We start from the raw sequence: 72,089 nt of genomic DNA on the forward strand, positions 1-72,089 counted from the left end.
TTCGTTTAATTACTCAAATTATCTGAGACAATAAATAGAATAAATTACTCATTAATCTGATTTTCCTTAATTTGATCAACTAAGTAGATAATTATTCAAAATTGTTTTTGCTTTTGATTAATTCCAATAGAATATTCCCTAAATGTCGTAAAACCTCAATTAATTTTCACAAAATTCATAATATCCTGAAAATCTCTTCATCAATTTAAAGGGGGTGGAATATTGTCTTGAATAATTTTTTTATAAAAAATTATTTAGACACTTTAGGGTGCATAACTTATTTTATTTATTGTCCAAAGACTATGAGTACTTCAAATAAATTACGAAAGGGCAAACATTGGGTGTCAACAACTGCCCTTCGATGTTCGGGGATAGCGGGACCATCTCTGAGCAGTGAAATTTGACTAACCCTAATTTTTTACGGACCCGACTCATCTGACCCTTCAATTTCAAGAAATTCACATATGTGGCCGAACCCTGGCTTCTGGGTTTCCTACGTATCTTGGGCTATATGAGAATTTAGGCCACCTGTTGTTCAAATTGATTGAAGACTTTTAAGTGATTTAGCTGGAATGTCCTGAGATTCCCGGTGTTATGAACAGGGTTTCCCTGGACGGTAGTTAGAGTGTGGCCGACTCTATGGTTGTGAACCCGCCTACATATCCCTTGTCTCTGGGAATCAGGCCATATGTAGTTCGACTCGCTGGAGAAGAGTATGCCCGTTTTGCGATAGACCTTCCGATTTCCCCGATGTGTATTCGATCAGTCGTGGTTTTTTGTCAAATAGATAGATTTTGGTTAAGTCCAAGATTGGATAGCTTCCGAGTCCTAGGCGGAGAGCTTGACTCTCATGGGCACCCTATCTTGACCGGTTGAAGTTCCACGTTTGTTCCGCAATTCATCTGGATCTGGTTCAGCAAGCTTGCTCCTTTTTGGAAGCTATGCACCTGCTTCCGAAATTTGACAATATTGCAGATATTTTCATGATATTTGTATGAATGGCCCTCTCGGCAGTTTGCATGAATATCTCTCTCGGCAGCATGAAAATAAACGTGTAATGGCCCTCTTGGCAGTTTGTACGAATGGCCCTCTTGGCAGTTTATATGAATTGACCGTCTTGGCAGTTTGTATGAATGGCCCTCTCGGCCGCAGAAAATAAATGTGCAATGGCCCTCTTGGAAATTTGTATGAATGGCCCTTTCGGCAGTTTGTATGAATGACCCTCTTAGCAGTTTGTATGAATGGCCTTCTCGACAGTAGGAACATAAACGTGCAATGGCCCTTTTGGCAACAGGAAAGTAAAAATATGGGGGGGGGGGGGGTGACAGATATGGCCCTTTTGGCTAGATAATCTTTCTTTCGTCCGCAGCGTGGGCTGTGACCCTCGTGGTTGAATATGCCCTTTTGTCCTTGTCATGATCCCTTTTAGGCGTGCATCTCTTTATGGTCATTCATTGCGACCCTTTTGGTCTGATATATTCTCGTTATTCACTCTTTACATGACATATTTGGTCGGATTTTGTTTTTATGCTCATTTGCTACGCGACCCTTGCGGCCAGATGTGTCTTTATTACCCATTTTTGCTGTCACCTTTTTGGTCCTTCTTTGCTGGGCTGAGTTTTGCCTTTCGACTTTTCTGTGAGTAAACCGGTTGGTGGCGCGCCTGCTATCCTGTTACAAACCTGCATCCACAGAAAAATTATGAGTTTCCTAAAAGGTCAATTAGTGTCGTTGTCCTCCCATCTGGCAGCTCCTCTTGATGCTCTTTCGAAACATCTTGGGCTCGGTATTTTGAAAGAAGGTTGCGTACTCATACTAATGGGTATATTTTGAAAATCTAAAGTAAATTTCATAAAGTGCGTGTCATTTTATTAAAAAAAAAATCTTCTGTCATCACATGTGTCTTCGAACGAGGTCTTCTGACTCTCCTGGGAGGTATCATTGCTGATTCTCTGAACATAGCCTGATTTTTGAGATCTTTTCGAAAATTCAACCCCAATGAGCAACCCTTGCATTGTCTTGTTATGCAGGAATTTTTGAGGTTCCCTAAAAAAATTCTACCCCAGTGTATGGCCTGGTTTTGCCATTTTTCTTTGTTGATTGTTTCTGGTAGGAATTTTTTAGACTCTCTCAAAAATTCTGCCCAGTGTAGGGTTGACGCTGGCTGACTCTGGCACCGATCCTTGTAGCTTGACCCCGTCGATTCCTCTTACTTTATTGTCTCTGAGGCTTTCCTAACGGCTTCTTGGGTTTTTTTCTTATGACGACCGAGCTTGAAAGCGCCTACGTATCCTGTCACAGCAGGAATTCAGGTCGAACGTTGTTTGAAAACAAAGTAACTGAGTTTTGGTTTTTACTAATAAAGTGAATGGGTCCGATATGGTCTGCCTAAGTATCCCATTGTAGGGAAGTCAGGTCATTGTGTAGTTCATTACATTGCTGATTTGTTTTTCCTATTCTATTACAAAATACGATTACAAGCAAAAGATATGATTACATGGACATAATGTTGTGATTACAAGCAAATGGAATCCTAAACGTAATATCTCTTGAGCACGTCCGCGTTGATGGCTTTGGGCCATTCTTGTTCGTCCATTTTGGCTAGGACTACGGCTCCTCCTAATAGAACCTTTCTAACCATGTATGGTCCTTACCAGTTTGGTGAAAATTTCCCTTTGTATTCTTCTTGGTGAGGGAATACTCGCTTAAGTGCGAGTTGTCCAATTTGAAAGGGTCAGGCTCTGACCCACTTATTGAAGGCTCGAGACATTCTTTGTCTGTACAGTTTTCCATGGCATACCGCCACCAATATCTTTTCATATATCGTGGCCAACTGCTCGCAACGGTTTCTGACCCATTCCGGATTATTTAACTCCGCCTCTTGGATGATTCTGAGCGCAGGGATCTCTACCTCTGCGGGTATGACTGCCTCTGTACCATAGACAAGGAGGTATGGGGTTTCCCCGGTGGAAGTTTTGGTTGTTGATTTGTACCCCAACAAAGCATAAGGCAGCTGCTCGTGCCAATTCATTTAGTCGTCGATCATTTTTCTCAAGATCCTCTTGATGTTTTTGTTGGCAGCCTCTACGGCTCCATTCATCTACGACCAGTAGGCGATAGAGTTCCTATAGGTTTCCTTGAATTGTTCAGAGATGTCCTTCATCAAATGGTCGTTTAGATTGGCACCGTTATCTGTGATGATGGACTCTGGTACACCAAAGCGACGTATCATAATTTTTTTTATAAAGTCAGCCATGACTTTCTTGGTCACTGATTTGTGCGAAGTTGCTTCTACCTATTTGGTAAAATAATCAATGGAAATTAAGATGAAACGATGTCAATTGGAGGTCGGAGGCTCGATGGGTCCTATGACATCCATTCCCCACGCCACGAACGGCTATAGCGAGCTCATCGCATGTAATTTTGTGGGAGGGACCTTGAGAAAATCTCCGTGTATCTGGCATTGATGACACTTCTGCACGAATTTGCACGAATCATGCTCCATGGTCATCCAATAATATCCTGTTCCTTAGGATTTTCTTTGCGAGGACAAACCCATTCATGTGGGGACCGCATGTCCCTGCGCGCATCTCTTTCAGCAATTGCATAGCCTCTTCAGCGTCTACGCACCTGGCTCAGCCTCGACGTTGGCACAGTAAGCCCATTCTTCTCTTAATGTAATCTCCAGAGGGTCAATGTGGGCACTCTCGAGGTGCTGGATCATGGAGGCTATCGTAGCCAACGCATCTGTGAACTCAGTTTGGGCTCTCAGGGTATGCCTGAAATCACTATTTTTGAATCTCGCGTACAGTCATTGCACTAGATTTACATATGGGAGTATTTTATCGTTTTTGGTCGTCTAATTCCCTTTCACTTGATTTATGAGTAAATCGGAGTCCCCGATTACCAACAACTTATGTATGTTCATGTCCAATGCCATCCTGAGGCCGAGGACACATACTTCATACTCCGCCATGTTGTTGGTACACTTCAAGTTGAGCTTGGCGGCCATTGGATAGTGTTGTCTAGTTTCTGATATTAACACCGCCCCGATGCCTGACCCTTTGTAATTGACTGCTCCATCAAAGAACAGTCTCCAACCTGAGTATGGTTCTGCTACCTTTTCTTCCATAGCCATTACTTCCTCATCTAGAAAGAAAGTTTGCAAAGGTTCAAGCTCATCATCGACAGGGCTTTCTGCCAGCAAGTCAGCCAGGGCTTGTCCTTTGATTGCCTTTTGCGCTAAGTATATGATGTTGAATTCACTTAGTAGCATCCGCCATTTAGCCAATTTTCCCATGGGCATTGGTTGCCTAAAAATATATCTCAATGGATCCATTCGGGATATGAGGTGGGTGGTGAACACTGATAGGTAGTCCCATAGCTTTTGAGTGATCTAAGTCAGAGCACAACAGGCCTTCTCTACGAGCGTATACCGCGCCTCGTAGGATGTGAACTTCTTGCTCAAATAGTAAATAACATGTTCCATTTTGCCTTCTTCATTATGCTGTGCGAGCATACACCCGAAATCATTTTCTGATACTGACAGGTACAGTAAGAAAGGACTCTCTTGCCTGGGCGGCACCAAAACGGGAGGATTGGAAAGATATCTTTTGTTTTTTTCAAATGCCTCATGGCATTCCTCCGTCTAATTTGTGGGAGCGTCTTTCTTGAGAAATTTCAGGATTGGCTCCATGATCACAGTTGACTGGGCTATGAACCGCCCAATGTAATTCAACTTTCCTAAGAAACTCATGACTTTTTTGTTGGCATTGGGCGGCGGCAATTCCTGAATTGCTTTGATTTTGGTAGGATCCAGTTCAATGCTCCTGCGGCAGACTATGAATCCTAAAAACTTTCTGGCAAGCACTCCAAATGCGGACTTAGCAGGGTTCAGCCTCAGATTGAACTTGCGAAGCCTGTCAAAGAACTTGCGCAAGTGCGCGGTATGTTCTGAGATTTCCTTTGATTTTATGATGACATCGTCCACATAGACTTCAATCTCTCGATGCATCATATCATGGAACAGGTTAGTCATAGCTCTTATGTATATAGCGCCGGCGTTTTTGAGGCCGAACGACATTACCCTGTAATGGTAGACTCCCCAAGGGGTGATAAAGGCTGTCTTCTCAGTGTCTTCTTCACTCATGAGTATTTGATAGTACCCGGTGAAACAATCCACAAATGATTGCAGCTCGTGCTTGGCGCAATTATCTATTAGGATGTGGATATTTGGGAGAGGGAAGTTATCCTTCAGACTGGCCCGGTTAAGATCTCGGTAGTCCATACAGATTCGGATCTTTCCATCCATTTTTGCTACTGGTACTATGTTGGCTACCCAAGTGGGGTAGGATGTTACTTCCACTATTCTAGACTTGATCTGCTTCTCTACCTCATCTTTTCTCTTGATAGTCATGTCTGGTTTAAATGTTCGCGTTTTTTGTTTTATCGAGACAAAACCCTCCTTGATGGGCAATATGTGGGATTCTTTTTCAATGCTCAACCCTGGCATGTCTGCGTACGATCAGGGGAAAACATCCATATATTCCTTCAATAGAGCTATGAGCTCTTCCCTTTGTGGAGCTCCCAATTGAGCACTGATCCGTGTTTCTTTGACATCCTCTTCGCTGCCAAGGTTGATCACCTCGGTTTCGTCCATATTTGACTTTTTCTTCTCTTCTAATTCTTCTAATTCCTCTACTAACCCTTCTGGCATCATTGTCGCTTCGTCGTACTCCTCGTACTCCTTCTGCCTATTTTCCTCATTCGTTTCACGACACATCAAGACATTTTTGGTTGTTTTATTATGATTACTACTGAAAAGGTGAGGCGAAGTAAAATTATGCTTATTTGTCGGTCATTATTACGTGATTAGTAAAAAAATATTTGTTTTGTTTTCCAATATGAATAGCAGTTTTGCCTAGACCGGGGCCTTTTATTAATTCCAAAAGTAAATGAGGTACAAACTCTGGTTGTGGCTCAGAATAAGGCTGAACCATTTCCATTTTTAAACATTACAAGATAATTTCAGAAAAGGCAGTCACTTGGGTCTCAGCCGAAGCCGCCACTTTTTAGCTAAAGATTCTTTCATTTTTTCAAGGAAAATCTATCGCTCTACCGAGAAGCCAAGAGGGGAGTAGATGCCCAATTGTTCATGCTCTCTCCTAGTCTCAGACTGTATACGGTGGGTGCCTCCTATCAGTGATCGTGTAGCACCCCTCTTCTTGAAACAACAACTCGAGACCCCTATCAACTTCTTCTCCATTCGTCATTGGCGTGTTGTTGGGAAATGACTGGTACAACCTCGAAATTAGCTGTGGTAGACTCCTCATCCTGAATTCTCTCTTGATAGCCTTTGCGAGCTCACCCTCGCTAGGAGCATATACTAGACTGAAGCGGTAATTTTCTTTGGGGATTTATACAAGCTCAGTTATCCTTTTAAGGTCCCTTCCTAGGCCCTTTCCCATTTCAAAACCGTTTCTCAGCATTGTGGAGGCGATTATTCTGTAGACTGCCGGCATTGGTCTGTCAACCTCCCCTTCTAAATGGTTGGCCCTGACGTATTCCACCATGTGGAAGTTTGATCCGTTAGGACTCCCTTCGATTGCTGATATAATGTTATGAGGATGCTTATGGGCATCCTTCTCAGCTTCAACCACGATTTCCTGGCCTTGCCATTCGAATTTTATGGCTTGGTACAGACTTGATGGCACCGCTCTGGTGTCACACCCCGACATTTTGAGGGTGTGATGGGCACCCGACCCTTACTTAGGGCCGAGCGAACCCTCGGACTCCTGCTATACAGAAAATCACATCGAACTTTCTAAATCGGATAGGGTAACATGTATAGTAAATTTGTTTTTTCAGAAATATTTTTTTAAATCAAACAAATACATATAATCATACAGAATCCATTACGTAACTCAGACCTACATATTGGCTGATGGAGCCGCTTACATACGCACAACCAATACTCACGACACTGTCTGCAAAGTCTCTAACATAATCCAGAACCATAACATACGGACTCTGACTCGGCAACACTCCAGAAGCAAATGGAGTTTGCTGACCCCACTGGATCATCTTCTGTAATAACTTTAGCTCATCTGGGAGTACCTGCGCGGCATGAAACGCAGCCCCCGAAGAACAGGGGGTCAGTACGAAAATGTACCGAGTATGTAAAGCAAAAATATCACAAGTACAATCATAGCCCAGACCAGAAGCACAGAAATATATACAGGCATAATCGAATCCAAATCCAAGACAAACATACCGAGTTTAGCTGACAGAATCATCGCACAGAGCTGGGGCACAGATGTAACTGATACCATCATAATCAGAGACAGAGGTACAGAATGGAACAGACTGAGTCGTGGTCCGGATCAGATTACCAGAAGTACAACATACGGAAACGTAATTTAGCCGGACAGACAGAATGGTAGCGGACAGAACCATAATCCTATCAGATAGACCGAAGTGTACGAATAGAATCATAATCGTATCGGACAGACCGAGGCGTAACGGACAGCATCAAAATCCAGACGGACAGACAAAATCATACTCCAGACGGGCAGATAGAATCATATTTCAGACGAACAGGCAGAATCAGATTCCCGACGGATAGACAGTATCACATTTCAGATGGACAGACAGAATCAGATTCCAGGCGGATAGACAGAATCATAATCCAGAGTTATATAGAGTCATATGCCATATCAAAACGCCGTAGCGTATCGGATCAGATGTTGCCACCTGTGAATCATATGATGTTTACAAAGAGTGTGCCACCTCGAGCTCAGCCCAGTACAGTGGTCACACCATACACAAACATATCGTATCAAATCATATCATGTCATATCAGAATACGCGTCTACAAGGGGTATGCCACCTCGAGCTCGGCCCAGTACAGTGGTCATCCCATGCAGAAACTGCCCGTTTTTCCCGCTCGAGCTCTGCCCAGTACACGGGTCACGGACCAGTCTCGGGAGCTCGAGCTCCGCCCAGTACACTCCCAACGCGTCTGCCTGGTATCAAATCACACAGCGCAGATACTATCCGCTTTGGGGATCGAGCTCAGCCCAGACCACCCCTCACGGTTTTATTTCAGAACTCCATAGGCAACATAGGGAAATAGCGCACGACAGCATAGCTTGGTCCGGCTCAGTGAATAGACATGGTAGGTCTTGCACGAACGGAGTAGTGAGAGACCAGATACACATATTTTCAGACTCGATAGATACAAACACTTATTGACATTGGAGGATTATAGACGTAATTTGGAACGATCACAATTGATACGTGATATTCACGGATACGTTTACCACAAAATCGTTACGAACGTTTCAAAACAGATTTCGATTGACGGATCGGTCCAAGGATTCCACCAGGTCTTACCAAAGAAGCCATTGGCGCGTGTCTTGTATGGCGAACCATTCGGCTGCCTCGCCGGTCAGGGTACGACTGAATAGTCGCATGATTAAGGGTTCATTTTTCTTTACCCTGATCAATTGGTCACAATATGACTGGAGGTGTGCTTTAAGGCTCCCTGTCCCATTGAACATCTCAAATTTTGGGATTTAAAACCCTTCTGGCAGGTCCAAACCTGGGTACATGCACAGATCGTCGTACCTAAGGCCTGTGGCCTTTCTTGCGGGCATGTTGGATTTTTCCAGTAATTCCTCCATCTTCCTCTCCATGTCCTTCTCATGTCTGTCTTGTTCAATTCTCTAGGTCCTTTCCATTTTCTCGTAATGATCCAACTCCTTGTGTCCTGGGAAGGATTCATTTGGGATGTTGAGAGTAAAGAAAGACACTTGGTGGGTGGGATGGTTAAATGGGATAGTGGCGGTTTTCCCAGCCGGTGGGGCCGGTGCGTGTGCTTGGCTTGCTGGATTGAAGAATACCGATTGATGGATTTGGTACGAGGGGACTGAGTGGGTAGTTCCTGGAATTTGGGTGCTCTTAACTGGTGGTGGGGTACAGTAAGAGGGGCCAGCATGGTTTGGATTAGCGGTGTTTAGTGGAGGGGGTATGGTTCCTGGCCGGTAAGTAGGAAAGTGATCGAGCACTGAAGAGCTCAACGAGGGGAAGAGAGAAGGGGGCCTCCTTCCTTCGGTGGAGGCATTCTTTTTCGCGTTGGCTGCCTCCCTTCTGGCTACCTTTTCCTGGAGAGTGGCGATGGTAGTTAATAATGTTGTAATCACATCCTCTTGGGACGCTTCTTATTGTGAGTCCTAGGTGTCTCCGTTGCGGAGGACGAGCTCATTTCTTGCTTCTTCGAGGGTACCAGTCATCTTATCTTTTCCTTTAGTGGAGATGGATACTAACGCGGCATTGGATCTCGTGAAGTTTGCCAGCTTTCGACATTACACTAATTGGCCTCTTTCTATAAGATAAGAATAACTCATCGGTGAAGAAAGTTAGTTTCTGGACATCAATCATAAAGACAAAATATCACATGTGGGTATTTAAAGCGCAAGTACCACACAAAGTCATATATTTAATCTTGAGTGCTTTTGACCCGATATTCTAAGGGTTTGGACATTACGGGCCTTTTGTGTTTGGGTGGATCTTGGTATAGCGGTCTTGCGGTTGACTTACTATGGCGAACCTTTTGACATGTCATAAAAATTTAAGGAAACGGGCAAGGGGAATTATAATTTAAACCATGAAGGGACCGAGACTTACATAGACATCCTACGTATCCCGTCGGAGAAATCAAGCCCTAAGGATATACATTTCTTCCTAAATATCCTGTGGCTAATCCTAACTACAGACATCCCCAGACCAGGCCTAATTAGGGCTTCCCGCGTATCCCTCCATCGGGACATCAGGTCGGTGAGGTTCCCTTATATATTTATGAGGGTGGGGGTAACATTTGTGCAAAAGAGGGGACACACAATAGCTACCCAAAAGTATAGCTCTGCAAGTCGTTGTCCTTACGAACTTGCTTTCTATACCGAATCTTTCTTTTCCTCAAAACCACGGTGGGAGTAGGACTTAGATCTATCCGGTCCTAATCATATTTTCGAGCTCAAGTTTGAAGGCATGGCATCCTTCAATATCATATCCTCTGGCTCCAGTGTGGTATAAGCAAAACTTGTTTCTGTTGGGCCCTAATGGTACGGGCTCATAAACAGGTTCCACGGGTCTGATCTTGTTCAATGAAGCCAAAGTCGAGAAGAGGCGAGCGTATGATTCCTCAAAAATCGTGAAATCATACCGCCAAATTTGGGTCTCAAGGGTAACTCCCTCTCCTGGGGTAATGGGGTCTTGAACCAATAAGGTATGTTGTCCCCATAAAGTCTCGATGATCTTGTCGTCAATTAAGCTAACAATCCTTCTTCTCAACACCAAACACTCGTTCAAGGTGTGACCCGCCTGATTGAGGTGAAACGGGTACCTTTTGTAAGCGTACACCAAGTCAGGGACCGGTAGCCTAGCCCTAGTGGTGCAATCCAGCCCATTAGCTATCATCTTCCCGAACACTTCCTTGCAAGTGACGAGCAATGGAGCTACTTTGAATGGGTAAGATCGAGCTCTGAAAGCTATGTTCCACGGAGCTGGTGTAGGAAGGTTTGCCCTTCTAAAGTTTTCTAATACCATAGTAGAGGAAGTGGGCATCAACATGGGAGAAGGTGCATAGAAATTCGTCCCCTCATCAATGGGGGCATAATAACCGGATTCATCATCTACATCGTTCCCTTGAAATTTGGGAAATATCTCAAATGGTTTCTCCCCTCCTTCGGCCCTTATGTTGACAGGCTTTGTTTCCTCCATGTCCTGAGGCTTTTCCTCCTCCTCCTCCTCCTCCTCTGGCTTTTCTTCTTCCTCTTCTGGCTCTTCTTATTCAATGGGCTCGGGATCCTTCTCTTGGGTCTCTGTTTCCTCTTGTGGGTTCGATGCGACCACCCATGGATCCGACCTGGTTCCTTGATCCCCATTTGTCCCTTCCGGGGTTCCTTCTCTGGGTGTTACGGGCCTTCTCCCTAGCGGCATGTAGTTTAGCACCATTTCCCTCACCTCCTCAGGGACATTTCCATAGAGTTGCTCTTAGGGTATGCCTTCCGACGGGTTCCCAACCATGCCCAATAATCCATCTACCTCCTTTGCTTTCCTAATTCCTGGAGGTGCCTTTCCATCTGCAATACCTTGTCCCGCAGCATCTTGATTGTCTCCCCCAAAGTCTGCGCTTCCTGCCCCTCTTGATTCGCCATCGTAAGTCAACCTTTTGTGGAGATAAATTCGGGTAAGTTTTAAGCCTCGGGTTTTTCTTTCTGGTACGTAGTTTAGGTCATCGGACGAATCGTACTCAAGCTTGCATATATGATTATACACATAGCAAGTAAGCATGTGAAGCAGGTAGCAAATAAGCATGTAATATACAGGTATTTATACTACTCGTGTCCCTAAGGCCTTTTGAATCAAAGCTTTCTTAGTCGTTCAAAACATATAAGTGCCATTTGTGAAGGTGAACCATTGCCTCGAAAAAGTCATCATAATTTAATAAATAATAGTAATATCTTCCCTGAAGGGATTACAAAAGTGATGATAAAGCCGGCATGGGGCTTATAATAACAAAAGCAGTAATCAGGGAAGTCCTCCGGTGGCTGATGTCAAGGTTTGGATCGTCCTGGCCTTCTTGACCCTTCGAAGTGTGGTCTGGATACGAAGGCGTGCCTAATATAGCTCCATCCTGATAATCATTAGGTCCATTTCTTCCAAGATTTTGGCCAAATGCTCGTCTGTACCTTTCATGCATTCTTTTATACGCTCCTCTCCTTGGGCCTCCTGGGAGGTACGAGCCCTGGTGTAAGTGCCAAATGTCCCTCCAGCCATGCGTGATACCTTGGGTCACACACTGCTTCGAGCCTGTCTAGGGATAAAATATTTGGGCCCTAGCTTACACGGGCATTCCATTCCCTGAGGATTACCCCCGCATGCTGTGTTCTCAATGACGAACTGCTCAGAGTTTCCCACCTGAGGTATCACTTTCCTCCTACCGAACTGTCTTAATACCTGGGATGGATAATAAGGTCGAATTCATCGAAACCTAGCTAGCAGCACGAAGGGGAAATTCTTGCCTCGGACCACCACAATTTCGGTTATAAAGTCAGGAAACATCCAATAGATCCGATCTTCAGTCAAGTCGGTGAAGAAATCAACCTAGCATTTTTATACATAAACTCGAGAGTTGGACAGTAATTCACAAGGCGGTCTATCCGATTTTGTCGACTCCAACCCTGAACCTCTTTGGCCATGTTAAGGTGTTTGATAATCCACCATTGTAGCAACATATTTCATCCCTGAAAGTGTTGGAAATAATTTCAACACTTATCTAGAGCTCAGAAGATGTAGGCCAATATAATGGGTCCCAGGTCAAAATACCTTGTTTCTTGATCTTTGGTTATGCCGTGGAAGATTGCATGGGCCAGGTAGATCACTTGGGTGTCTATGGCCAATAACTCATCCTATGGAAACACCATAGTGCCTAACAAGGCTATGACAAAGGCTAAAGGCCTGGTGGCCTCCCATTCCTCTCGACTCTTGAATTCCCTTCGATATATAGTGTACCCGGTGACATCCCCGAATCTCCAGTATAGATCCCTGAATGCTACGGTGGGCCTTTATGCCCAGGATGCCTCAGTCAAAGCAAGAAACCTCATGATTTGGCTGACGGTGGGCCTCTGTCGAAATAACAGATTGTGATCCGGCTTGTGTCGCCTCCTTAGCCAGGTTCCATTGTTGTTTATGGCATCCCTAATCTCTTATAGGGTAGGAGTCATCTCAATATCACTGAAATGGAACAACATTTCTTTGTCATCCCAATACTCCGCCAATAACTCTATCAGCTCCGGGCGACCTTACATTGTCATGATAGAGGGTAAGTGTCCTAAAGTATAATTGATCGTTCTCTGGTGAGTATCACCCAGCCATTCATACCAAACCCTCAACAACTTTGGAGCCTCAGTGACGATGTCAAAACGGATTCTTCGTTTGATCTACAAAACAGAACACGGTTAAGATTCCCCCATCCCCGTAGGATCAATGGTTCACCATATAGGCACAAACATGTTTCCACCTATCACATAAATGAGATGCGGTGTTTTTCGGGTCATAGACCGTCCAAACACAAGGTAGTCTCTCTTAATGAGCCATAGGTATGTTTAAGATACCCAAGGCTCGTCTATGCATAAATGCTCTAGTTCAGTGGGGATTTGGCTGAGCTCTATCCTAGTTTTCACTAGAGTGGTTTTTCACGAAAGACCGCAAAACCCGAGCGGACAACTGGGGCTGAACCATTAGGGATATTGGACGACCGCGTACCAACCCGGCCTCATAACAGTTCCAAAAGAATTTTTTGTTTTATTGTGAAGGAACGACCGCATGCTCGGCGAAGTCGCCTTTGGAACAAAGTGTAAAATAAATGCCAGGAGTGGCGGAGTTATGATATGCATGCAATGACAGTTAATAATTGTGAGAAAGTAAACACATAGACAATTAAGGCAAATATATTCATATTATATTGGAATCCTTATGGTTAGAACCTTTAAGTCCCCAGCGGAGTCGCCATCTATAACGGTTCGCTTTTTACACGGGTTAAGGCATAAAAGCTACTACGAACTCGTTGGTGCTCTTTCGGACTTTGTTGTTAAAAGAGTCGCCACTTTATTTTTAAGAAATTAGGAAAATCGGAGGTGAAGGGTTTATTCAAATGCCGTGAAAAATCTTTCGTAATCCAGAGTTCTAGGTAAGGGTTCTGATGATCTCCTGGGGAAGGTGTTAGACACCTCAGTATTAAGAATTCGTACTATATGGTTGACCTTCGAATTCCAATGTATAAGTATTTGCATGAACTGTTTATTTAGTGTTTATTCTCGCAAAAATCTTGTCATTTGCATATCATTTTGATAAAAGAATTTGAATACGTTCCCTTTATATATAGGGTACATAGATTCGAATTTATAATATCCGGATAAAGTAATTTCCCCTTTTTGTATATAGGGATGATGTATTTCGTTTGGAAAATGAGTATAAAGTTGTCATCTTTATACATGTTATTTGAGAATATATGGTTATTTATGTTTTGAATATCTAATTTTATCCATGCTTAACTCATACTTTATTTGGTTCAATCTGTATAGTACGTTTGCAACGCTTTATCCGAGAACTCATGCATACAAATATTTTTAGGAAATAGGTCATTTCATGACAAGTTATGAAATTTGTCCCGTATTTGGGTTTTGTAGCCAATACTATAATTCTCTCATTTTTGCAAAGAGATCTGTCCATTTTTGGCCCAAATGAGCTTTGGGTTTTAAAGATTTTGAGATGTCCATATCATCTCCTTTTATTCGTGAATGGGCTTTGACCCGAAAAATGCTTTTTTTTGCTTTGTGATAAATTTGTCCAGTTCTTGTTAATTATTTTTTGCTGAAATCAGTGGAGTTTTTGGCCCATTATATATATATAATACCAGATTTTGTCATTTAATCTGATCCAAAAACACATATTTTTTTGCCTTAGTTTGAAAATAAAACTTGGTTTGGTTTTTTTACTAAAAATATGCTTCAGCTTTGAAAAACAGTTCGTTTTTCTTTAACAATATTGCAACATTTGTGGTTTTGAAATATTCTTTTTTGTTCTTGTTTTAAAATTTAAACCGCGTCAAATAGTTTAACTAATCCTCTATTTAAGTTGTCAAAATCGTTACGCTAAATCTGGGTTTTGAAAAATGATTTTGGGGACTTAGAGTCAATCTAAACGGCATAAGTACTGTTATCCTAAGACTACTAGCTCACACGTAAGTATTCCACTATGACATGAGTTTTTACAAGTTTGCAAATACATAAAAGCAAAAAATGAAAGAAAAACAAGAAGCAAATAAAGGAAATGGAAAGACTAGGGGCGTACCAAGCCCCTAGCCAACCATTTTCACCCTTGGCTGAGCCTTCTGCGCGCCAAGCTATTTAATTCATCTTCGCGAACTCAATATCTTCAGAGAAAGAATTTTCCTTATTAGGCCTGAGGCCCAATAGGCAGGCTGACCCAACCCAAGTGGTCATGTGGTGAAGGAAAAAAGAAAAAAGGGGAACCGGTTAGTTCTTAATTTTCTGAAATTATCACGATTATACTTTAAAAAAAAAAACAGAAGACAATATATATAAAATATGGACAAATGTACCAAACAGATTCTACAAGTCAATGAAGTAAGGCAGCTATGCCAAATGCTTATATATGTATACCACAAGGCCTATTGGCAGGTCCTTGGTAACAAAGAGGAAGGGAGAGTCGTCGCCCCCGTATTCTCAATGCCACACAAGTTCCAAGGGGCTTCATGAACCCCAGGCATGGCTGGTCACCGAGGAAGGCTAAGACTAGACCCTACCACAAATTACCTTGTCCCACACCAATTTGGCCACGAAAACATAGGCTGATTCTAGGATAAAACACCACATAACTGTCCAGGTTCACAACACAATGCAAGCCAACAACCAGAGGCAGTAAGATTTATAGACTTGAAGTAGCAAGAAGTATGGCTAAACACACACTCATGAAAGAGGCCTAAAGGAGTCTGAAAGGAACAAAAGAGGCAAAGAACAAGACACACAATCATGGGGATCACACAACTGCAGCCTACCAATGCAAAATAAATGGGACAAGGACAAAGCAACATGGATCATGGAAAAACAACATTAGCTGCTATATCAGATATGATATGGCCAAGGATAGGAAGTCACAACTCATAGCCATGATAAAGCACACCCAAACTACGACACACAGAGGAGACAAGCCAACATTAAAAATGCACCACCATGGAATGAACATAAAGCAGTTGACATCTTCTCAATGAAAATGCATATAGAGCCAATCAAGAGAGGTGGGCATGACAGGACAAAGGCAAGACTAAGGCCCTTCTATGTCTGAGTTTTTTAGGTACCAAACTTAGTGTCAACTAGAGGCAGCTAATGCACTCTTAGGAACAAGTAAACAAGACCAGGTCAGGGAAAATTGGCAACCTAGTTTTACACTTCTACCAATCCTTCCCTTTTGTTTCCAACATAAACACATATGCACAATTATTCTTCATTTGGTCAAAGTCACAATCAATCTTGCGAGGACACCTAACTATAACCTGGGGGTCTCACTAAGCCTAGGAACAGAATCCACGTGGTTCCAAGGTTCTTGGAAATGAACACCCAACCCCACAGGCCATAGAAGTGCCATGGGGCCTCTTATCTGAAGGAAAAAATGTCAGCCTGGCTTTCTTTTTCTCCTTTCCCCAAGGCCCCTTTAAAAGGTTCTTCTTAGGTGATGTGGTCTTGGTTCACTTCCAGCCCCCTTTGTGATCACATGGAGGTTTATATCTTTAAGGTTACCTACAACCTATAATTCAATCTAAAAGGGTTCTAAGTACACATGCTCAACTAAGCAGACCTGTCCATTTGTACTAAGATCAGGACCATTTCCTAAGATCCTCAAGGATAACTAAACTAATTTCAAGTCATAGCAGGGATCAGGTTCAACCACTACAAGATATTCATGTGCCCTTGACTTCCCAGCCTTAACTCAGGTGGGTCTATACCCCTCACAGATCAAGCCATGACACAAGCCTCATTCAAACTAACCCCCAAGGATACATACAACAAAATTAGGAAAAAAATGATAGTTCAGCAAGCAGATAGAGCCTTGATTACCTAATGCCTAAGATAATCAAGGAATGACACTAACTATGTAAGAAAGTCACTAAAAACCCAGATCAGAGTCACAAAAAGGGCCTAGGGAAGACACAACAGGCAATTGAGACCTTAGATAGTATATTTACTTATTTCAGATAAAGAAAAACCTTGATAAGTCCTGTGACATAGAGCACACATTTAAACTTGGTAGTTTTAAAACTTACCTCCCCTTTTACAAGCCCAAGCACATAGCAAACATGTTAGCTAATTAGGATTGTTAATTCACATATAGATGGCCTCTTAAGAACTTTAATAAAAGAAAATGGATTTCAATAGGCATATTATGCGAGACAATTTTGGCCCTTAATAATGGCCCTTCAAATACTTAGTCTAATCAAAATCTTTTCACAAGGAACAAGAAGAAAGAAAAGGAGATAGATTTATGGCATGATCAAGTTCTGGTAAGCAAAAGGATTCAATCATCACAAAGGAGACAGGGTATAACAGCAAACAACAAACAAAGGGGGACAGATTCCCAGGTGCAACTCATGGATGAACAAACTAAAAAGAAGGAACGTAGAAAAAATGACACATGATCACAAATAGAAGCAAATGACAAGCAACAAGGTTGGTATTCAGTTTCCTGTGGTACGGGCTCAAACCACTACCAATACACTTAGCAGTCCCACTTTCTTACAAACAACTAGTTCAAACAATAAAACTCTGATAGACAAATTCCTCAAATAAAAAAAAAAACTTTTAGGAGACATGGTGAAAAAACAAACAAGACTTAGACTTTACAAATACTGACAGCAGTTCTTTTAAATCTAGGTGTACCCCCATTTCCCCCCTTTTAGATATAGTTAAGCTCTTCTAACCCACTTGAGACCCTTGTGTGTCCCAGTACCATAAGGAGAAAGTCAAAAGGATGAAGAAACAGTCTCAGGGTCCTGAAAGGGAAACAGTCTCAGGGTCCTGAAAGGGAAACAGGACAGGGTGGGGTCATCACCTCCCCATCTCCTTTTCTTGAGTCTCCTTCCAGTAAAACAGGATCTTGGGTTCCACTGGTCACTACCTCCAGTTCATGCCCAGGCTCACCTTCTACTCTTCCAAAACCTTTCCCCCATCCCGTGGCCTCATCTTCATAACCAATGACAACACTAAGGACCCTAGGAAGGTTTAGAATAACTTAACCCTATCACAAAACTTCCACAGTTGACTCTTGGAACTTCTGTCCAACCTTTAAAGATTTTTGTGGCCAAGTTTCAAGTATGAGCACTTAGACAGACCCAACATGAGCATTTAAAGCAATAACATCAGATTAAGGTTCAAAGGCAACTTCAAACCAAGGTTCTAATTATGAAATGATTTTCTTTACTCTTTAATACCACACTATATCTCAAAAGCATACATGTTCTTCATTCAGGACCAATTCACACATAAAGAAGCAAAATAGACTCAAATCCCACTTACTCTAGACTTACCCAGTCTTGAAACATTATCCTTAACCCTTTTCTTAGCTTTAGTTACTTATTCCTTTAAAGAAACTCAATCCATAACATCAAGAAAAAATAGTATCCAAAACAGCTTCACAAAGACAAATTAGACAGATTCGCGTCAAGGTTTCCTATTGCCCTTTCCCATCATTATAATTATTAGAGGTTATGTGATCAGTCTTAAAAGAAAAGACTTTTCTACACATAGCACATACATAGACATTTCCACACATGGTGAAACAGTAACAGACTTAAACACACCTGCTAATCTTTACAGCTCTCTTTAATGCCATTTTTTTGGGATTTGGGCTTCTCATTACTAAGTTAAGACAACAATCATCACCACTTAACAAACTTATTTTTACTAATTGGTTGACCATTTTTGGGCCAGATAAGGACCATCTCACGGCTGCCTTGAGTTCAATTTATTTTAACAGTGTCAAAGACCCTTCAAACCATCCCAAGCACATTTCTATTCTACAAATTCCACTCAACGGCTAATTCCAACAGGTTCCAATGACTGCTACAATCAAGAGCAATCAGATAAGTGCAGGATTAATGAACATCTTGATCAAGTTCAGGCCCCTTCCCCCCAGAACCATTGTTTAAAGCATCCAACTCAGCACATTACCAGTGTGGAACAAAATACCAAGTTGTAACCCTTCAAACCAACCTTTCAACCAAGTATACTACTAAATGGAATAAACAGAATTGGACCAAACATCTTACTTCACAAATCTGTAACCTTTAAACATCTTTTAAATCAAGCATCTTACCAAGTAGAAAAAATAGAATCAGACAAAGCAAAACACCTAACAAACCTTCAAACTTTAAACCAGGCATGCTACTAAATAGAACAATTAGCAATTGAACTACACATATTACCAGATAGACTCTTAATCCTGACCTTAGCCTTTAAACCAAACATACTATTAAATAGAACAAATAAGAATTAAGCCAAACACCCTTCATAATAAACCTGTAACCTTTAGACCATCTTCTCAAACAAGTACTATTAAATGAAACAAACAGAATTAAACCAAGCATAATGCATAATAGACCTTTAATCATAATTTAGGCACAAAAATCATTGTTCACACATCAAATAAGCCTACCGGCACATATCTACACTCTAAACCACACATAGGATACTTAATCACATCAAATTATTACTAATATGGACATGAATTTAAATGAAAGCAATAAACTAATAAGTGATTACCTATTTCAAGTGCAACCGGGGGAAAGAAATGGACTTGGATGCCTTCTTGCTTCCAACACCAAACTCAACCACCAAAATACCAAGCGACAAATAAGAACAGAAATTTTTAGAACTAAGGAAACTTAAACCTTTCAGTCAAAGCTTAATAACAACTGAAGGAACATAAATCTTGAACAAAAATCAAAGTTCAAGCTTTTAAAAGTGTTCCAACCTCCCCCTTCTCAGTGAAGATGGAGTTCTATTTATAGATACCCCGAACTTATCTCAAATATAAGAATAACGACGTGGGACTTGTGGATTTCCACAAGTCTTCACTTGAAGCCATCAGTACATGGCCCAGATTAAAATAAAAAACAAAATCAATGGTTCATTTCACTCTTATACCACTGTAATCAACGAAAATCATAAAAAAATACAAGTTTGTACCTTAAGAGGTTGTTTGGCCAGATTTTATGGAGAAAAGGACGAAGCCTTTAATGCTTCACCCTCTCCTCTGATTATCCCATGTTACACGCTTCAAATAGTGATGGGACACGATGAGAACAGGTGAGGGTGGGGTGTAGTGGTGGAGGCGGCGCTAAGGTTTTGCCCCTCGCCGCCTCCCCTTTCCCCTCTTTACATACGAGATCACTTAGGGTCTGAAAATAAAATGGGGGGAGGGGATATACGTACCCCACCCCACCCCCCCCCCCCCCCCACCCCCCTTTAAAACAATTAATGGACTGGGTCTGGTCCATTATGGACTGGACCTGATCCTCTTTTTTCTTTAAAACATGATGGGCCTTTGACATATATGCATACATATATGCACAATGTATATTTGTATATATATATATATATATATATATGGAGGGTCGAGGATAAATGCCCTACGCAAAAGCCAATTATTAGCCAATCAGGACTAAGTTAATTTAAAACACGACTTGTTCAAAATCATTTTGCAGATATGGCCCCAATAATCTACCAAATTAATTATCAAGATAATTTATTAATTAAACAACTATGCAAACATACAGAGTTAGAGTTTGAGGGGTAAAATGGTCAATTCATTTAATTACTCAAATTACCTCGGACCATAAATAGAATAAATTACTCATTAATCTGATTTTCCTTAATTTAATCAACTAAGCAGATAATTATTCCAAATTGTTTTTTCTTTTGATTAATTCCAATAGAATATTCCCTAAATGTCATAAAACCTCAATTAATTTTTGTACAATTCATAATATCCTAAAAATCTCTTCATCAATTTAAAGGGGTGGAGTATTGTCTTGAATAACTTTTTATAAAAAAATATTTAGATCCTTTAGGGTGCAAAGCTTATTTTATTTATTGTCCAAGGACTCTGAGTACTTAAAATAAATTACGGGAGATCAAAAATTAGTTGTCAACAACGATTATAAGCAAAGGAATAACTATTACAAGCAAATACATAACTATTACATTTGAAAAGGCGTGTCTTCATGCGTAGTACCGCTTGATTGTGTCTGAGTTGATCTGCTTGGGCCACCCTTGGCCGTCTATTTCTGCTAACACCATCGCTCCTCCAGAGAGTACCTTGCAGACCACATAGGGGCCTTGCCAATTAGGAGCAAACTTCTCTTTATACTCGTCTTGGTGCGGGAATATTCTCTTGAGCACCATTTGTCCTATTTGAAAAAGTCGAGCTCTGACTCGTTTGTTGAAGGCGCGTGCCATCCTTTGTCGGTATAGTTGACTGTGACATACGGTAACCATCCTCTTCTTATCAATTAAAGTCAATTGCTCGTACCGAGCTCAGACCCATTCTGCATTATCCAATTCAGCTTCTTGAATGATTCTTAATGACGGTATCTCAACCTCAGCAGGTATGACTGCTTCGGTACTACAAACAGGTACGGAGTTGCCCCTGTTGATGTTCAGGTTGTTGTACAGTATCCCAATAAGGTGTATGGCAGTTGGTCATGCCACCCCTTGTAATTTTCTATCATCTTTCTCAATATCCTTTTGATGTTCTTGTTGGCTGCTTTTATGGCTCCATTTATTTGTAGACGGTAGGCCGTTGAGATTCGATGAGTGATCTTAAACTGCTCATAGGTATCCTTCATCAAGTGACTATTCATATTTGCCCCGTTGTCCATTTTGATGGACTCGGGTATGCAGAAGCGGCATATGATGTTGTTTCGCACGAAATCAGTTACTACTTTCTTCGTCATTGATTTGTGTGATGTTGCTTCTACCCATTTGGTGAAGTAGTCAATGGCAACCAGAATGAATAGATTCCCATTTGAAGCAATAGGCTAGACGGGCCCAATGACGGCTATACCCCAAGCGATGAATGGCCAGGGTAAGCTCATGGATTTAAGTTCGCTTGGAGGGACTTCGATTAGATCTCCGTGGATCTGACACTGATGGCATTTTTGTACAAAATTGCAGTAATCACTTTCCATTATCATCTAGTAATACCCCACTCTGAGGAATTTCTTGGCTAGCACGAAACCATTCATATGGGGCCCACAGGTCCCAGTATGTACTTCTTCCAGGTGTTTCGTGGCATCACTAGCGTCCACACATCGAGCAAACCCAGGTCTGGCTTCCGTTTGTACAGTATTTCTTTGTTCAGAAAGAAACGGTTGGCCATTCTTCGGATGATTTTCTTTTGGCTACTTGTGATACCTTCAAGATACTCCCGCTTCTCCAAATATATCTTGATGTCGTTGTACCATGATTTGTCGTCTGGCTTTGCTTCCATGTGGGAACATTAGGCATGCTCTTCTTTCAGACTTATTTCTGGCGGGTCAATGTGACTACTTTCGGGATGCTGAATAATCGATGCTATGGTGGCCAAAGCATTGGAAAAATCATTCTAAGCTCTTGGCGTATGCCTGAATTCTATATTCTTGAACTTTTTGCACAATCTTTGTGCTAGGTTTACGTATGGAAAGATGTTATCATTCTTGGTGGAACTCGCCTTGTACTTGGTGGATTAGGAGATTGGAGTCTTCTGTGACCAGTAGTTTGTTGACATCCATGTCCAATGCCATCCTGAGGCCTAGGATGCAAGCTTCATATCCTGCCATGTTGTTGGTACAGCGAAATTTGAGCTTTGCGGCCATTGGGTAATGTTGCCCGATTTTCGATATCAAAATCGCTCCGATTCCAGAGCCTTTGAATTTAACGGCCCCATCGAAGAATAATCTCCATCCCGTGTAGGGCTCCACCGTTTCTTCTTCTATGGTCAATACTCCTTTATCTGGGAAATGAGTTCGACGGGGTTCGAGATCCCCATCCACGGGACTTTCAGCTAGTAGGTCAGCCAAGGCTTGTCCTTTGACGGCTTTTTGCGCTATGCATACAATGTCGAATTCACTTAACAACATTTGTCACTTGGCCAACTTCCCGATGGGCATGGGCTGGTAGAAGATATACCTCAGTAGGTCCATCTTGGATATGAGGTGGGTGGTATATGACGATAAGTAATGCCTCAACTTCTGGGCCACCCCTATTAAGGCGTAGCAAGTCTTTTCCACCAGTGTATATCTCACCTCATAGGCAGTGAATTTCTTACTCAGGTAATAGATGGCACGTTCTTTTTTTCCTGTTTCGTTGTGTTGTCCTAACACACACCCAAAACCATTTTACGAAACTGTCAAGTATAGCAAAAGTGGGCTCCCTGGCCTGAGAGGTACCAAAACTGGTGGATTGGACAGATACTTCCTGATGGTGTCGAAAGTTTCTTGACACTCTTTTGTCCATTTTTTGGGCACGTCTTTCTTTAGGAGCTTAAGTATGGGCTCTACAATAAAGGTGGACTGGGCTATGAATCGTCCAATGTAATTCATCCTTCCCAAGAAGCTCATGACCTCTTTCTTGGTCTTAGGAAAAGGTAACTCTTAGATTGCCTTGAAATTGGCCGGATCTAGTTCTATGCATTTTCGGCTAACTATTAACCAAAGTAATTTTTCAGCGAGCACTTCGAATGCGTACTTAGCAGGGTTCAGTTTCAGATTCAACTTTCGGAGTTTTTCAAAATATTTCCTCAAATGTGTGGTATGCTCCGAGCTATCTCTTGAGTTAATGATGACATCGTCCATGTATACTTCTATTCCCTGTGGATCATGTCATGAATCTTGTGTAAGTAGAACCGGCATTCTTGAGGCCAAACGGCATTACCCTATTGTGGTACAACCTCCCCCCCCCCCCAATGGAGTGATGGAAGCTTTCTTTTCCGCAACCTCTTTATCCATTAAAATTTGGTGGTATACAACGAAACAATCCACAAACGACTTTAGTTCATGCTTGACACAATCGTCCATGAGTATGTGGATGTTTGGGAGTGGAAAGTTATCTTTTAGACTGGCTTAGTTGAGGTCCCCTTAATCCACACATATTCGTATCTTTCCATCCTTTTTGGGTACTGGCACTAAGTTGGCCAATCATGTAGGGTACAAGGTCACTTCTACTACCCTGAACTTGATTTGTTTTTCTACCTCATCCTTAAGTAGATGCTAAGATCCGGCTTGAACTGCCTGATTTTCTATTTCACGGGTGTAAAACTCGCATTGATGGGCAACCTGTGGAACACTACACTAGTTCTCAATCCCAACATGTCAGCGCATGACCATGCAAAGATGTTCACATATTCTTTCAGTAGACTTATCATTTCTTCCTTTTGGGGTGCCTCTAAATACGCACTTATACTAGTTTCTTTGATGTTCTCTTCATCACCTTGGTTGATAGCCTCAGTTTCATCCACATTCCGTTTTTGTTCATTTTCCAATTGTTTTACCTCTTCTACTAGACCCTCAGGTACCATTATTTCCTCGTCATATTCTTCCTATTGCTCCTCCTCTATACCGTTGGACTCATTCGTTTTTCAACATGTCATGATATTTAGGGTTGCTTTATTATTTCTATTACTGAAACATCAAGGCAAAGTGAGGTTAGTATAAAACGCATACATGAAATTTAGAAAATTAAAAGCAAATGCAAATTGATTTTCCCATAATTCGAGGCTACATTAATTTGATTATAATGAAAATACAAAATGTGGTCTTTGATTGGACCAACATCGAGCCATTTCCATTTTTGAAAACATTACGAGGTAAATAAAGTGAAAAGGGCGAGTAATCGGGCCTCGGCTGATTCTCGTTGTTTCAAAATAAATTCATCATTTCTCTACCGAAGATCCAAAAGTGGGGTAGAGGTCCAGTTGGACAGCTGCTTGCTCGGATCAGCATCTCGGATAGTGGGTGCTTCTGTGCATTCTTCCAATATTACTAAGCAATCTTCTTCTCGAAATAGCATCCCTATCCCTTCTTCTATGTCTGAATCATTCGGCATAGGCATTTTATTTGGGAATGACTGGTACGAATTCGGAATAGGGTTGCAGAGCTTCGCAACGCCTTTCGTCTTCTTAGTGGTCATTGAGACCTTATCATCAGTTGGACCATACCCCAGCCCGAAGCAGAAATTATCTTGGGGAATGGGAATTAGCTTTGTGAAACCATGTAAGTTCCTTCCCAAACCTTTCCTCAGTTTGACCCTATTTTGTAGCATAGTTGATGCAATCATTTTATAGACTACCAGTATAAGTGCCTCTGTGGAGTCTATCTTTTGGGCAACCCCCACCAGTTCCATCAGGTGGAAGTCTGTTCCTTTCGGCACTGTTTCCACAACAGGTACTGAATTGTCTGGGTATTGTGAATGCTGCCTTCTCTGTGGATTACAACATCATGGTCATGCCACACAAATTTCAAAACTGATGGAGTCAAGATGGAACGGCTCCTGCCATGTGGATCCATGTCCTTCTCTGTAACAAGTTATAATTTGCGGGTATTTTCATGACTTGGAATTCTGTGACGAATTCGGTCGGCCCTATTTGAATGTTGAGGTCAACTTCTCCAATGGCATCATAGCGACCTCCGTCAAATACGCAGATGTTTGTATGGCTCTGACGAGCCTTCCCAAGGTCACCCAGCTGAACCGGAGTGGATTCGGGGCAAATGTTGAGCCCAACCCCATTGTCGACTAGAACCCGAGTGACAACTTTATTGTGGCACATAATTGTAATATGCAGTGCCTTGTTGTGATTCGTGCCTTCCTTGGGCCACTCTTTCTCAATGAAAGCAATTTGATATTTCTCCATGACATTGGCGACCATTTCTGCCAAGCTCTCGCTACTTGTCCAGGTAGGGACGTGGGCTTCTTCCAACACTTTCATTAGAGCTAAGCGGTGCTGGGGTGAACTTAACAAAAGTGCTAGTACAGATATCTGGGCCTGGGTCTTCTTCAAATGCACCAGAATAAAGTATTCTTTCGGCTGCATTCGGTGCCAGAAATCTTCCGCTTCACCCTCAGTAATAGTCCTTTTTTTATTCCCTTTTTTTTAGGTGCCCCTTGGGCTAAATCTTCGGGGGTATAACATCTTCCTGACCTTGTCATTTTGTGAGCCACAACTACTTGTACCATAAATTCTTTACTGGGTGGCGCTGCCATTACTTGAGATACGTGCGCAACGACTGGCGTGAGAATCTGTACTTTGAACTATAGGCATTCCTGTATGGAGAGCGATGCCACCATTCTCTCTAGTGCTTGCATGAAATCCTAGATGACGGGCCTACCTGTGACCCAATCCTCTTCCTCTTCGATCATGTAGATTATGTTGTTGCCGTGGTTAGCCAAAGGATTGGTGTTCACATTTGGCTCAACCATGTAAAGGACAATCTCATTTCTGTCAATCATGTCTTGTATCTTCTACTTTAGATTGATGCAATCCTCAGTACTGTGCCCTACTTCGTTGGAATGGTAAGCGCATGTTTGGTCCGCCCGATAAAATTGATTGTTGGGATCAATGACATTTGGGGAAGTGTTTGGATCATCTCGGCGGTGCTCAAGCTTTTGAAGAGCTCAGGTCGGGTCTCCATTAATGGGGTAAATATGCGGGTAGGATTTTTTTTTAAGTTCTAACGTGGCGCATTGTAGGCATTTGGTGGTGGTTGGTTTTGGTAATTTGTGGGTGGGTTGTTTTGTGGAGGTCTGTAAACAGGTGTGGGAGTTTAGTAATTTGGCTGTGGAGCTTCGTAATTTGGGGTGGTGTTTTGAAAGTATTTTGTGGAGCTTGGTAGTTAGGTGGTGGTGTTTGGAAAGTAGGTTTCCCATAGTAGACGGGTATCGGGTTGTATGGAGCGGGTATATAGATATTTTAGGGTGGTGAAGAGTATATTTCCACCGGAGGTTGGAATTCCTCCTTTCTTTTGGGTCTGGGGCTGGGAGTATGGAAATTTTTTGCAACGTCCTCTTTATTTCTGATGAACCCTGTTGAGCTTGATCCTGCAGCCTTGCCCATCCTGTTAAACATTTCGAACTGTGGCACTTTAAAGCCTTCGGGTAAGTCCAAACCCGGATGCATGCACAGATCATCATAGCTTAAACCTGTAGCTTTTCGAGCAGCTCTTGTGGATTTCTCTAACATTTAATTCATTTTTCGCTCTAATACCTTATCGCGCCTGTCTTGCTCGGCTCTCCACGCCTTTTCTATCTCTTTATAATGGTTAATCTCTTGATGATCTGGTAAGAAACAGGGTGATAGGTCTGTGGAAAGAAACTGTTGGGTATGCGGGGTGGCTTTTGGGCATGCGGGTGGCTTTTACGGTTGGTAGGGGAAGGGTGCCTGGGCGTATAGTGGAGCTAGGGTAGGTATCTTTTGGTGTTGGGTAGGAGGGAACTAAATGAGTAGTTCCGGGAATTCGAACAACATTGGGAAGTAGGGGGGTTTGGTATGAGTTACCAATGTGTCCAACAGCAATTAAGTTTCGGGTGAACGACATTGTGGTCCAGTGAGGTAGGTGAGGAAGTGATCGGGTAGCGATGAGCTTAAAGATGGCAAAGGTGGCGGAGGCCCTTCTTAGTGGGCGCCTCTTTGGCAACATTGGTCGTTTTCGCTCTCATGATTGGAGATCAATAACTTTCTCAAATAGTATCTTAATAACGTCCTTAGAAGGCGAGGATTCTTGAAATTCCGATGTGGGTGACTCCCTAATGGCGAGTTCAGTCTGGTTTTGTTCATCTTCAGAAGTACCAGTCATTTTTTCTTTGCGTCGGTCTTGTTGGGACAGAGATGCTATTAAAGCTTTCGATCTAGTGAAGTATGCCAGTGTAAACATAGATCAACTTTCTCTTTCTATAAGAAAAGAACAACTCAAAGGCAAATGATATTAGTTTGTTAGGCAATGATAAATAAGGGAAGATATCACATAGAGTTGGCATGTAAAGCACATAACACATAAATAATCATATGTTTGATTAAAATGCTCGATTGATCTCTTGTACCGGGGTTTCGGGTATTTTTGGTTCTTTTGAATTAACTGGGGGGAATATATATTTATAATATAGGGACCGAGTCTTACGTAGACTGCCTACGTATCCCTCCACGGGAAATTAGGCCCTTTCGTAGTTTAGTTTACATAAAATAAAGACTCTCCTACTTTAAAACTACCAACCTTCCCAGACTAGGCCCGATAAAGGCTTCCTATGTATCCTTCCTTGGGACGTCAGTCGGACGTAGTTTCTTTTACATATAAATAGGGGTGGGGGTGGGGGGGGGGGGGGAACAAATCTGTTCAAAAATACAGAAAGGGACCCCCTAAATATCTACCCAAAAAGTGACCTCTCTTTGAGATCGGAACGGGTTGTTTGTCCTTTCAACCCCTTTTTTAGCCAAAGGCCCTACTTCCTAATACTGAGGCGAGAGCACTACCAAAATGCTGCCAGTGTGAACCAAATGCTCTGGCTCAAACTTGAAAGCCTCACACTCTTCAAGGTCGTGCCCTGAGGATCCAGAGTTAAAAAGACAAATCCTTTATTGAGTTGTTCCCAAAGACAAGGCCTTCAAAGCGGCTCTAATTAGCTGGATCTTCCTCGTTCTTGCAAATTTTTGGAAGATACTTGCGTACAAGTCCTTAAAGATGTTGAAATCATATCACCAAATATGAGTGTCCAAAGTAATTCCTTCATTCAGGGAGACATTGTCATGAACCACTAAGGACTGTGGTCCCCACAACTTGTGAATTGTCTTATCATCAATCAACCTTACGATTCTCTTTCTGAAGGCCAAACATTCATCAGCGGTATGACCTTGTGGTTCTTTGTGGAACAAGCATCTTTATATGCGCGTAAATCGAAGCGCAGGGAGGCAACCTCTCGTGGCTAGTGCAAGTGGCCTCCACACTCTTAAGTTTCTGGAAGATTTCCTCGCATGTCATGTGTTTTGGTGAAATGCGATAAAGGCAAGCAACAACCTTCAGTGCAATTGCCCACCAAGTTGGCGATGCCGAGCAAACGAACTCTATTTGTACTTTAGGATCTTCCACTTGGTTTGTGGAGGCATCAGAGATGGCCGCTTTGAATGGCTAAGTAGGTTATTGAGGGTCAGATTCCACTCCATAATCTTCACCCTCTTGTACCTCAAAAAGGGGCATGTACCCATGAGATATCCCTTTCCCTTTGCCCGAAATGTCTTCTTGGTGATGCCCTATCTCAGTGGGCTCCTTGGGCGGGCTTTCCGCCGAGTCCATCAACTCGTCGGCCTCTTTGATCTTGGCCTTGATTGCTTCAATTTTCCTTTCCAGGTCTTGAATCATCCTACTAAGCGATCATTCGCTTTCCCTTTTGATGGCAACATGTTCCTGGGTGTTCACGACATCCATTTCAACCTTTGGGGAAATGTAGCTAAGGTTAGTATGGGCTTGTAACTATTTGGGTGTTTTTTCTTTGTTTTTCTTTGGGTAGTGGTCGGTACCCGAGATCAATCAAGCATTTAAACGAAACAAATGAAACAATCAAAAGCACATATAGCAATATTAATAAGTATGCTACTCGCGTTCCTAAGGTTTTCTAATAGTTGAAACATAAATGTGCCATTTGTACCAAACCATTTCCCCATAATCATAAATTTCATTAATAATATTCTTCCCTAAAGGGGTACAAAAAGATAAATAAAGACAAAAAAATAAATCAGCAGAAGTATCCTCCAGTAGCTGATGATGAAACCCTATCGGTCCTTGACTTCTTGGCCTTTCGGAGGGCTGTCTGGATGTAGAGGTGGGCCGATGTCAATACGACGTCCATCAAGAAACCCTTTTCTGTGAAGCTTATTGGGGCAATGTCATCCAAAGTCTTCTTCGTCCGATCATCGAGCTTAGTCAGTCAGTCATGGGTGAACTCCAACTCATGCTTCAAGCTTGTTATGGTAGTTTCTCGTTCTATCTTCTCTAAATACTTAGCATCCCTATCATCGGCCCTTATTTGAATCAAGAGAGCTCAGATCTCGGCTTTGGAGGAGTGAGAATGCCTTGCAAGTCAGCCCTCAACCAATCTCTATACTCTTTTTCACAACCCGGATGAAACCTATCGGGAGCTAAAGTGTCTGGACCCTAAGATATGTGACTGTTCCACTCACGATGACAATGCCCGTCCCTCGGAATCCTATCACCGTCATAGTCAATGATGAATATCCCATGTTTCCAACTTGGGGTATGATTTAGGTACTCCCAAATTGCCTGGAGACACTAGATGGTACATAAAGGTGAATCCCTCGAATCCACATAAGTGGCAGGAACAGACACTTTCTGCCTTTGACCACAACAGTGTCGGATACAAAATCATCAAACATCCACTGCACACCATCCTCCATAAGTCTAGAAAAAGTTAAGGTCCAACTTTGTTTGGTCTGATCACCAAAGTTTGGTCTGAATTTGATCATGTGTTTGAGGATCCACCATTGTAGGAGTAGGTTGCATCCGTGGAAGTATTTATACTGGTTTGTACAAAGGCTTAGGGCTCGGTACATATCGGCTAGGATGATGAGGGTTAAGTAAAAGTATTTGGTGCCTTCGTGTCGGGTTATGCCGTAAAAGATGGCATGGGTGCCTGAGATGACTCGCGTATCTATGGCTAAGGTTCCATCTTTAGGAAAGACCATAAGTCCCAAGAAGCAAATGGAAAAGGCTAAGGGTCGGGTGACTTCCCACATGGCATAGGTTTCGAATTCGGCTGGGTGTTCCACAAATGCACTTGGGTTACTGAATCGTTTATATAACTCTCTAAAGGGTATAGTTTGACCATGTGCCCAATTGTCATGGGATAAGGAAATAATTTTGAGTATTTGGTGGTAGGTAGGCTTTTCGGGGATTAGAACATGGTCATCATGTTTCTTTCTTCTTTTCAGACCTAAGCCAACACTGGTTATAACATCCTTCAATTCCTCCAAAATCGAGGCTATTTCTATATTATTTCCAAAATGAAAAACCATCCAATCTCGGTCCCAAAACCTGATAATTACCTCTATCAACTCCCTACAACCCTTCATTGTCATTATAGAGGTTAGGTTTCCTAAATGACAAGATATCTTTTTCCTTTCTTCTTGACACATCCTACCCCACCATATGTATAGCAAATCTGGTGTATCAATAACCATGTCAAACTGTGAGTTGATCGACATCTACAAGACAAGGCTAATGTCCCCCTCAAATCAAAGTCAGTTAGAAAAATCCATTTATTATACTTGTTCAAAAATCTAAGTTTAGTTTCCAATATACTCCAAAATTTATCCAAGTCGTAAAAAAAAAAAAATCTATCCAAATTACTTGAGGCCCAATGATCCAATTGCTGGTTTATAAGATGGGCTTATGGCCCAAAACAGTTTAGTTCCCGAAAATCCATTTAGTTTCCTCATACTTATAAATTTCTAGATTTTGTACTTAGAAGATTTATAAAAGAAAGTTAAGGTTTTCCAATTTCGCACTTATAGCAACGGTGTCGATTTTTTGAAAATTTATTTAACTACATGCATTTTTTTTCTAGGTTCTAATCGCATTTGGGTTTCAATAATCACAAGTATTTGTTCATATACACAATACATACACAATACATATAAAATATATACATAAAGAAGAGGAGTTTAGGCTGGTGGGCCTACCTAAGCCCACTAGTTGCCTATTTTTATCCATAGGTGGGCCTTCGTAATATTAGCTTCACTTATTCATCGAACTCGATCAAGAAAAGGGGTTGATCCTCAAGCCTAACAGATTGGTTGAAGGAAGGTGGCCTAAATGACCCGACGTAGTATTTCATGCAAAGGGGGAGGGGAAAAGAAAATGGGAGGTTAGAGGGTATCTATGCTTAACAAAATAAACTAACTACAAAGCTCAAAGAATAAAAACACAACCATACGGGTAACATATATAACATGCATCCAAATGTATTCACCATACTTCGTCAAAATAAACAAACAGATCAAATAGCCCGACTCAAACAAGGATTAAAGGACAAACAGGCCCAACTAAGGAGCGTGGAAATGATAAAGGCCCAGCTTAGTGATAAAGTAATAACAAGACCAAAGCCAATATGTTCACTTAAAAAAGTACGCAAACATGCAGTTATACTTTCCTCTTGATGATATACAAAGTATACCATCCTGTATACACCTAAGTTTATATGGGCTGTGTATATCTTATATATTTCAAACGTGTATATAGGCAAGGAGAGGGTATAAAAAACAAAACTATTTTTTTTAGTTTCACTAATTGAGGTCAAAATAAGTTTAAGTTTAGAAATTTCCAGACAACAGTTCAGACTGTAAGTTGCAATGCATATCTAACAACATCATGACGTATAGAGACATTAGGAAAATCTTCAAATGGTAATCCAACTCATTTTATTTTCATAGTCACACAGATGAGCCAAGGTGAAAAATAGAGATCAAATAGGTATATGTAGTGATCAGAATCAGTTGCAACCAAAAGGAGGTTTTAAAAGAAGCGCTAGCAGTTCAAATAAGCCAAAGTGCAACTAAAAGGAGCATGATACTATTTCTAGGTGCAATACAATATGCATACTTCATTTTGAATTAAGCGGACAGAGGCAACATACATAAGGGACAATCACAAATTTCTTATATTGAAAACAAAAGATGAGGAAAGTTTCCAGTTGAACCAAATGCATAATCAAGACAAGGCATGGACCATATACTGGTCTTCCAGCTTTAGAAATCAGGATCCAATGAGCCAAGAGAGTGAATTAGACTAGTCCAAAAGTGTGTTCTCAAAGTAATCTAATGTTCAATTCATTTCAGTTTCAAATTTCCAAACAAAAGGTCATAAAAATATGATTATAAGTACAAGAGACCAGTTCAACTCAAAACATGACCAAACTATCAAATGATGCTAGTTACAAGTTCAAAATAGTCCAAGATCCTCAGTTTTACTAGCCAAGGTTCAATACAAGTCATACAAATGTTTTACCAGTGTAGTTCTTATAAGGGTACTAGCAAAAGGTCTCAGATGTAATCCAATTCTCAGTTTTTACTCTCAAGGTGACACAGAGGAACTAAGGGCAAACGTGTAGGTCAAGAATGATCAATGCAAGTTTCAAACACAGAAAGTTCAAGTTAAAGTCAATCAAGACAAATCTTAAAAGTCCAAAAGGATGCAAATGATAGATGATATGGCATAATTCAAACAAGCAGGGAAGGGAGAACAAAATGCTTAAGTCACAGAGTTAATTAAAACAAATAGCCAAGGGAATCAATAAGACAAACAACAAGTGACATAGACCTTCTGGAAATACCCTTCTCACTCAAGTTCTTATCTCAAAAAAGCCATATACTCTACCAGCAGTTACCATAACTTCCAACAAGTTCAAAAATCTACAAGCCAAGTTCAAATTTAACTCAAACTTTTAATGGATACTCAACAGGACCAAGGAAGGACAAAACAATATTCATACAAAGCAAAAACAATCTCATAAATCACCGGTCTTCATCTTCAAAAAAATTCATAACCACACAGTTGTTCAAAAGAAACCAGGAATTCAAGTTTAAAAAAAACTCATAAGGCAACAGACCACATATTTGTATTTTCAAAGCACATTTAAGGATCTCATAACCATATTTTCAAAGCATTTCAAAGAAAGATAGTTTCACTAAGCCAGTTCTAGGTGCCGTTTTAGCATAACATTAGATGTCACCAGCCTTACAAGTTTGAATCAAGTCTTTCTAAGAGACAGCCTAGCCATAACCAGTTCTTAGGAACTTAATATGGTCCAATAACGTGTAGAGAAATACATATATGCAAGTTCTAGTATCAAAATATAGGAAAGAAAGGGAGACAAGACCTAAATCACTTCTTTACTTGGTTCCAGACTTCTCTTTTTAAGGTTAAACCTAGTCATCATATTCTTCTACATGGTTTGACAAACAAAAGGGTGTTTGGAGGTTACCTAATCAAAACATGCTCATTGAACATATCAACAATGCCTTAGACAAGTGGCAGGTATACACACAACACCAAAAGTCACACTGATTAATAAACTAGACATGTTATAAACTCATCAAGTTCTCATTTTTAACAGATAATCCAATTTTGGAGGCTTTAATCCGTGATTAACTATTTCAGGATTCACAAAGCAGGTAGATGAGATTGTTCTCACTTTTAAAATACTTAGCAAAGTACAGGGATGGAAAAATGTATCCATAAGAGCAAAGCAGTCCCTGAGTTACTTAGTTTTAAAATAGGGAGATTAGAGGGACCTGGGAATTTTTTTTTTAGAACATATTGAAAAGAATCAGGCTTTTAAAAGGAAAGGATTGGTTCAAAAAATACAAATACAACAAGCAATTAGAGATTTAAACTCCTTCTTCATTCCAATATATGGAAACAACACAACATAAGCACTACATTTCAGGATTTCAAGATCATTTTAAGCCCAAATTGATCCTAGAGGACCATATAGATCTAAACAGGTAACAGACCTCAAAAATCCTCAGACACATACTCAAAACATACCACTTCAAAAGAAGAATAAAACGTAAGTTCATTTTTCAGTAGCAGCTCTTGTTTTAAGATCATTTAACCATTTTTAGAGTCATTTCAAGACATCATATGGGCTAGGTTTCAATTTTTAACAATGAACATGAGAAACATAAGTTTATTTTTCAAAGTTCTATACAACTTGGACAGTAAACATTAACTTTAACTAAAAATCAGACCAATAGCCCACATTTTGCTCAAAACCCTTTAACAAATCAAAAGAATGAACCAAAGCTGCCATAGTAGGACTAGAAGTGCTCAAAACCACAGAACCATAACTAAATAATAATAAAAATGGGAGAAGGCAGATCTAGCATCTTAAATTTAGTAACCAAGAACCAAAGCCAATCTACTTCATTTTTTACTTGTTTTAAACCTTAATACCTAACACTAATACTCAGAATCCTCCTAAAGTTCATTATGCGGTTATTATAACTTAATAACATGATAAGCTCATTGAAACAACAAATAAATAGTCAAGAACAAATCATCAACATGTATATACTATCTATATTTATAAACATTATCTTAAAAACAGTTTTCAATCAATCATTCAACAAACAAACAACCTTCATATTATTATGAACAGATCATCAGCATATATATACCAACTATATGCATAAAACAATATCTAAAAATAGCTCTCAAACAATCATTCACAAACAAAAAACCTTCATATTATTATGAACAAATCATCAATGTGCATATACCAACTATATTCATAAAATAGTATCTTAAAAACAGCTTTCAAATAATCATTCACATGCTAATACATAGAGTAAGCTAAAGATAGGAATAGAATGGATTAAAATGGAGTGTTACCTTTTAGTGGGGCAACCAAAAGATCAAAGAGGAGGGGTTGGATCAACACTTCAACACCAACACCAAAAATTCATTTCGAAAGAAACAGCCTTTGCCTTTTGAATTTTTATAGTCTAATGTAGTATATTTTCGGATAATATATGTATAGTATGGGTATATTATAGTATTTCATTATTGTATATAGAGTATACTTGATATTTCCATAGGATTCTAAAAATGAGAATTTAGAACCCTATTTACCTCCTCTAAATTTTTCAGAAGAAAAGCCACCTAGAAATGGCAACAAACTCTTCTATTTATAGTGCCGATTGGGGTGGGGGGGGGGGGGGGGGGGATGAGGATAAAAAATAAAACGTTCTTGGTTTTTTTGAATCCCTCAATATATATATATATATATATATATATTTGCTACTTTCTGTACTTTGACTACTCTATTTTATCTGTGCCGCTTTCGTGATTTGCATTTCCATATCGCTTTGAATTCCTTGATTATCCTGTTTTACTGTGTCGCTTGCATTATTTCATTGCAATATCGTTTTAAATCTTTTAACCTTATCTGACCCCCTTTTTATGCTTCTATTGAGCCGAGGGTCTCTCGGAAACAGCCATCCTACCTTGGTAGGAGTAAGGTCTGCGTACATTATACCCTCCCCAGACCCCAAGATGTGGGATTTCACTGGGCTGTTGTTGTTGTTGTTGTTGTATATATATATATTAGGATGTCAAGCCAACTACAAGGCATTGCAAGTTATGTCTATACTAGGTTATGTATTTTATATTTTTAGGCATGTTGATCATAGAGAAATTATATATATTCATGCCAACACCCAACAAATAAGGGTGCAAATTCTGCTAACAAGTTATTCAAGACAGGACAAAATCTCTCAATTATCACCGAGCTAATTTCCTAGTTCACCCTCCCAAAAGAAAAAGCAAAAAGTAAAGCATGGAGAAGATGGAAGAAATGAAGAATAGGAGGATGTTAACATACATGCTTACAGTCACATCAAATTTTAACTAAAGAAGAAGAAAGATTATGCCAGAAACTATAAACATGTACTCCTATCCATATTCTTCCAAGTTGTTCATCAGAAGCATGCATACAATTTGTTCACATAAGTATCAAAGAGGAGAGGACTTGCACAAGTTCAAGTGTTGGCTTGCTAGTACTTAAATCTATGGAGAGAGGGAGGAGAATGGACATAAAAATGTTTTAAACATGCTTAACTAAATTGCATCAGCCATGCAGAGCCTTTCACACTAACAAAAATCACTTCACATCTTGGTCAATACCATGCTTCATAAAGAGGTTGATTTTAGAATTTTTTTTTAGACAGAATTAGATAGCTTTCTAGTACTAAATGGCTAAACATCATGTAAAACATAGCAAGGCAGTTCAAATAACCAACACTGACTTTTGAATAACCCAAACCAACAACTAACAGCCTCCTAAAGTTCCATTGACGCATTAGATGAGTAACAAACAACAACATGACTTTCCACAGGATTAAAACATGCTTCTACACTATACTCAGATTTGAATTAATTAAAAAAATGACATGAAAACTTAATAAAGATGGGAAGTGGAGGCATAACTGCCCTTCCCTACATGAACAATGTACACAGTTGACAAACTTTATTTATAATCCTATATTGTGATATTTTTCAGGTTTTGTTAAAGCCAAGTGGGTATTTGAACTAGATGATTTAGCCTTGATATCAGTTTCAAAATAAGCAAATATGGGACAAAATAAGTGAGGTTTTTATATAATGAGATAGCAAAGGTGTAACATCATTTTTTTAGCTTCTTAAGGCCAGCAGTTATCATTTCAAAGAAAGAGATAGGTTTTTTCATGCTTAAACAAACAGAAAACTCAGAGAAATGTTATCACAGGATCCTACAAGGTATTGAGGCAAACACACAAGCCATTCAGGGGGCAAAAATGAATGAATGTATATCAAAGGTAGCATCAAATATATACATTATTTATTTAGGCTTAGGAAATCAACAAGAATACCTCAGGCAGACATCTACACTTATTCAATCACACATATTATCACTAACAACTCAAGTGAACAGATATGGAATATGAGAAAATGCCAAAAAATCATACAAGCTAGCTAGAAAAACTGAGTTTAGAATCTAAGCATGCATTAAGATCTTATTTAGGATATGTTTGAACTCTAACTATCTAAAACAAACCTTGGATAAGCATGAATAACCCAACCAGACTCATAACATCATGATATATAACCAAACACACATTTTGGTTCAAATTTGACCTATACAAATCTCATAATATATATATATATATATATATATATATATGTTTTGGATCAAACCAGGCTAAATAGCTATGAGGCATGATGATAACTTTAGGACTAAATTTGAACTAAGCACATAGTTGAAGTAAGAATTTTGAACTCAGTCTAAACATTCTTGTAAAACACTTAAGTATATATACTATTAGCCACAACTAGACCATATTAAAGCTAACAGGTGTCAATTAAGCACACAGGATCAACTATTAGAGATCATAAGCATGGTGATCAAACTAATGTAACATATAACCAGTCAACTAGGCTAAAAACATATAAACCATAAATGCCATATTCAATTATATTAAACTAAGCTAACTAATACAGATCAGATTTAAACTAAGCTAAATTAATCTAAGCAAAAAACTACTCTAAACTATACCAACATAGATTAACACACTTGAAGAAATAACTAAGCAAGAATGCATACAATTAATTGAATAAGGAACTAACTAAACACACATAATCACACAGCAAGACAAAACAAATACTAAGAAAAAATAAACTGAAAGGAAAGAAAATTACCTTTTTTGCGTGTAGCCAAATGTCGAGATTGGATTTGGAGATTCCTTGCTCCTTTACCCCAATGCTCAGCCACAAACAAAACAAAAACTTCAAAATTTTGACACAAAAAAATAAGATTTAAGTCGAAGCGTCCAATTCTAGTCGGTCACTTCCTTTAAAACCCTATTTTTGAGTTTTTAAGTGATATGTGATATTTCGTTGTTCAAGGTGAAGGGTTGAAATTCTTTATATAGAACCCCAAAAAAACCCCAAATAGTTGTTTGAAACTAATGTGGGACTAATCGATTTACAGAGGGATTCATCTAGAATCCTTGTAAATTTGTGAGAACCAGTAGGAATTGCGAGTTTGAAACCAAATACAACAAAAACCATTAAGGATTTGCAGTTCTTTGACCTTAAAATTCAAAAAGCAAGAGAGAAGGTCAAAACTCTACCTTGTTTGGTTGATGCGCGGTGGATTTGCACAAAAAACAATAAATGCTTCCTCAAACCGGATATACACAACTTGTTAAAGCATCATACGTCTGTGTTTTTACCATTTTTGGCCATAGATGACTAGGAGAGAGAAAAAGAATACGATGGCGGCTAGGGTTTTCCCTTCAACCCTTAGCCAAATGAAAGGAATGAGGCTTTAGGGGTCTGTTTGGGGGCTTTAAGCCAAGAATGGGCCAAGACTGGTTCCTTTTTGGGCTGGACTCGGTTGATTCTAAAAGAAGAGAAAAGAGGCCCAACCTATATGCATATATACGTAATATACATGGGTATACATGTATACTTGTATATATCCAGGTATAGATGTATATGTGGAGGGACAAATAAGCAATTTAATAAATAGCTGAAAAATTAGAAATGCCCATTAATTAATGATTCCAATTATGGCCACAATTAACCACATAGTAAGCAATTTATGAATTTAACCATAATCAAACACTTGATTAATTATGATTAACTCAAAACATTGTACAAATGCAAATTGGATATGCAGAAAATTAAGATTTGAGAGGTGGAAATGATTGACTTATTTAATTAATCAGACTTCTTGAATGAAATGGAGTAAAATGCTTGCTAATTGATTTTTTTGATAAATTTAACAATTAAATAAATAATTATTTTAAATTATCTTCTTGATTAAACTTGGAAAATGCCTCATATTAATTGTGAAAATGTGAAAATTAATCTCTAAATGATTTATAATATTATTGAAGTTATTTTGCCAGATGAAATGGCAAAATATTATCGAAACAATTTTATAAAATCATTTTGGCTTATAAAAAAATCACATTTCACTCTGTTTGATATCCAAGTACTCTGGATAATTAAAATAAATTATGGGAGGTCAAAAATTAGGTGTCAACGATCGTTCGACAGCAAGGGATCGAAATTGATAAAGCTAAGGTCGATGTTTATTTTAAAGATGCCTGAGCCTAAAGATATCCATGAATTAAAAAGCTTGCAAGGAAAGCTGGCATACCTTAGGAGGTTGATTTCAAATCCAGCTGGGAGATGTCAACCATTCAGTCATCTTATGAAGACGGATGTTCCTTTTGAATTGGACCAAGCCTGCACAAATGCTTTCGAGAGCATAAAATCTTATTTGATGAAGCCTCCAGTACTTATAGCTCCCAGACCTGGGAAACCGTTGGTATTATATATTGTGGAGCAAGAAAGGTCAGTAGAAATAAAATGACGTAAGTCTCACAATATAATATAATATAGATAAGTGCGGAAGTAAGTGAATCCACCCAGTATCGGGTCCGGTCATACAAGAGCATCTAGATTTGAATACTAAGGTCTGAATAATAATACATAAAATGTCTCAAATCATGTCTTGAGTGAAAAGTAAGACACAAGCAAAAGAGGAGTCTTCGAGGTCAGCGGACACCATGCTCACCCTGGAAAACTCAAGTAGAAGCTAATGAGTCTGTCACGACCCGGCTAGGGGGCCGCGACGAGCACCCGGTGCTACCCCACCCGGGCACCCCCTTTATCGTACATAATATAACATCTAGGTGAACCATAAGCCAATTCGTGCTTTTTCTTTTTATCGTTAATCATATTGATCCCATTAGACGACCATCATCATTTAACATATCATAGGCATCTATGCCACATCATAAGTACAAGGCCGACGAGGCCAACAAAAGATATACAAAACATGGGCCGACATGGCCGAACATCTCTACCCACATACACATGACTACGAGCCTCTAAGAGTATGACATATCGTATGAGCAGGACAGGACCCCGCTATGCCCATAATTATATACACAAAAGAATGAGTACCCAAAATATATGGCTCCGAAGGAAATGGAGCTCTCTATGTAATCTCCAAATAGGCAGCTATGGATCAAGTCTGTCTCCTTGTGCACCTGCGGGCATGACGCAGCGTCCACAAATAAAAGAACGTCAGAACGAAGAATGTACTGAGTATGTAAAGCATGATCAACATCAATATAGAAGCATAATAGATATCATATGAAATAGCATAGGAGGGGAGACAGTAATATCATCATCATCATCATCATGTCGCTTACTTGCATACATCGTCGTTTGTATCCCATAATAATAGCCATACCACTTTGTGTTCATATTCGTATACATGCCCTTACTAAGTCTTATCACACTCATATTCATATTATATACATGGTCATATCATATACATAGTATTTACATAGCATACCCAACCTCGTAGGATCAGTGTGTCGTACCATCTGCAGAGGTGTGCGCGCGTTTCGTAATCGTATACATACTTTATACATAGTCATATACATATAGTCTTACCCGGCATCATAAGCTCGGGGTCTTATCATATCCCTTCATAGGCATACATATACATATATCATAGCTCGTAAGCATCTCTAATCTCATTTTACTCTCATCATCATTACTATCCTCATCATTATCGTTACATCTACATTATAGACTTACTCGTCATACGAGGAACATAGTATAATCATAGTACATATCAAGGGTCGTGAGCTTATGAGCTCAGAATGTCAACCATGTGAAGACAACATACTCATATAGAGGAATTAGGAATTTGGCCAAGGAACCATGCCTTATGAAAGAAGGGTTAGCCTTACATACCTTTCCGTCGAACTATTCTACACTTGCACGTTCCTTTCCAATGCTAGCGTTTATACCTTCATTAATATCATAACAATGGCCATTAGTCATTCACATCATCCACATTATCTAGATTTCTCAATTTGCTTCTAATTCTCCCATATTTATGGTCATGACCTCCAACTTCGTCCATTCGTCTAAAGTGTCGAGTTCATGATCTTAGTACCATTTATAATACATTCATATCGTAACACAACAACATTCATAATTCAATTCAAACTATTCCTCAAAATGTCACTATTCACCATTCATGACCTAGTTGACCACATTTTCTACAATCCATGTATTTTAATTCTCCAATACCTTAAACATCATGAATCTTACCTTAGAAGTTGTAGGAACAAGCTTTGGTTGATAATACTCCTCTTTGAGCAAAACCCTAGTTTTTCTTCATTTGGATTTCTTGACTTGGATGATCCTTGATGATTCCCTTATCCTTGATTCACTTGTCTTAATGTTATTGATGGCTTATAATCCTTGAAAACTCATATAATAAATGTAGAGAGAAGTTTTAGAGATAAGTGGTGTAATGTTGTAATGAAATAAGCCAAGTCTTGATCCTTACATTTAATGAATTGAAAAATCTGTGCTGGGTGAACAGTGGTCGTCCATGGAGGTTTACGGTCCATATTTCAGTTTACGGACCGTCCCTCGTGGTCGTCTTTAAGCTTAAGCAGAACCAGAAACTTAAGGCTGCTTGCATGGTGGTTTACGACCATGGTTTACGGGCCGTAAATCACTTTACGGTCTGTCCACCAGGTCGTATTTAGCCATTTCCTCGGCTGGCAGAAAGTTGAAACCTTGCATGGCAGTTTACGACTGCCAGTTTACGGACCGTATTGCACTTTATGGTCCGTATTTCGCAATATACGACCACTGGGCAGTTGAAATTCTGCAACTTCCCATATTTCTTAGACTTCTCATTTTAATCACCCCCGTCCATGCACATGCATTGCTCACCTTGTATCTTATCTTAACTTAGCCAACTTCCTCATCTCACATCGGATACTTTCGAAATCTCGCCTAAGGTCATCAAACGTCGTTTCTTGCTCATGGACATCATGCACTCATATTCATCACTAGTTCATTCTCTTGCGTACCAACGGAAAATTTTCCGAGGTGTAACAGAGTCGATCAGCCACGAGTCAGAGAAGTAGATCCGGCCTGATAGTCTGCATTCATAAAAGAATACAGCAAGTGCAAGTCAGTACAAATAACAGTACTGGTAGGCATCATAGGCCGACTAAGCATAGTTAACACAATTAAAAAAATAACGCAGATAAACAAGTAAACCAATCACGCATGAAACAATATAATTGTAACCAAGTATTTGTCAACACCTATGTAAGTATCTAACCGCACTATAATAAATCTGAGTATATCTAGTCCTGAAACAATCATCACAATAGAATCATCACAGTCCAATCATCAACAACACAATCGTCACAATACAATCATCACGACATCTCACTCAAATCATGATGCAATGCAATGCAATAATGGTATGAATGTGATGTCATGCCATGCTATGCATATGAGGTGCACACATGCACTCCGGACAAAAATATCGATGTCTCGGTAGCACAACCCAGTGTGACTCGCGAATTCTAAGTGCCACCCATCCCAGATCATTGCCAAACAGATAGACGGAACCTTGGAAAATTGCTCACAGGGGGAGTCTCACCGGCACCACTCTGGGTGACCCGCGGAGCCCATGCACTACAATCGATTTCGGAATAACATCAGAATCGGCCATGCAACAACGATGCCCGAATATAACCATCGAACATCGGCCTCCTCACAATCACTCAAAAGAGTTGTCAAATATCAGTTTCATAAATCAACAATTCAGGAATTGAACCTCGGACATCGGCCTCCTCACAATCACTCAAGTAAAAGAGTTTATCAAGTATCAGTTTCATATAAACAACGATCCCGGAATGGATCTTCGGACATCGACCTTTTTCACAATAACTCAAGTAAAAGAGTTTATCAAATATCAATTTCGCTCAATCAACGATACCAGATCATCACCGGATATCGACCATGCATGATAATTATGAGAGAATGCGTGCAATGCATATGAGAGAATGCGTGCAATCCATATCACAAGTACCTCAATGGGGTACGCCAACAATGTATCACATCACAATACCAACAGTGGGTATGCCAACATATATCAATAACTCAAGTACCAACAGTGGGTACACAAATAATATATCAAAGTACAAATACAAAAAACGGGTATGTCAATCCTATACAATCATGACAACAAGTGACATTCGTTATCTACCAACTATACATGGCATCAGGCCAACATAATTAAACAATCAAACACATATAACGGGTTGGCTAGTCCCAACACACATCAGGGCCCATCCTAAGGCAATATACATCCCAACTTCACACCAGAAGGTTCACATGTTGCCTCCGACATCATAATCCAAATATGTGATTCACTATACTAGGTCTCACCAAAGGTAAACCATAACCTACCTGGACTGCCGAACCGCAACACCAACAAGTCACTCTATCGCCTTGCCCTTCCTCTGAAGCTCAGAACCAAAGTAGTCTAAGCATAATCGAATTCTAAATTATAAATCATGAATAATGATACTACTGATATCAATAAGGTCCATTTTAACCCTAGAAATTGGGGGAAACGAGCCCACAAGAGCAAAACGGGAAATTCACGGGTAAAATACCAAATTGAATCCTAGGTAATCATAACCCAATATTTAATTGTTGATTTAGCTCAAGAATTATCCCCAAATCTAATTTCTAGTAAAAACCCCCAAATTGGGTATGAACCCTAATTCTCCAAATTCGAAATTCAACGTTAAAAGTGGAAGATATATAATTAGTAATCTTAGAGTCATCAAGTTTTATCATCAACATCATTAATTTATCATATAGGACCCTAAAGGAAAATCTCCCAAAATCCTTCTTCAAATTCCAACTCTAAGGGATTATAAAAAGAAAGGGGGAATTCTAACATGATTGTGATTAAGGAAGAGTAAAGGATTGGACAAAGTTTTACCTCTAAGAATTTCCTCAATTTGTCTCCAAGAACAGTTTCTCTAAGCTCCAATATCGAGATATGAAATAATGAGGGTCTAAGACTTATTTAAGACACATTTAATGAAATGTCATTGCCCGTGACCGCCACGGCGAAGGGAGTGCCGCTACAGCGGTAGCGCTACGGCGGCTGGAACACTGCCACAACAGTAAAGCCTAAATCACTCATGACCACCCCAGCAGTCATCACACCACCATAGCGGTGCCGCTGGGGCTGATCTGGTGCCGCCGTTGCGAGCACCAGACACCAGATTCCCCATAAATTTTCTAAGTTTCAATCGAAAATTCGTGTTATGCCCGAGGACATCGTGTCATAACTCGACCACCTAGACCCATACAAATATATGATGCGAACGCACTCGTCATCTCGAAATTTCCGATGGAGGTCTCGTTGACCGAGTCAACCACCGGTGCCTACTTCTCATTTCCCATCCAAAGTCCCGAAATGTACCAAGATGCATTGGGAACCGAACCAACTGTCACACCCCGACCTCGCTGGGGTGTGATGGGCACCCGACCCTTACTTAGGGCCGAGCGAACCCTCAGACTCTCGCTGCACATAAAATCACGTCAACTTATTTTTCTTTAAAACAAATAATAAAGTACATAGCAAAACTTTTCTTTCAGAAATATTCTTTCTCGTGGCTTTCAAGCCGAACAAATTTGTGATCATATAAAATTCATTACGTACACAGACCGACAACCAATACCCACGACACTGTCTGCAAAGTCTCTAATAAGATCCCAAAAGCATAACATACAGAATCTGACTCGGCAGATCTCAGGGAACAAATGGAGCTTGCCATCTGCACTGGAACATCTTCCATCTGTCCTCAACTCAACTGGGAGTACCTGCGCGGCATGAAACGCAGCCCCCGAAGAACAGGGGGTCAGTACGGAAATGTACCGAGTATGTAAAGCGGAAATATAACAATATAAGCAAAACCGAGCCAGAAGTATAGAAATAGAACAAGTAGTATCGGATCCAAGTCCGAAACGGAAATACAGAGTGTGTGGCTAGGACCACGATATATATCATAAGCACGGGGTGTAGCCGTCTGAATCGTGATATGAAACAGAGGTACAAAGCCTAACTGGCAGGATCATCGTGCGGATCGGGGCACAGAGTGCTACTGACATACCCGCAACCAAAGCTAGGGGTGTAGAACTATAGCCGACTGAAGCATAGTCCGGCTCAATCATGCAGAAGCAACACCAACAGAATCATTCTCCGAATCCGATGTCCAAAAATGTAACAGGCAGAACCATGCATGTAGAATCATAAACTTACACAAGCACAGGTAGTATATATATTTACCTCAGGTTTCGGCCCTTTAGTGAGGGGCGCAATGGACAGTGCACTGGGGTGTGCACGAATAACCAGGTCGCCACAGGGTCGCCTCTAGTGCACAAGTCATACCCAAGAGGTTCCAGCAGGCAAATACGGCAGTTAGAATGTCAAAATGCTTTACTTTCTTTTGAAAAACATTTTTGTTTCACACATATAAAGGAATCAACGCACAATTTCCGCGGCCATAAGTCCAGCGGTCGCTACCACGCATATCGTGGCCAAGTACCCAGCGGTCACTATCACACGTACCGCGGCCAAGGGTCCAGCGGTTATAATCACACATACCGCGACCAAAAGTCCAGCGGTTACAATCACACATTTGACATACCGCGGTCAAGGGTCCAGCGGTCTATGTCAGGCACAATCACAAGTGCGGCAGATGCGGTCAAGGGTCCAGCAGTCAATGCCACACGTCCGGCATGACGCGGTCAAGGGTCCAGCTGTCAATGTCGGACACGCCGCGGTCGAGGGTCCAGCGGCCAATATTACATATGCGCATATTCACATAACCGGCCCGGGACTCGGTAAAACAGAAAACAACCATACAGAATGCCAAATTATCACTTTCCCAACATAATCACACACGCCAGGATCATACATCACACAAGATTCAGGTATACCAAAATCGTATATCAGTAAGTACGGGAGGTAAGTAGTTTATCCAATATATCAGGGTAATATTTTCAAAACGTTTTAGATGTCAAAAAAAATATTTTATAAAGCTCATAAAGGTGGTCATAGCACCTATCGTATAGTAAAAAACATAATAACCAGGAGCTACCTGCGAGCTCCGGACACGAGTACATTGGCTAAAGCCATACAGAATTTATATCAGGGTTTCTGTCCCCGTAATTGTTTCCATGAACATTAAATCAATTCAGGTTCGTTAAAATAACTCTCGTTTAGTAGTCGGAACAATAGCCATAAGTTTTCTCGACTTATCGTATGGGAATAAGACAGACAGAACAATAAGAGAGGCATCGGGGAATAGCGGGCCCACCTCGGGCCAAGTCGAGGCGGCGGACAAGAATCACGCCCATTAGACTCTACGGAGTCATCCAGGAAGGTCTCATAGTGATCGGGTTACATTTGTACAAGTTATGGAGGTTTAACCACTTTTCTAGCAAAATGCGCCTTTTGAAATTCAATTGAATTGAATGAATAGTATCAAAAATCAATCTCGAGTTTCTATGAGCATAATCGCCCCCGAGGCTCCGATCTTGACCTAGTACATCTAGGACATGCCAAAGAACAAAGGGGAAGACTTTACATACCTCGATTGCGCCTTACGCTCGCTTGGCTTCAATTCCAATTTCGTCCAGAATCTACAAATGGTCATGTTTACCAATTGTCAATTTCAAGCTTTTCGAGAATCTAAGCTTAATCACATAATTGCCTACCGAAATTTCGGCAGCATTTCCCCTATATATATGACATCCCCGAGACTTAGCTCGGCTTAATATATCAACACAGCAACCCAACAACAAGCATTACAAAACACATAGTATGGCATAACTAGCCTTGTTTTCCACATGGTCCAACAACTTCCACTTCAACTTCACAAACCCAAACTAGTATCAACATTTCAATATTCATCATTAATCAAGACCATTACAATGTGATTTGGAAGTATTTCATATCATTTCTATACAATATTCACATGATATACAAAATATACAAATTTTCCACCAAACCATAATCCATCCAAAACTTCAAATCTTCAACATACATATTCATAACATATTTCCACCTTCCAATTTCATCAACCATAATCATAATTCACATCTTAACAACTTCATTTCCATAATATCATAAAATCATATTAAAATGACATAATCTTCTACAATCAATTTCAATGCCAACGGACGAATTTATATCGCTATTTTCCCGTTCTATTCCGTTGAAACTTTAAATAAACTTGTTGGCAATGAAAAAGAGCCTTAATCATACCTTAAGTGCACAGCTACCACGTCCACCCTCTTATTTTTAGTTGATTTTTAGCTCAAATCGAAGGCAACGCGACGTAGAACACTTTTCTCTTCATGGGCTTCGGGATTCGGGGCTCAGATTTTGATCAAACTTTATTTATCTCTCTAAGTCTTTCCTCCCTCTCTCTCTATAGAATTTTCTGGATCTTTTCTGATCTGAAAATGTGGAGGAGGAGGCTGAAACCTCCCTTAAATAACAAGGAAATGGGCCTGACCCGGATTGGAATCGGGTTGGGCCCATTTCACTACCCAGCTTGACCTTTCCGCCTTAAAATGTTCATATCTCCTTATCCCGATGTTACCTATAGGCCCACGACCTACCGTTGGAAAGCTATTGCAATTATCTACAACTTTTACTTCTGGGCGTTTTCCCAAATTCCAGACTTATAATGCCGTTTTTGCCCCTCCAAGTCAGGTCATCCGAAAACGTTTTCTTAAAAAATTCGTTTGGAGGGCTTCCACTTTGATTTGGCCCCAAGGCCCTTCACAAGTTGTGTTTTACTTTACACATGCGATTCATATAACTTGTCACGTGTCCCAAAAAAATATTGACGTGTGGGCCCCACCTCAGTTAATAATATGACATTCAAAAATACGGGATATAACATCCTCCCCCCCTTTAGAACATTCGTCCTCGAATGTTAAACTGACCTTATGGGGTCTCCTGATACATTCGGGGAGGTACCCGTCTTTCCTTCGAAGATTTCCAAAAGTTGCAATCGCTATCTCTTCTTCCTCCGCTTACCTACTTTTCTCCTTTTAATTAATATTGTCGCATCAGAAACTTCCACTCTTATTGTAACGAGTTCAGTACTCGTTTACTTCATGACATCTCTACATCCCACCTTTTACTTGTCTCCCGAATTTTGTTTAGCTAACATTCTTCAGATATCGTAACACTGGCCGCTGGGGCCCACTACAGATTGGTACAGTCATGAACGAGACATCATATGCATATCTATGCATTTACTGCCATTTTACTCACAAAATATTTCCAAATGCTTTTTCGAACTTACTCTGATCCAAGGGCTATATTGCGTTTCCTTTCTCTTTCACCAGCCGAGTCTGCCTCGGCCTACCCGACCTATTTAGGGCTTTCAATCGCTCAGTGCCTTCTACTTTCCTTTGGGGTTACCCCAGATTTCCTATCTGTCTTTCACTTCTACATTCATGAAAATTTTGGTATACTTCCTAGGGGGTCACCCATCCCAAAATTGCTCTGGCCCTAGCACGCTTAACTTCGTAACCTTCACACATTTTGACACGTTAATGCTGATATAATTGCGTCGACGGTCCCGCACGACCTTTGTCACATAATTTAAGGCAACTCGGGGTCTTAGCAACTTTCAAAACGTTCTCGTAGCGGGTCTCACCCCGATCTAGAGAAGATTCTTTTACTTTTCTGGTTACCGGGCCGCCCCCGTAAATCCTCAATGTTTACCTCTATGCATACATATATAATTCTGAGGCGTGAGCGAACTGCTCAATTCTCGACGGCCCGTCATACACTTTGCATTCTTCCAATTAGAGGAAACTTTATCGTTAGGCATTTTTTTTCCTTATCGATATCGACCTTCAAGACTTGTTAAGAATTTATATCTCATTTTCCTCCTCGTATTTTTAGAAAAATTTGGGCAGAGGTTCCTCTGTATTTCTCACTATCGCAAAACCTGAACACAGGAAATACCAACCACGCCTCACAGGGCCAACACATATACGTATATATACATCACATCATATCGCATCATAGCCACACAGGGCTAACAATTTCAAATGAAAGTATAAAGAGGTCGAGCCTTACCTTGCGTGCCCAACTCAAACGGCACCGGTGACACATTCGTGTTTACTCTCCTCTTCAATTTTTACCCTTACGTATCAATCGTACTTCAAACACCTTGTCCGACATACGTCTTTCACACCATTGCTTACCGGTATACTGTGTAGCCTCTAATATCATCAGTTGTTGCCTTACGTCGATACTGTTCTCCAGCTGAAATTAAGGGTTAGTAAAAAGGAAATTCCTTTCCTACAGCTGGCTCTATCGCACGGTCCAGGATTCAAAGAAGATCAACAATCCCTAGATGCCCCGTAGTCTCTTGTTTATAGATGTGGCGCGCAACACACCATAAACAGGACTCTACCGGACACGACTTTGCAGACAACCCCTAGGACAGACCTGCTCTGATACCACTCTGTCACACCCCGACCTCGCTGGGGTGTGATGGGCACCCGACCCTTACTTAGGGCCGAGCGAACCCTCAGACTCTCGCTGCACATAAAATCACGTCAACTTTTTTTTCTTTAAAACAAATAATAAAGTACATAGCAAAACTTTTCTTTCAGAAATATTCTTTCTCGTGGCTTTCAAGCCGAACAAATTTGTGATCATACAAAATTCATTACGTACACAGACCGACAACCAATACCCACGACACTGTCTGCAAAGTCTCTAATAAGATCCCAAAAGCATAACATACAGAATCTGACTCGGCAGATCTCCGGGAACAAATGGAGCTTGCCATCTGCACTGGAACATCTTCCATCTATCCTCAACTCAACTGGGAGTACCTGCGCGGCATGAAACGCAGCCCCCGAAGAACAGGGGATCAGTACGGAAATGTACCGACTATGTAAAGCGGAAATATAACAATATAAGCAAAACCGAGCCAGAAGTATAGAAATAGAACAGGTAGTATCGGATCCAAGTCCGAAACGGAAATACAGAGTGTGTGGCCAGGACCACGATATATATCATAAGCACGGGGTGTAGCCGTCTGAATCGTGATATGAAACAGAGGTACAAAGCCTAACTGGCAGGATCATCGGGCGGATCGGGGAACAGAGTGCTACTGACATACCCGCAACCGAAGCTAGGGGTGTAGAACTATAGCCAACTGAAGCATAGTCCGGCTCAATCATGCAGAAGCAACACCAACAGAATCATTCTCCGAATCCGCTGTCCAGAAATGTAACAGGCAGAACCATGCATGTAGAATCATAAACTTACACAAGCACAGGTAGTATATATATTTACCTCAGGTTTCGGCCCTTTAGTGAGGGGCGCAATGGACAGTGCACTGGGGTGTGCACGAATAACCAGGTCATCACAGGGTCGCCTCTAGTGCACAAGTCATACCCAAGAGGTTCCAGCAGGCAAATACGGTAGTTAGAATGTCTAAATGCTTTACTTTCTTTTGAAAAACATTTTTGTTTCACACATATAAAGGAATCAACGCACAATTTCCGCGGCCATAAGTCCAGCGGTGGCTACCACGCATATCGTGGCCAAGTACCCAGCGGTCACTATCACACATACCGCGGCCAAGGGTCCAGCGGTTATAATCACACATACCGCGACCAAAAGTCCAGCGGTTACAATCACACATTTGACATACCGCGGTCAAGGGTCCAGCGGTCTATGTCAGGCACAATCACAAGTGCGGCAGACGCGGTCAAGGGTCCAGCAGTCAATGCCACACGTTCGGCATGACGCGGTCAAGGGTCCAGCTGTCAATGTCGGACACGCCGCGGTCGAGGGTCCAGCGGCCAATATTACATATGCGCATATTCACATAACCGGCCCGGGACTCGGTAAAACAGAAAACAACCATACAGAATGCCAAATTATCACTTTCCCAACATAATCACACACGCCAGGATCATACATCACACAAGATTCAGGTATACCAAAATCGTATATCAGTAAGTACGGGAGGTAAGTAGTTTATCCAAAATATCAGGGTAATATTTTCAAAACGTTTTAGATGTCAAAAAAAATATTTTATAAAGCTCATAAAGGTGATCATAGCACCTATCGTATAGTAAAAAACATAATAACCAGGAGCTACCTGCGAGCTCCGGACACGAGTACATTGGCTAAAGCCATACAGAATTTATATCAGGGTTTCTGTCCCCGTAATTGTTTCCATGAACATTAAATCAATTCAGTTTCATTAAAATAACTCTCGTTTAGTAGTCGGAACAATAGCCATAAGTTTTCTCGACTTATCGTATGGGAATAAGACAGACAGAACAATAAGAGAGGCATCGGGGAATAGCGGGCCCACCTCGGGCCAAGTCAAGGCGGCGGACAAGAATCACGCCCATTAGACTCTACGGAGTCATCCAGGAAGGTCTCATAGTGATCGGGTTACATTTGTACAAGTTATGGAGGTTTAACCACTTTTCTAGCAAAATGCGCCTTTTGAAATTCAATTGAATTGAATGAATAGTATCAAAAATCAATCTCGAGTTTCTATGAGCAGAATCGCCCCCGAGGCTCCGATCTTGACCTAGTACATCTAGGACATGCCAAAGAACAAATGGGAAGACTTTACATACCTCGATTGCGCCTTACGCTCGCTTGGCTTCAATTCCAATTTCGTCCAGAATCTACAAATGGTCATGTTTACCAATTGTCAATTTCAAGCTTTTCGAGAATCTAAGCTTAATCACATAATTGCCTACCGAAATTTCGGCAGCATTTCCCCTATATATATGACATCCCCGAGACTTAGCTCGGCTTAATATATCAACACAGCAACCCAACAACAACATCACTAACAATAACAAGCATTACAAAACACATAGTATGACATAACTAGCCTTGTTTTCCACATGGTCCAACAACTTCCACTTCAACTTCACAAACCCAAACTAGTATCAACATTTCCATATTCATCATTAATCAAGACCATTACAATGTGATTTGGAAGTATTTCATATCATTTCTATACAATATTCACATGATATACAAAATATACAAATTTTCCACCAAACCATAATCCATCCAAAACTTCAAATCTTCAACATACATATTCATAACATATTTCCACCTTCCAATTTCATCAACCATAATCATAATTCACATCTTAACAACTTCATTTCCATAATATCATAAAATCATATTAAAATGACATAATCTTCTACAATCAATTTCAATGCCAACGGACGAATTTATATCGCTATTTTCCCGTTCTATTCCGTTGAAACTTTAAATAAACTTGTTGGCAATGAAAAAGAGCCTTAATCATACCTTACGTGCACAGCTACCATGTCCACCCTCTTAGTTTTAGTTGATTTTTAGCTCAAATCGAAGGCAACGCGACGTAGAACACTTTTCTCTTCATGGGCTTCGGGATTCGGGGCTAAGATTTTGATCAAACTTTATTTATCTCTCTAAGTCTTTCCTCCCTCTCTCTCTATAGAATTTTCTGGATCTTTTCTGATCTGAAAATGTGGAGGAGGAGGCTGAAACCTCCCTTAAATAACAAGGAAATGGGCCTGACCCGGATTGGAATCGGGTTGGGCCCATTTCACTGCCCAGCTTGACCTTTCCGCCTTAAAATGTTCATATCTCCTTATCCCGATGTCACCTATAGGCCCACGACCTACCGTTGGAAAGCTATTTCAATTATCTACAACTTTTACTTCTGGGTGTTTTCCCAAATTCCAGACTTATAATGCCGTTTTTGCCCCTCCAAGTCAGGTCATCCGAAAACATTTTCTTAAAAAATTCGTTTGGAGGGCTTCCACTTTGATTTGGCCCCAAGGCCCTTCACAAGTTGTGTTTTACTTTACACATGCGATTCATATAACTTGTCACGTGTCCCAAAAAAATATTGACGTGTGGGCCCCACCTCAGTTAATAATATGACGTTCAAAAATACGGGATATAACACCAACCATACATACAGGTTCTAAACAACCATCCAGACCTCTCGGAGTTGACGAAACTCCGGAAAAGGTCCGTTTGCCTAAAAGTCAACTTCGGGTCAAAAGTGAGTCAATCAATGCTCAGAAGTAGCGAAGTGCCAAAAGAGCTATGACGACCAAACGGGTCGTTACTTTATGAGGTCAAGAAGCCAGAGTTTCTGCCATATCACAACTATGCTCAAAAATTGGTAGGTTGGCTCGGAGAGGTTACTATCCAACATGTTCCCATAAAGGACAATAAAAAAGATGATGCATTAGCAGCTTTAGCTTCTACATTTTATCCTGATCAAATGCAAGTCGTCATTTGGCAAAGATGGGTAGGGTCAACACCAAATGAATATGAAGAAGAAATTGAGCATGTCATAACCACTTCGAAGGTTGAAATTGACTGGCGACAACCAATAATTGATTACTTATGTTATGGGATATTGCCAGAAAATCTTCGTAGGAAGACAGAAATACGATGGCAAACCCCTCGTTTCCTTTACTATAAGAATACACTCTACAAACGATCATTCGATGGAGTGCTCTTACGTTGTTTAGGGGCAGATGAGTCTTTCCAAGCCATGGAAGAGGCACCTTCTGGAGTATGTGGGGCACATCAATCTGGACCAAAACAAAAATTTCATATAAAAATGATGGGGTATTATTGTCAATCTATGGTGAAGGATTGCATGGATTACGCTCGAAGGTGTAAAGCTTGCCAATTCCATGTTAATTTCATACATCAATCACCAGAAGTATTTCAGCCGACTATTTCTTCATGGCCATTTGAAGCTTGAGGTTTTGATGTTGTTGGGCCATTCCCAAAGTCTTCTAGGGGACATTTATAAATTCTGGCTGCAACTGATTACTTCTCAAAATGGGCAAAAGTTGTTTCTCTTAAAGAAGTAAAGAAGGAGAATGTGGAAAACTTCATCCAAGGCAATATTATTTATCATTTTGGTATTCCTCGCTATGTATTGAAAGACAATGGTAAGCCATTTAATAACAAGTTGATGACTAAGATTAGTGACCTTTCTAGCTTAATGCAACGTAACTCCTCTATGTATTATACAACTACCAATGGCCTCGCTGAAGCATTTAATAAGACACTCTTTGGGCGTACATGACGACCTATCACACACCAACGCTAGCGACTCCTTATTATCTTGTTTATAGAGTTAAAGCAGTCCTTCCACTTGAGTGCAAAATTCCATCATTGCGGCTTGCCATTCAAGAAGGACTCACCCACGAAGAAAATGCTAGGTTAAGCCTTGAAGAATTGGAGGCTTTCGATGAAAAGAGGCTAGAAGCTTAACAAAGTCTTCAATGTTGTCAAGCTCGTCTGTCTCGATCTTTCAATAAGAGGGTTCGTCTTAGATGCTTCCAAAGTGGGTGACCAAGTTCTTGTTGTGAGAGGGCCCATTATTACTTCGCGTTGATCTGGAAGCAAGTTCTCTGCTAAATGGGATGGGCCATATGTTGTGCAAGAAGTATACTCAAGTGGCGCTTAAAAAGCTTATTGACTCAGAAGGCTTGAGGATTGGCCCCATCAATGGAAATTCATGAAGAGATACTATCCTTGTAGAAAAAAATTACCCTCCTTAAGGCAGAAGCATAAACTGCATGTAACTCCTAGCCCGCAAGAGTATAAACTATGTATGGCCCAAAAAAATAAAATGTCTGCTAGGTTGAAAATCTCAAAAGAGGCGGCCTAGACAAAAGTTAGGACAAAAAAAAACTCAATCTTCCTGAACTATGATATGATTTGATCCTCTTTACCGAGGTACGTAGGCGCTTAGAGTTTTATTCTAAGTTCAGTCGCAAGAGTGAAACTCAATTTTCTAAATTCTATCAAATAATAACGGCACTAAAGAAAAACAAAATTGTGTAGATGAATCAAATGTGAATTGTGCCGCTATCTTCGACATAGATATAGAATTTGTACGTTGACTTTTGGAAGTTCAAGTAGTGGGTTAGTTGAAAACTCCAAACTTAAGTTATGGACAAGTGCACAAAAGTGAAGAGTTGAGCAAGGCAGAATTTGAGCTAATTTCAAAGAATGATATGTACAAATCAAAAAAGCACTTGCCGTGATTTTTATATAGATTGTAGTTTTGGGAGTTATCTATTCAATCGTACAAGAACCTCATGATTTTGAACTTCCAAAACCAAGATATAAACTTTTAGATGAAGTCGCGCGAATCGGGATTTGCCCGCATGCCGATATCTAAGGTGGACTTATGGAATTTATCTGGAATGATTCAGGAGGTATCCAACTTTGAATTTTTGATATGTCTTAGATTTAGAAGTCTAGTTTTCGATTAATTTAACGGCTCTTCATTTCAGCATTACTACATCAAGATATAATTTTCTTGGTGAGGCCGCGCGAAACTGAATCTGCCAATGTGGCAATATCTAAGGCAGACTTCTGGAATTTATCTAGGACGATTCAGAGGTATCTAACCTTGAATTTTGGATATTTCTTATATTAAGAAGTCTACTTTTCGGGGAATTTAACAGCTCATAATTTCAGCATTCCAACATCATGATATAAATTTTCTGGTGAAGCCGCGCAAATCTGAATCTGCCAGCGTGCTTATATCTAAGGCAGAATTCTGGAATTTATTTGGAACGATTTAGGAGGTATCCGACTTTGAATTTTGGATATGTCTTATATTTAGAAGTTTAGTTTTTAGGAAATTTTAACGGCTCATAATTTCGGTATTTCTATATCAAGATATAATATTTTTGGTGAGGCCGTACGAATCCAAATCTGCCAGCGTGCTGATATCTAAGGCAGACTTCTAGAATTTATTTGGGATGATTCCGAGGTATCCAACTTTGAATTTTTGATATATCGTAGATATAGAAGTCTAGTTTTGGGAGAATTAAATGTCTCATGATTTCGACATTCCTACATCAAGATATAGTTTTTTTTGGCACAAAGACACAAAGCTGATGAGCACGTTAGGTTAAGAGGAAATGAGTGTGGCCTCTAAATTCAAATCTTGACGCTCTTGAGAACTTTGAGATATGATAAACGTTGTTTAAGAGAAAATTGATGGTATTAGTGTATCACAATAGATATATCATTCTTGATGAAGTAAAAAAAAAAAAGCAACCACAAAACATATCAAGGAGAATGTGCAGTCTAGAACCAAATAGACAGAGTCTTTATTTCTGATAATAACATCCACTAATCAATCAAATGCAAGAAGAAAAAAAAGAAAACAAAGAGAGCAACTGAAATACTTTCTATAGACCAATCTAAACACAATATTTCATTGATTAAGTCTTGGCGCATAGCTTCCAAGTGCTCCTTCTTCTGCCCTAAATCAATCAAGTCATCGGCATTTAACAAGTCTACATCATGGCATGCGTCGAACTCCTTTCCAGCAGTCAAGGCTCTTAATTTACCTTTTTTGACTTGCTTCTTTGTGGCTTCTAAGAGGACTTCTAAGTTCTTCTCCTTTCTGCGCAGCTTTCCTATCTTCTCTTTCACCTCATCTAGAGATTGATAGATAGACGAAGCTCTTTCAACCTTCTCATTTTTTTCAAACATGGCATTTAAAAGGTTCCCTCTAGCTGCTATAAATAATTCTCTTCTAGCAGCTTCCACATCCTTATCATGTAGGTTTGATCGTGCTTGTTCGTACGAAGTGGCAAGCTCAAAAAACGACTACAATAATTTCATCAAAGAGGAAACATCCATACACTTTCCATCCATACCCTTGAGAATCACTTGGATTTCTTTTTCAAGAGAGGAAGCCCTGCCTACATCAATTATGGAAAGCTTAATCACAGCCCAAAGATTAGAAATAAACATCTTCTTGTAGTTCAGGACAACCTTCTTTCCATTAATTACGGACACTACAGCATCTAGACATTTGTGCAAGTCACAACTCAACTTTTCTTTCACCTCATCACGAGAAATAGAAGTTTTCCCCTTTTTGCCTTAGCCGTGGAAGATGGTTTTATTAGGTTTGGACCAGAAATAGGCTCACCACTCTCCGTTGACCTTCCTCGTTGTAATTCTCCAACACCATTTGGATGTATAAAAAGGACAAATAATTAGCATGTCTGGCAAAATAATGGTTATAAATCATACTCTTTAATAAGAGCTATCAAAGTTCTCGAAGGACTACCAACGCTGTCAGGAATCTTGACCACTGCTAAATTTGCATCTTCCAATTTTTCTTAACGTCACCTCACTTTCCTCCAGCAACGATCTTCATGACTACTATCACTCTCACCTCAAGACGATCTCTTATTAGAAGCTTGAGAAACTACACGTAACAGAAATGAGCTTTTGCCACCTTGGTGGCCTTGATCATGCACCTATATCATTGGAGCTTATATAAGTAATTGAGACCTCTTGCCTTTGTATTGCTCGATCAGTATGACCTCTGTAAGGGAAGATATCTGTCTTTGGGGTTGCAATAGTACATCCTTGATGTGTATCTGTCATGACCCAACCGGAGGGCCATGAGGGGCACCCGGAGCTAACCCACCGGGCACCTCTCATCGTACATTCACATTCATCTCTAGGTGAGCCATATGGCCTATCAACCATTCTATGCCTCAAAAATGTCATTTTTAACGGCTAAAACACCTTTATCTATCAATGTCAACAACTAATCCCTTACACATATACACAAGCCGACAAGCCTAACAAAATAGTATACCAAAACGTGAGCCGACAGAGCAAAAGACATCTACTATACATGACTATCTACGAGCCTCTATGAAGAGTATGAATATCATCATAAGGATGGGACAGGGCCCCGCCATGCCCATACATATACACAAAAGAATAGTACCAACAGCTGCAGCTCCGAATCAAATGGAGCTCCTCTATGCAGTCTCCGTACAAGCAGTCTATGGGTCAAGTCCATCTCCCTGTCCACTTGCGAACATGACGCAGTGTCCACAACAAAAGGACGTCAGTACGAATAATGTACTTAGTATGTAAAGCATAATCAACAACATAATGGAAACATGAGAAATAACATAAGATAGAAAAGTCATGGAATGAAAGAGCCATTTATACCTCTTGCGGCATTCATCATATTTACTTACCCTCTTTCTAATTGGAAACTTCCACTTCATACATTTATACATATAGTAGTATTATACCCGACCATAGAGGATTGGTGTCTTACATACCCGACCATGATAAGGTTTGGTGTTATACATACCTGGCCCTACCAAGGCTCAGTGTCATCCATACACAACTGCAGTGGTGCGTGCGTGATAGGTATCATACCCGGTCATCTAAGCTCGGTGTTCTTACTAGTCATACTTATATATATAGATAGTAGTACATAAGTATCCTCAACATCTTTATCATCATAATCATTTTCATTATATCCTTCTTTGGAGCATCAACTATCATAGAATGAGACAAATGGTATCGTGATAATATCAAGAATCATGAGCTTTAGTGATTCTAGGAATGAAATCATCATGGAAGATACTATGGATTTCACATCAAGGTTCATACCAAGGTTAGGCTTCAAAGGCACCCTTCAGTTCAAACGATTATAATTCGTAAGCTAGCGAAAATTTGGCAGTATTTCCCCTATTTCATCTACTTCTACCAAATTCCAAAACAACTCCCAATCAACAATGACATTATCAACAATACCAAAATCAAGAGATTTCATTCAAGTTAAGCATCATCCAATCCCAAAACTCCTTTTCATTATCATTCATAACAATGGCTACAACACAACACCATATATGCTTATATACAATATTTCCTCAACATCATCTATAACATCCACAACAAGATTATACTCCTAACATGCCAAGAATTTCAATTCAAGTCAACCTATAGCTCATAATATCTCCAAGTTCATACTTGAACTCTATTTCCACTTTTCTACCTTTACCCACATGGCATAACAATCAAACAACCTTAACCAAATGTAAAAGATGTGAAATCTTACCTTAATCACACAAGAACAAGTCTTGGATCAACTTACTCCACCAAAGTGAAAAACCCTAACATCAATACCCAAGGAAAACATGAGTTCCACAAGCCCTAGCAAGCTTCTTAGCACTTGAATCTCTTAATTCCCTTGGATTTGGCTTAGATTAGTTTATGGAGTTGAAGAGAGGGTTTTTGGAGAGCTCTTGGATCTGATTTGAGAAAATAAAATGCCCAAATGAAGTGAGATGAAATATATAAAGCGTAACTTAAAATCCCATTGGGCAATCCTGCGCCCACTTTGACAGGCCGTCAAAATTCTTACGGGCCGTCAAAATGCTCCGTCAAACTTCCCAGCCAAGCATGGCTCACTCTGACTGTTTTATGCCGGGAAGATACAATTTGACCGGCCGCAGAAATTTTTGCGGTCCGTCAAAATGTTCTGCTCGAACAGTCTGTCTTAAAACACCCATAACTTTTTACTCCGATGTCACATTGACGAATGGTTTGTTGCGTTGAAAACTAGACTCAATTAAATTCAATTTGGATAGAGGAAACACACCAAAACTCCTAATATTCTAGGAGATATACCTCTCCCAAGTTGGACCAAAATCCTGTCCAAAAATTTTGCCAAGTTTTCCCAAAGTTCCAACAAACTCAATTCCTTAATTTGCTTGTTCTCAAATCCTTCCATTGCTTATTTCATGAGCTTAAACCCCCATAACCATAATATAGGAACATATAATCCCATATACCCTAGAAGATAACCCCAGTTTCCACGATTAGGACAACTAACACCTAATGAATCTCAACGGACGAAACTACGAGGTGTAACATTCTCCCTCTCTTAGGAACATTCGTCCTCGAATGATAGACTCTTGGGGATTCTACAAAAAGTTTGCTAGAGTTTCCCCTATAATATGGCACTACCATCCTGTCACTGCAACCCAAATTATATCGCCTCACAGGACTATAACAAAATCATCAACAACCATGGCCACATACGACCAAGAAAACATTGAAGAAAGCATTACATACCTGGGGCAACGGTGACTCTGCCTGAGTCTCCTCTGAAGGTGGAACTAAATGCGGGTACGTGAATTTCATGTCTTCTTCCGCCTCCGTGGTCATTTCCTCTCTGTTATTATTTCTCCATAAGACTATAACTGAAGCTACATCTTTGGTTCTGAGTTTCCGTACTTGCCTATCTAGAATGGCAATGGGAACTTCTTCGTAGGATAATTGCTATGTGACTTGAACATCATCTACCAATACAACTCTAGAAGGATCTCCAATACACTTACGAAGCATCGATACAGGAAAATCGGATGGACTGACTCCAACTCCGAAGGTAGATCTAATTTATAAGCCACTTGGCCTACTTTGCGTACAACCTCATAAGGTCCAATATACCGAGGACTAAGCTTGCCCTTTTTGCCAAATCTCATGACGCCCTTCATTGGCGACACCTTCAAAAATACCCAATCTTTCACTTGGAACTCTAAGTCCCTTCGACAATTATATGCGTAAGATTTCTGACGACTCTGAGCTGTTAATAACCGATCCTGTATGAGCTTGACTTTCTCTATAGCTTGTTGGATCAAGTCTGGCCCTATCAATCTACTTCGAACTACCCAATTGGAGATCTACACTTGCGCCTATATAAAGCCTCATACGGGGCCATTTGGATGCTATAATGATAACTGTTGTTATAAGCAAATTCAATAAGTGTTAAGTGATCATCCCAACTACTTCCAAAATCCAATACACATGCCCGTAGCATATCCTCAAGCGTCTGGATGGTAAGCTCAGCTTGCCCATCAGTCTGTGGGTGAAATGTCGTGCTAAGACTCACCTGAGTCCCCAAACCTTCTTGGTACGTCTTCCAGAAATTGGCTGTAAATTGAGTCCCTCTATCGGAGATAATAGCTACTGGAACACCGTGAAGTCGCACTATCTCTTTAACATAAAACCTTGTATAATCTTCGGCTACATATGTAGTCCTGACTGGTAGGAAATGAGCTGACTTCGTAAGTCTATCCACAATTACCCATATAGAATCATATTTATGCCTAGAACGAGGCAAGCCTACAATGAAGTCCATATTAATCACTTCCCATTTCCAAGTTAGAATTTCCATAGCTTGCAACAGTCCGCTGGGCTTTTGATGTTCAATTTTCACTTGCTGACAATTAGGACATTGGGTCACGAACTCCGCTATGGCTTTCTTCATTCCATTCCACCAATATATGGATTTAAGATCATGATACATTTTCGTTGCTCCGGGGTGAAAAGAATAACGGGAACAGTGGGCTTCCCTCAATATTTGGTGGCGTAATCCTGCAACATTTGGAACACATAACCTGCCTTGGCATCAGAGAACTCCATCTCCAGAAATCTCAAATGATGACTTTTTCTTATGAGGAAGTGTATTTCTATAATGAACTAGCATGGGATCCTCGTACTGGCACTTTTTTACTTCAACCACTAGTGACAAGACCACTGAATTCTGAATGGTAGCTCCCACATTGCATGAGTCCACTACCCGAACTTCTAGGCTAGCCAATTGCTGGAGCTCACGAGCTAACTCTCTGTTCTCTGGCTGAACATCACATAAACTTCCCATAGATCTACGGCTAAGAGCATCAGCCACAACGTTCGCCTTCCCGAGATGATATAGGATGTTAACATCATAATCTTTCAACAACTCCAACTATTGCCGTTGTCGTAAATTCATTTCTTTTTGCTTGAAAATATACTGAAGGCTCTTGTGACCCATATAGATATCCACATGGACACCATACAAATAGTGTCTCCACATCTTCAATGCATTAATCACCGCAGCTAACTCAAGATCATGGGTTGGATAATTTTTCTCATGTTTTCGCAACTGGCTTGAAGCATACACAATCACCTTACCATGTTGCACCAACACACACCCTAATCCAACGCCTGAAGCGTCATAATAGACAACATAGCCTTCCGATCCCTCAGGAAGTGTTAGGACTGGGGCAGAAGTTAATCTATTCTTTAACTCTTGAAAACTACGTTCACAAGCATCCGTCCATGTTAACTTAGTGAGTGGTGCAGAGATAGAAGAAAATCCTTCCACAAACCTCCGGTAATAACCTGCTAAGCCTAGAAAACTACGAACCTCCGTAGGTGTTATAGGCCTTCGCCACGTCTTCACGGCCTCAATCTTTTGGGTATCTACCCGGATGCCATCGGCTGCAATAACATGCCCCAAAAAGACCAAAATCAACACTTTGAAAATTTGGCAAATAACTCTTGAGTTTGGAGAACTCTAAGGATGGTACGCAGATGATCCGTATGTTCCACTTCGGATTGAGAATATACCTGGATATCGTCAATGAACACGATCACGAATAAATCTAGGAAAGGCTTGAACACAATGTTCATCAAATCCATGAATATTGTCGGTGCATTAGTTAGCCCAAACGACATTACCCGAAACTCGAAATGGCCATTTCTGGTTCTGAAGGCTGTCTTAGGAATATCTTTCTCCCTAACTCGCACCTAATGATACCCGGATCTCAAATCTATTTTTGAGAACCACTTGCCACCCTGCAATTGATCGAATAAATCATCAATCCTCGGGAGTGGATATTTATTCTTGATCGTCACCTTATTCAGCTGTCTGTAGTCAATGCACATTCGCAAGGAGCCATCTTTCTTCCTCACAAACAACACGGGTACTCCCCGCGGGGATGAACTAGGCCTTATGAAGCCTTTCTCAAGTAAGTCCTTCAATTGCTCCTTCAATTCTCTCAACTCTGCGGGATACATTCTATAAGGAGGAAAAGATATGGGTTTAGTACCCAGTAGCACATCAATAGCAAAATCAATCTCCCGCTCTGGAGGAAGGCTTCTTTGGAAGCTCATCCAGGAATACATCTGGAAACTTATTCACTACTGGGACAGACTGAAGAGTCGATGATTTGGCTTTTATATCTTGAACCCGGACTAAATGGTAAATACAACCTTTTGCAATCATTTTCCTTGCCTTGAGATAGGAAATAAGACTACCTCTCGGAGATGCCGTATTTCCCTTCCATTCCAAAACTGGTTCTCCCAGAAACTGAAAGCGAACCATCTTCATTCTACAATCGACATTGGCAGAGCAAGAAGCTAACCAATCCATGCCCATAATAACATCAAAGTCCACCATTTTCAACTCATGTAAATCAGCCATAGTACGATGATTACAAATCACAACTATACAATTTCTATATACTCGGCTAGCTATTACCGGTTCACCAACGGGTGTAGATACTTCAAAAGGTTTAATTGAATCCGGTTTCAACCCAAATAGCCCAGCAATATAAGGAGTAACATATGACAATGTGGAGCCCAGATCTATCAAAGTATATACATCATGAGAAAATACCGATAATATACCTGTGACGACATCAGGGGAAGACTCAAGATCCTGTCGCCCAGTCAATGCATAAATGCGGTGCTGAGGGCCACTAGAATTGGGAGCTCCTCCTCTACCTCTACCACGGCTGACTAGCATCTGTGAACCTTGCCCTGGAGGGCGTATAGATGATGAAGACCCAGCTGCTGACTCTAAGGGCTGGACCCTACCCCTACCACTAATCGAGGGACAGTCGCGCATGATATGGCCAGGACGACCACATGTATAGCAAACATCTGAGCCTAATCGACACTGGTGTTATATCCCGTATTTTCACGTATTCGGGAAAATTCAAAATAATTTTGATTTGTAAGGAATAAGGTCACATGATGATTTGAATTAATATATGTGTGTGTTGTTCATGAAAAATATTAGTGTGGAAACGCGGAGGAAGGCCAAGGGCAAAAATTGGAATTTTGGAAATTAGTTTCGGGAATTGCAAAATGAGAATTAGAAGTCATTGGGCCCAAGAAAAATGAAAATTAAAATTGAGGCCCAAAACCCATGATGGCCGGCCACATATGTGATCCAAGCCCATGGGAATTAATTAAATTCCCATGTGATTATTAGCTTTATATTTAGAAGTTTCAAGAAAGGAAATAAAGAGAAAGAGAGAGAGCAAAAACAAAAGAAAAAGAAGAAGAGCAAGAGAGGGGGGTTTCGGCCAGCCCCTCCCATTTTACCCCTCTAAAATCTTGCTTCCAAAATTGTTTTCTTGTGGTATTTATACTAATTCAAGGATCCTCTACAACATGGTGCAATTGTTTGGGAAGAAAGAGCCCTTGTTTCTTCAATATGACAACATGTTTGAGTGAAGAAGATTGGAGAAAAAGGTAAGAATTCATTCCATGTTATTATGTTATGAAGGTTTGTTTGTGTTGTAGTGTATGGAAATGATTAAAATTCATGAAAATATGGAAGTTTGCAAAGTGGGTGTGCATATGTATGTGTGGCCGTGTGTGTGTATTAATGTACAAGTGTGATGAGTTGAAATTTATGTTGTATTCTAGTTGTGTGTAGGACGGAATTCTTATTGAGAATGAAAGTGGAATGAATTTGGTTGAAGTTGGAAAAATGGAAAGTGGTCGTGTGGTATTTGAAGTTTGGAAGGAGAATGAATTAATTTGGTTTAACATGTTAGTTGTGTTGTTGTGATGCTTGCAAAGTAAATAAAGATAAAATGATGTAAGTTTGCATTGAAATGGAATGTAGAAGTTTATGTCGTTTTAGTATGATTTCATGGAATTATGGAAATGAAGTTGTTAAGATGCAAATTGTGATGATTGTTGATGAACCTGAAAGATGGAAACATGTTATGAATATGTATGCCAAAGATTAGAAACTTTGGATGAATTATGGCGTTGGCGGGAAGTTTGCATATTATGTATATCTCATGAATATCTTGTAGAGGTGATATGAAATGCTTCTAAATTGCATTGTAATGAACTTGAATAATGATGAATATGAAAACATTGAGCTTAGTTTGGAAGTGTGAAGTCGGAATGAAAGTTATCGTATTATGTCGGAAAGAAGAATAGTGGTGCCATATTGTGTTTTGTGGTTATTATGGTTGTTCCTAGTATTGCTCTTGGGTTGTTGTTGATTATTTTGGCCGAGTTGAATTCTCAGGGATGCTATATGTACAGGGGAAATGCTGCCCAAATTTCTGTAGAAAAGTGTTGACTTTAGATTTAAGCCTAAAGCCTTATGGTTAACCTTTGGTAAATGTGACCATTTGCAGATTTTGGACGAAACGGGAAGTGAACTTGGAAAGGCGTAAAGTGCGTAAAAGGTATGTAAAGCTATCCCGATTCTTCTTTTGGCATGTCCTAAAAGTACTAGGATCGGATTCACGCCTCGGAGAATATTCTGCTCATCGGAATCCGCGTCTGAAATTGTCACATTTTCGTTCAATAGAATTGAACCCTTTAGTATGCTTTATTGAAAAATTATGCAAAATTTCTCCAAATCACTTAGGAAGTTATGGAATGCCCTAGGACCTCTGTAGGTGACCCCATAAGCTTAATACACGTAATTTGAGCCCGCCGCTTTGGTTGTCCCGAGGTGGGTCCGCTATTCCAATTTTACCCTTATGGTCCTTTGTAACTTGATTTCAAGCAATTTTTAAGGAAACGTCTTATCTACTTTTTCAACTACTAATGATGCTTATTCGGGATACTATATTGAGTCTCTGTAAAGGTACGATATTTTATATTGCATTTAGTTCCACTATTCCCGCTTTGCTCTCTTATTGTACTATTGCCTTATTTTTTAACAATATAAGATGAAACGTTTTAACTATCCTTTTAACTACTAAGGAAAATTGTTTTAATGATTCCCTCGAGTCTGGTAAACTATTTTGGAATATGAAAATGATCCCAGAAGGATTATTCTTCCGTAACTCATTATGACATACGACATACACCTACTATGAGTCTGTCCGACTTCATTGATTTGATTTGTCATTCGATATGCCTCATTGAGTCTCTGGAAATCTGTGATATTTTTTGTTGCATTTAGTCTCTCACTACTCCATTCGTGGATGCCCCAATGTTTCCCACACTTAGCCCGGGCCAGGATATGTTGTCAAGCGTATTCCATTACATTGTTCGCCGTGCCTCGATGTGAGGGGGCAGGTATATATGTACATGGGTTTTGGAGTATGCTGTGCCATGTACACACATTCTGATATGATATGATCTGATATGGCCATCTGATATGATATGATATGTTATGTTACGGGGTTATCCCCTACCCTGTTCCTTATGTATGGTGGCACCAGCGTCGGGGGGTGGCCACGTTCTGTTTCGCCGAGCCCTTGGCAGGGGCCGGACATGGTATGGTATATGTTTCTGAGCACACTCCTCATGTTTTGAAAATATGCATTTGATACTTCGGATGTCACACTCACTTCTCTGTAAGTTCTGTTTCGGTTATGATCTTGTTCCGTATTGGGACCAGGTACGACATATGTTTTCAACAAATACTATTTATACTTTATGATCAGCATTTTGCTAATCTGTACATTTTGTCCATTTTCTGTACCTTCTACTTTGATTATGACTTTGTTTACTACGTTCCGTGCTTTACATACTCAGTACATATTTCGTACTGACCCCCTTTCTTCGGGGGCTGCGTTTTCATGCCGCGCAGGTACAGAAGACAGATTTGCTGATCGCCTGCCTAGGACATCTATTCTGCTATATTGGGAGCGCTCTTTTGTTCAGAGCCTGTATATTGGTACAGTCTGCCGCTATATTATATATATGTATGCGATTCAGGGGTATGACGGGGCCCTGTCCCGTCTTATGATTCTGTTATGTTCTGTAGAGGTCTGTAGACATACTTGTGTGGGTTCTGTATATGTTTTGGGTTGTTATGATCTGTGGAGGCGTACTAGTCATGGAATGGCTTGAATGCCTAGAAAATTGATATCTTTGCCCTCTGCTAAACTCACCAATCGGACCCAAATATCTAGCCCTCTTGTGATAACCTCTGTCAAGCTCACGCTCATCTCTTTGCGATTGTTGGCTTTCCTCTAAATTCTGGGCATGGGCTTGAATGCGAGAAATATCCATATTGTCCTGAAGGGACGCAGTCAAGCACTTATGCATCAAATGTGGCCCTAAGCCACTCACAAATCGGTGAACTCGATCACCCATATCCGCTACCATGGCCGGAGCATACCTAGCCAAATAATTGAAGCGGTGACTAAGAACTTGTCCGCTCTAGCCCGCCGAACCTCTAGGGGCAGGTAATATCGAAGGAAAGCATCAACAAATTCTTTCCACACCGGGGGAGGATCATTAACTCCCCTAGAAGACAACCACACCGTATACCAATGAACCGTAACATCCCGCAACCTATATGATGCTAACTCCACTGATTCAACGTCGGAAGCATGCATTAACCAAAGTGTCCTCAACAGTTCATCAATAAAGTTTTGAGGGTCCTCATCTGGCTTTGACCCGAAGAACTCCGGAGGGTTCAAGCTAATAAAATCACGGGCTCTTGCACACACTACCTTATCACCATGACCAATACCTTGCCGCTGGTCCTGAGCGGCAACCAATTAAGACAAAAATTGAATGGCCTCTTTCATCTCTTGGCCCAAAACCTCTGGTGGAGGAGCTGGGGGTGCTGGAGCTGGGGCTGAGGCTCCCTTATGCTCGTCAGAAATAGGCAATGAGTGAGAGGACTGAGATTGAACTGCATTCTGGAACTCACCTTCCTCTATAACCATTGGCGGTGCTCTTTCAGCCCGCTTTTCTGCCACTGTCTTGCCCTTTTAGGCTGCTGTAGCTTTCCCCTTTAAAGGCATTTCTGAAATACATAACACAAGGTTAGAGGAAAAGAAATCCTTATATCAGGGCTCTATCATACGATCTTATGAAGAAAGAAGGTCATTCATTCCTAAAATGCCCACAGCCTCCTATTTATAAGTGTGGCGCGCAACACACCCATAAACAAGACTCTACTAGATACGGCTCGTAGACACACCCTAGGACGAAACTGCTCTGATACCACTTTGTCACGATCCAACCGAAGGGCCATGACGGGCACCCGGAGCTAACCCACCAGGCACCTCTCATCGTACATTCACATTCATCTCTAGGTGAGCCACATGGCTTATTAAAAATTCTATGCCTCAAAAATGCCATTTTCAACGGCTAAAACACCTTTATAAAACAACGTCTACAACTAAGCCCTTACACATATACACAAGCCGACAAGTCTAACAAAACAGTAAACCAAAATGTGAGCCAACAAGGCAAAAGACATCTACTATACATGACTGTCTATGAGCCTCTAAGAAGAGTATGAATATCATCACAAGGACGGGACATATACACAAAAGAATAGTACCAACAGCTGCAACTCCTTATCAAATAAAGCTCCTCTATGCAGTCTCTACACAAGCAATCTATAGGGCAAGTCTATCTCTCTGTCCACCTGCGGGCATGACGTAGCGTCCACAAACAAAAGAACGTCAGTACGAATAATGTACTGAGTATGTAAAGCATAATCAACAGCATAATGGAAGCATGAGAAATAACATAAGATTGAAAAGTCATGGAATGAAAGAGCCATTTATACCTCTAGCGACGTTCATCATATTTATTTACCCTCTTTCTAATGGGAAACTTCCACTTCATACATTTATACATATAGTAGTATCATACCCGACCATAGAGGTTCGGGGTCTTACATACCCGACCATGATAAGGTTCGGTGTTATACATACCTTGCCCTACCAAGGCTCGGTGTCATCCGTACACAACTGCAGTGGTGCATGCGCGATAGGTATCATACCCGGCCATCTATGCTCGGTGTTCTTACTAGTCATACTTATATATATATATATATATATATATATATATATATAGGAGTACATAAGTATCCTCAACAACTTTATCATCATAATCCTTCCTTGGAGCATCAACTATCATAGAATGAGACTAATGGTATCGTGATAATATCAAGAATCATGAGCTTTAGTGATTCTAGGAATGAAATCATCATGGAAGATACTATGGATTTCACATAAAGGTACACATCAATAGGATCATGCCTTAAGAAAGAAGGGTTAGCCTTAGGTACCTTTATGTCTTATTAACTACTTAACGTTCACCTCCTAATCCCGAGAAATCTACATTTAAGAGGGTTCATACCAAGGTAAGGCTTCAAAGGCACCCTTCAGTTCAAACGAGTATAATTCGTAAGCTAGCGAAAATTGGGCAACATTTCCCCTATTTCATCTACTTCTACCAAATTCCAAAACAACTCCCAATCAACGATAACATTATCAACAATACCAAAATCAAGAGATTTCATTCAAGTTAAGCATCATCCAATCCCAAAACTCCTTTTCATTATCATTCATAACAATGGCTACAACACAATACCATTTATGCTTACATACAATATTTCCTCAACATCATCTATAACATCCACAACAATATTATACTCCTAACATGCCAAGAATTTCAATTCAAGTTAACCTATAGCTCATAATATCTCCAAGTTCATACTTCAACTCTATTTCCACTTTTCTTCCTTTACCCACATGGCATAACAATCAAACAACCTTAACCATATGTAAAAGATGTGAAATATTACCTTAATCACACAAGGACAAGTCTTGGATCAACATACTCCACCAAAGTGAAAAACCCTAACCTCAATACCCAAGGAAAACATGAGTTCCACAAGCCCTAGCAAGTTTCTTAGCACTTGAATCTCATAATTCCCTTAGATTTGGCTTAGATTAGTTTATGGAGTTGAAGAGAGGGTTTTTGGAGAGCTCTTGGATCTGATTTGAGAAAATAAAATGCCCAAATGAAGTGAGATGAAATATATAAAGCGTAACTTAAAATCCCATTGGGCAATCCTGCGCCCACTTTGACGGGTCGTCAAAATTCCTACGGGCCGTCAAAATGCTCAGTCAAACTTCCTAGCCAAACATGGCTCACTATGACTGTTTTATGCCGGGAAGATACAATTTGACCGGCCGCAGAAATTTATGCGGTCCATCAAACTGGTCTGTCAAAATGTTCTGCTCGAACTGTCTGTCTTAAAACACCCATAACTTTTTACTCTGATGTCATATTGACGAGTGGTTTGTTGTGTTGGAAACTAGACTCAATTAAATTCAATTTGGATAAAAGAAACACACCAAAACTCCCAATATTCTAGGAGATATACCTCTCCCATGTTGGACCAAAATCCTATCCAAAAATTTTGCTAAGTTTTCCCAAAGTTCCGACAAACTCAGTTCCTTAATTTGCTTGTTCTCAAATCCTTCCATTGCTTATTTCATAAGCTTAAACCCCCATAACCATAATATAGGAACATATAATCCCATATACCCTAGAAGATAACCCCAGTTTCCACGATTAGGACAACTAACACCTAACGAATCTCAGCGGACGAAACTACGAGGTGTAATAGTATCCTCTAAAATCGCTTTAGAAATTGGCCCAGCTGCATCCACCAAATATTGGAAGTTGCCCTCAAGAAGATTTCCATGCGTTTTGGACCACCAAGTCATGTAGTCATCGACAAAGAGTTTCTTCACATTAGCTCTAACAAAAGGTAATGTCGCATGAGACGTAGACCTGGATAACACACAAATCCGCCAACATCGGAGTCCTTCAACTAATGAGGCACTGCGATAATCATTGACAAAAACACTTGAGGTTTTTTGATAAAACCCAAATTGACGGCTGAACCAGTGTGGACTATATGGATCAATAATGACAGAGTTTCCATCCCTTAAAGAGAGATAGACAAAGTAGATGCTCATAAAATAATTTAACTCTAGCCCTTATGCATCATTATTATCAACGTAGCTGTAAGGCTCAGAATTATTTAATATAGTTGAAGTCCAAGCTACATTATCTTCTTGATGGATACGCTTCCTTGCATCCTTTTTGTCGAAGTACCGTGTGGCACCCTCTCCCAAATATACCACCATCAGTGGATTAGACTGTCCATTTATAGGCGCAAAATGAGTCTTTAAGTAATGGGCAAGCCAACAATAAACATAATGGATTGGAAAACGGACTTTGATAAGATCAAGTCGCGATGAACGTGAAATATTATTAAGATTACTGTAAATACTTGCTAAAAATGGCACTGCAAGGCTAATCTTTCATTTGGCTACATCATAATGGTAATCTTAAAAGTCCCTGGTCGAATGAAGTCAGCTTCTTCAGATGGAAGCATGAACTCACACAACCAACAAGACAAAAATGCTGCGAGATATGTTTCATCTCACTTTACAGTGTAGGGATCTAGTAGCTCAGTTGGTTGGCTACATGAACTTTCACTTTGTTGGTGAGGGTTGGAATCCCCATGTTGTAATCCCTTCCCCATTTCCCCTTCCCCTACCCCCTATGTAATAAAAAATAATTTTTAAAAAACTATTTCTCTTTACAGGCTTCACCCCAAGTTTATAAAATACAGCTTTTTCTTCTCTTTACTATTGGGTTGACTATTGGGATGCCTCGGGTATAGCTCTGGTAGGGTTGTGTGTTGATCTAAAGCGCACAGATTTCTTAGGATGCCTCGGGTATAGCTCCAGTAGGGTTGTGTGTTGATCTAAAGCGCATAGATTTCTTCTCGCTCCTTGGCTGAGCAGGTTGGTACTTTAGAGCTCTCGTGTACTAAAATTGTATCCACTTGCTCAAAGAGAACCTTGGTTTATCACTTCTGCCCTCTTGAAGATAATGAAAAGATGTGAACAAGTACTCGCAAACTCGAGAAATATATCTCTGATCTTTCACATCAACGACTGTGGGTTCCTTAGTTTCAGGGATAACCTCCTCATAGAAAGAACCTCCAATTGGCAAACATCAAAGGGTATATATGTCCCATAAAGAAATAGATAGTTCCTCGACGGATGTAAGAAGTGTATTCATCTTAGGGCACCAAGCCGCACAAAATGCATGTAATATATTTGAATTACAATCATATGTGAAAAGCGAGGCATAAATGGCATCATAAATATCTACTGCACTTAAGGCTTCTTGACTTCTACTGAGTGCATCCTCGGCCCACTCCCA

At 40.3% G+C, this 72,089-nt stretch overlaps 1 protein-coding gene across 3 annotated transcripts; it reads right to left on the reverse strand.

The window, feature by feature from the left end:
* Positions 1 to 20,741: 20,741 nt before the first annotated feature.
* Positions 20,742 to 38,518, reverse strand: LOC132636025 (uncharacterized). Of its 3 annotated transcripts, none has more exons than XM_060352678.1 (3): positions 38,344 to 38,518; positions 37,910 to 37,960; positions 20,742 to 31,482 (listed from the first exon to the last, which is right to left on the reverse strand). In XM_060352678.1, the coding sequence occupies exon 3, from the start codon at positions 30,874 to 30,876 to the stop codon at positions 29,917 to 29,919; it is 960 nt and encodes a 319-aa protein (XP_060208661.1). In that variant the 5' UTR covers positions 30,877 to 31,482; positions 37,910 to 37,960; positions 38,344 to 38,518; the 3' UTR covers positions 20,742 to 29,916. The 3 variants fall into 3 exon arrangements, with proteins under 3 accessions (XP_060208661.1, XP_060208660.1, XP_060208659.1); XM_060352677.1 differs by having other exon boundaries at positions 37,910 to 37,996; XM_060352676.1 differs by having other exon boundaries at positions 37,910 to 38,518.
* Between the last annotated feature and the right edge of the window lie 33,571 nt (positions 38,519 to 72,089).

This window comes from Lycium barbarum, chromosome 4, assembly GCF_019175385.1.
Source record: "Lycium barbarum isolate Lr01 chromosome 4, ASM1917538v2, whole genome shotgun sequence".
Classification (NCBI taxonomy): domain Eukaryota; kingdom Viridiplantae; phylum Streptophyta; class Magnoliopsida; order Solanales; family Solanaceae; genus Lycium; species Lycium barbarum.

Bases quoted from the DNA above. Each gene is read 5' to 3' on its own strand.
- LOC132636025 (XM_060352678.1), bottom strand. From the start codon at position 30,876: ATGTCGATCAACTCACAGTTTGACATGGTTATTGATACACCAGATTTG.